Source organism: Microcaecilia unicolor, chromosome 10 (genome assembly GCF_901765095.1).
Source record: "Microcaecilia unicolor chromosome 10, aMicUni1.1, whole genome shotgun sequence".
Taxonomy (NCBI): domain Eukaryota; kingdom Metazoa; phylum Chordata; class Amphibia; order Gymnophiona; family Siphonopidae; genus Microcaecilia; species Microcaecilia unicolor.
Genome location: NC_044040.1, coordinates 172,999,909 through 173,071,997, shown reverse-complemented (window position 1 = coordinate 173,071,997; position 72,089 = coordinate 172,999,909). Strand labels below are relative to the sequence as shown.

At 45.5% G+C, this 72,089-nt stretch overlaps 1 protein-coding gene across 1 annotated transcript; it reads right to left on the bottom strand.

Annotated features, from left to right (window-relative positions):
• Positions 1–15,239: 15,239 nt before the first annotated feature.
• Positions 15,240–57,298, bottom strand: LOC115478931 (vitamin K-dependent protein S-like). Its single transcript, XM_030216583.1, has 8 exons — positions 57,189–57,298; positions 49,313–49,422; positions 47,325–47,517; positions 33,053–33,214; positions 31,164–31,329; positions 26,919–27,073; positions 19,081–19,303; positions 15,240–15,504 (listed from the first exon to the last, which is right to left on the bottom strand). The coding sequence occupies exons 2-8, from the start codon at positions 49,417–49,419 to the stop codon at positions 15,392–15,394; spliced, it is 1,119 nt and encodes a 372-aa protein (XP_030072443.1). The 5' UTR covers positions 49,420–49,422; positions 57,189–57,298; the 3' UTR covers positions 15,240–15,391.
• Positions 57,299–72,089: the final 14,791 nt, after the last annotated feature.

Sequence of the window (72,089 nt, the reverse complement as noted above, 5' to 3'; positions counted from 1 at the left end):
CCTTGCCGGGGGGATATACATTTTTGGTGAGAAGGTCGAGCAGCTGGTGGACCAACTGCATCAGCGGGAAACCGCCCTCGGACAAGCTCTCCCACCGGGCGCCTTCAGCATCCACCTCAGCAGGTGGACGTTTTTTCCCGGGCCCGGCAGGCTTGCACCCTATTCTTTTGCAAAGCGTAGGTACAACCAGCCGGCCCGAAGGCCTCGTCAGGCATAGGGGACAGACCCAGCGCGCTCGTTCTTGTCAACAGAGTGCGCCTAAGCGCCCCCTGCGCCTCCACAGCAAAAGCCGTGGACGGGCTTTTGACTGGATCCACGGGAACATAGCCGCCCTCAAAGTGTCCGTACCGGACGATCTGCCGGTCGGGGGGGAGGTTAAAATTTTTTCACCAAAGGTGGCCTCTCATAACCTCTGACCAGTGGGTTCTCCAAATAGTGCGGTGCGGATACGCCCTGAATTTGGCCTCCCTGCCACCAAATTGTCTCTCGGGAGCTCAATCCTTCAGCTCCCATCACAAGCGGTACTTGCAGAGGAACTCTCCGCCCTTCTCAGCGCCAATGCGGTCGAGCGCCGTACCACCCGGGCAGGAAGGCAGGGATTCTATTCCAGGTACTTCCTTGTGGAAAAGAAAACAGGGGGGATGCGTCCCATCCTAGACCTGAGAGGCCTGAACCAAATTCCTGGTCAAAGAAAAGTCAGGATGCTTTCCTTGGGCACCCTTCTGCCAATGATTCAGAAAAATGATTGGCTATGTTCCCTGGATTTAAAGGACGCATATACTCACATCCCGATACTGCCAGCTCACAGGCAGTATCTCAGATTCCGCCTGGGCGCACGGCACTTTCAGTATTGTGTGCTGCCCTTTGGGCTCGCCTCTGCCCCACGAGTGTTTACAAAGTGCCTCGTGGTGGTAGCGGCATACCTTCGCAAGCTGGGAGTGCACGTGTTCCCATATCTCGACGATTGGCTGGTCAAGAACACCTCGGAGGCAGGAGCCCTCCGGTCCATGAAGTGCACTACTCAACTCCTGGAGCTGCTGGGGTTTGTGATAAATTACCCAAAGTCCCATCTCCTGCCAACTCAGTCTCTGGAATTCATAGGAGCTCTGCTGAATACCCAGACGGCTCAGGCCTTCCTTCCCGAAGCGAGGGCCAACAATCTCCTGTCCCTGGCTTCGCAGACCAGAGCGTCTCAGCAGATCACAGCTCGGCAGATGTTGAGACTTCTGGGTCATATGGCCTCCACAGTTCATGTGACTCCCATGGCTCGTCTTCACATGAGATCTGCTCAATGGACCCTAGCTTCCCAGTGGTTTCAGGCCACCGGGAATCTAGAAGATGTCATCCGCCTCTCCACCAGTTGCCGCACTTCACTGCTCTGGTGGACCATCCGGACCAATTTGACCCTGGGACGTCCATTCCAAATTCCGCAGCCCACGAAAGTGCTGACGACGGATGCATCTCGCCTGGGGTGGGGAGCTCATGTCGATGGGCTTCACACCCAGGGTCTGTGGTCCCTCCAGGAAAAGGATCTGCAGATCAACCTCCTGGAGCTCCGAGCGATCTGGAACGCACTGAAGGCTTTCAGAGATCAGCTGTCCTGCCAAATTATCCAAATTCGGACAGACATCAGGTTGCAATGTATTACACCAACAAGCAGGGGGGCACCGGATCTCGCCCCTTGTGTCAGGAAGCCATGGGCATGTGGCGCTGGGCTTGCCAGTTCGGCATGCTCCTTCAAGCCACGTACCTGGCAGGTGTAAACAACAGTCTGGCCGACAGACTGAGCAGAGTCATGCAACCGCACGAGTGGTCGCTCCATTCCAGAGTGGTACGCAAGATCTTCCGAGAGTGGGGCACCCCCTCGGTGGACCTTTTCGCCTCTCAGACCAACCACAAGCTGCCTCTGTTCTGTTCCAGACTTCGGGCGCACGGCAGACTGGCGTCGGATGCCTTTCTCCTCCATTGGGGGACCGGCCTCCTGTATGCTTATCCTCCCATACCTTTGGTGGGGAAGACCTTACTGAAGCTCAAGCAAGACCACGGCACCATGATTCTGATTGCGCCCTTTTGGCCCCGTCAGATCTGGTTCCCTCTTCTTCTGGAATTGTCCTCCGAAGAACCGTGGAGATTGGAGTGTTTTCCGACTCTCATCTCGCAGAACGACGGAGCGTTGCTGCACCCCAACCTTCAGTCCCTGGCTCTCACAGCCTGGATGTTGAGGGCGTAGACTTCACTGCGTTGGGTCTGTCTGAGGGTGTCTCCCGTGTCTTGCTTGCCTCTAGGAAGGATTCCACTAAAAAGAGTTACTTTTTTAAGTGGAGGAGGTTTGTCGTTTGGTGTGAGAGCAAGGCCCTAGAACCTCGTTCTTGCCCTGCACAGAACCTGCTTGAATACCTTCTGCACTTATCGGAGTCTGGCCTCAAGACCAACTCAGTAAGGAATCACCTTAGTGCGATTAGTGCTTACCATTATCGTGTGGAAGGTAAAGCCATCTCTGCAGAGCATTTGGTCGTTCGATTCATGAGAGGCTTGCTTTTGTCAAAGCCCCCTATCAAGCCTCCTACAGTGTCATGGGATCTCAACGTCGTCCTCACCCAGCTGATGAAACCTCCTTTTGAGCCACTGAATACCTGCCATCTGAAGTATTTGACCTGGAAGGTCATTTTCTTGGTGGCAGTTACTTCAGCTCGTAGGGTCAGTGAGCTTCAAGCCCTAGTAGCTCATGCTCCATATACCAAATTTCATCACAACAGAGTAGTGCTCCGCACCCACCCAAAGTTCCTACCGAAGGTGGTGTCGGAGTTCCATCTTAACCAGTCAATTGTCTTGCCAACATTCTTCCCCAGGCCGCATACCCACCCTGCTGAACGTCAGTTGCACACATTGGACTGCAAGAGAGCATTGGCCTTCTACTTGGAGCGGACACAGCCCCACAGACAGTCCGCCCAATTGTTTATTTCTTTCGACCCTAACAGGCTAGGGGTCGCTGTCGGGAAACGCACCATCTCCAATTGGCTAGCAGATTGCATTTCCTTCACTTACGCCCAGGCTGGGCTGGCTCTTGAGGGTCATGTCACGGCTCATAGTGTTAGAGCCATGGCAGCGTCAGTGGCCCACTTGAAGTCAGCCACTATTGAAGAGATTTGCAAGGCTGCGACGTGGTCATCTGTCCACACATTCACATCACATTACTGCCTCCAGCAGGATACCCGACGCGACAGTCGGTTTCGGGCAGTCGGGTGCTGCAGAATCTGTTTGGGGTGTAAATCCAACTCCACCCTCCAGGACCCGCATTTATTCTGGTCAGGCTGCACTCTCAGTTAGTTGTTCTTCGTAGGTCAATTTCTGTTGTATCCTCGCCGTTGCGAGGTTCAATTGACCTGGGTTCTTGTTTTGAGTGAGCCTGAAAGCTAGGGATACCCCAGTCGTGAGAACAAGCAGCCTGCTTGTCCTCGGAGAAAGTGAATGATACATACCTGTAGCAGGTGTTCTCCGAGGACAGCAGGCTGATTGTTCTCACCTACCCTCCCTCCTCCCCTTTGGAGTTGCGTTTTCTTCATTTTTGCTAGTCATTCAACTGGCGGGAGCGGTCGCGCACGGGCGGGAAGACGGCCGCGCATGCGCAGTGGGCGTGCCCTGCGTGCCGACCGTCCCGCGAAGCTTTTCCGGTTGGTGGGGGCTGCCGCGGACGTCACCCAGTCGTGAGAACAATCAGCCTGCTGTCCTCGGAGAACACCTGCTACAGGTATGTATCATTCACTTTACAGTAATCCAATCACAATGATGTCACAGCATGGACCATTGTTGTTGGTATCTAGCAGTATTCCAAGATTCCTGACCTCTTTTTTTTTTTGGGGTGGGGGGGAAGCTTATACTTCCAAAATTGCATTTTGAATTCACGTAGTGAAAACTGTCTTCAAGGGTGATTATGCACAGGAACTAAAAGAAATCTCGGTGAACCTGGAAGACGTACTGAGCCAAATACACAAATAAAGAGTAGTAATCATCTGGACTGGATAGCATACATCCAAAGAACTCATGCATGAAATTGCTGATCTGCTGTTAGTAATATATAACCTGTCGTTAAAATCGTCCATAGTACCTGAAGATCGGAAGGTGGCCAATGTGAAACTGATTTTTAAAAAGGGTTCCAAGGGTGATCTGGGAAATTACAAACTGCAAAGGCTGGTGTCAGTGCCGGGCAAAATAGCAGAAACTATGATTAAGAATAAAATTACAGAACACGTAGACAAACATGGTTTAATGGGACAGAGTCAGCATGGGTTCAGCTGAGGGAAAATCTTGACTCACCAATTTGCTTCATTTGAAGGCATGAATAATATGTGGATAAAGGTGAGACAGTTGATGCCGTGTACCTAGATTTTCAGAAAGCTTTTGACTAAGTTCCTCATGAGAGACTCCTGAGAAAATTAGAGTCATGGGATAGGAGGCAATGTGCTGGTGTGGATTAGGAATTGGTTACTGGAAAGAAAAAATAGGGAGGGTTAAATGGTAATTTCTCTCAATGGTGTGCTGCGGGGATCAGTACTGGGTCCGGTGCTGTTTGACATATTTATAAATAATATGGAAATCGGAACAATGAGTGAGGTGATTAAATTTGCAGATAACACAAAACTATTCAAGGTTGTGAAAACACGTGCAGACTATGAAATATTACAGGAAGACCTTAGGAAATTGGAAGACAGGGCATCCAAATGGCAGATGAAATTTAATGTGGACAAATGCAAGGTGATGAACGTTGGAAAGAATAATCCGAATCATAGTTACCTGATGCTAGGGACCACCTTGGGAGTCAGCACCCAAGAAAAAGATAATACGGTAAACATGGCTTGTGGCGCCCCCTCAGAGGTCGGCGCCTCCCCCTGCCATGCTTACCGGGTTGAACTGGCCCTGTGAAAAGATGAGAAAAGTAGCTTATTATAAGTCTTGGAGTCTCCCTGAAATACAAACGTTAGCAAAAGGCTTCAATTTAACAAAGATAAGGATTTGGCCATATTCAATAACCTCTGAAAGCAGCAAGCGCCAAGCCAGCCATTAATTTCAGTGTAAAAGACAGAAAATCTGGACCAGGGGCGTAGCCAGACTACAGCGGGAGGGGGGGACAGTTTAGCCCGCCTCCCCCTGGCGCTGACCCTCTCCCGTCACCGCCAGGTACCTTTGCTGGCGGGGGGGGGGGGGGGGGGCCCAACCCCCGCCAGCCAAAGTCATCTTCAGCGCCCGTCTCCCACACCTTCGCTGATCTGTTTCCGTCAGTCCTGACTCCTGACGTCCTGCATGCACATCCTGCACGAGGCTACATACAGGACGTTAGGACTGACAAACAGATCAGCGAAGGCGCTGGTGACCAGTGCTGAAGAAGACTTTGGCTGGCAGGGGTTTGGGACCCCTGCCAGCAAAGGTACCTGTCGGCGGCAGGAAGGGGGATCGACAGTGGTGGGAGAGGGGCCGAAAGTAGAGAGGGCCAGGGCTAAATTTGTGTGGTCCCATGCCCCCCACCTAGCTACGTCCCTGACTGCATAGTGTTAGCGTTGGGTAACAAGTTATAAAAATGGACAGCTGAAACACAGGTATACAGTTTTCAAGGCCTGTTCTCTGAAATGTGGGATATTATGGGTGGAACTAGGAGAAATGCAAGAAATTGTCTTAAGCGAGTTTATTTACAAATACTGGCAAGAGAAATAAGCACAGCGATGTTTACTACAGACCTCTATCGATATTGACAAAGAAAGGCTATTTGATAAGAGAGGTTAAAAGAAGGTTTTAAACTATTCATGACAGATGTCTTCTTTTGAAAGGTAAAGCATATTCTGTAGAAAAACAGTTAATAAATGTTAGTCTATTACTAGAAGTAGTTGAGAAATGCTATGTAATAGGAGTAGCCTAGTGGTTAGTGCAGCGGACTTTGATCCAGGGGAACTGGGTTCGATTCCCACTGCAGCTCCTTGTAACTCTGGGCAAGTCACTTAACCCTCCATTGCCCAGGTACAAAATAAGTACTGGGGCATAAGATGGGAGAGCTGGAGCACATTGCACACAATGAAAAACTGGATATTATAGGTATCTCTGAGACCTGGTGGAAGGAAGATAACCAATGGGACACAGTCATACAGGGCTACAAATTATATCGTAGGGATAGGGTGGATAGGATTGGAGGATGGGTAGCACTGTATGTAAATGAGAACCTTGACTCAGATAGGCTGCAAATATTGCAGGAGACAAAACCCCTATTGGAATCCTTGTGGATTGAAATTCCATATGAAAAGGGGAAAGGGACGGTGATAGGAGTGTACTACCGTCCGCCTGGCCAAGATGAGCAGACGGACGCAGCAATGACAAGGGAAATTAGGGAAGTGAATAAAAAGGGCAATGTAATATTAATGGGTGACTTCAATTATCCAGATATAGACTGGGTTAATGAAACATCAGTACACGCAAGGGAGGTGAAATTTCTTGATGAAATCAAGGACGGCTTCATGGAACAGCTGGTTCAGGAGCCGACAAGAGAAAGAAAAATGCTAGACTTAATCATTAGTGGAGCTCATGATCTGGTGCAGGGGGTAACGGTGCGAGGGCCACTTGATAACAGTGATCATAATATGATCAGTTTTGATATTGTCTACGAAGTAAGTGAACTCAGGAAATCAAATACACTAGCGTTTAACTTTAGAAAAGGAGATTACAATAAAATGAGAAGAACGGTGAAAAAAAGACTGAAGGGAGCAGCTGAAAGGGTAAAAAACTTGAACCAGGCGTGGATGCTGTTCAAAAACACCATCCTAGAAGTACAGGACAAATATATTCCGCGTATTAGAAAAAGAGGAAGAAAGACCAAACGTCAGCCGGCGTGGCTAAACAGTAAGGTAAAGGAAGCTATTAGAACCAAAAAACAATCCTTCAGAAAATGGAGAAGGGAACCAACTGAAGACAATAAGATAAAACATAAGGAATGTCAAGCCAAATGCAAAAAGGAGATAAGGAGGGCTAAGAAGGACTTTGAAAAAAAAAATTAGCATTAAAAGCAAAAACATATAGCAAAATTTTTTTTAGGTATATTAAAAGCAGGAAGCCGGCTAAAGAATCGGTAGGGCCGCTGGACGACTATGGTGTTAAAGGGGCGATCAGGGAAGACAAAGCCGTAGTGGAGAAATTGAATGAATTCTTTGCTTTGGTCTTCACCGAGGAGGATTTGGGAGGGATACCGGTGCCGGAAAAGGTATTTAAAGCGGGTGAGTCAGAAAGACTAAATGATTTCTCTGTAAACTTGGAGAATGTAATGGGGCAGTTCTGCAAACTGAGAAGTAGCAAATCACCGGGACCGGATGGTATTCATCCCAGAGTATTAATAGAGCTAAAAAATGAACTTGTGGAGCTACTGTTAGTAATATGTAATTTATCCCTAAAAACAGGTGTGGTACCGGAAGATTGGAGGGTGGCCAATGTAATGCTGATTTCCAAAAAGGGTTCCAGAGGAGATCCGGGAAATTATAGACCGGTAAGTCTGACGTCGGTGCCAGGAAAAATGGTGGAGGCTATTATTAAGAATAAAATTACAGAGCACATACAAAAGCATGGGCTTCTGACACAAAGTCAGCACGGATTTAGTGAAGGGAAGTCTTGCCTCACAAATCTACTGCATTTTTTTCAAGGGGGTGAACAAACATGTGGGCAAAGGGGAGCTGGTTGATATTGTACATCTAGATTTTCAGAAGGCGTTTGACAAAGTGCCTCATGAAAGACTCCAAAGGAAACTGGAGAGTCATGGGATCGGAGGCAGTGTATTATTATGGATTAAGAGCTGGTTAAAAGATAGGAAGCAGAGAGTAGGGTTGAATGGTCATTATTCTCGATGGAGAGGGGTGGTTAGTGGGGTCCCTCAGGGGTCTGTGCTGGGACTGCTGCTTTTTAACATATTTATAAATGACCTTGAGATGGGAGTAACTAATGAGGTAATTAAATTTGCAGATGACACAAAGTTATCCAGGGTCGTCTCGTCGCAGGAGGAGTGTGAAAGATTACAAGAAGACCTCATGAGACTGGGGGATTGGGCGTCCAAATGGCAGATGAAGTTCAACGTTGACAAGTGCAAAGTGATGCATGTGGGAAGGAGGAACCCGAATTACAGCTATGTTATGCAAGGTTCCGCTTAAGGAGTTACGGACCAAGAAAGGGATCTGGGAGTCATCGTGGATAAGACGTTGAAATCTTCAGCTCAATGTGCTGCGGCGGCTAAGGCGAACAGAATGTTGAGTATTATTAGAAAAGGGATGGAAAACAAGCATGAGGATGTTATAATGCCATTATATCGCTCCATGGTGCGACCGCACCTGGAGTATTGTGTTCAGTTCTGGTCGCCTCATCTCAAAAAAGATATAAAGGAATTGGAGAAGGTGCAGAGAAGGGCGACAAAAATGATAAAAGGGATGGGATGACTACCCTATGAGGACAGGTTAAGACAGCTAGGACTCTTTAGCCTGGAGAAAAGGCAGCTGAGGGGTGATATGATAGAGGTTTACAAAATAATGAGTGGGGTAGAGCGGACAGATGTGAAGCGTTTGTTTACACTTTCTAACAATAATAGAACCAGGGGACACAAGATGAAATTAGAATGTGGTAGGTTTAAAACAAATCGGAGAAAGTTTTTCTTTACTCAGCGCGTAGTTAGACTCTGGAACTCATTGCCGGAGAAGGTAGTGATGGCAGCTGGCCTTGCTGAGTTTAAAGGGGGTCTGGACAGATTCCTGAAAGAAAAGTCCATTGATTGTTATTAAATTTTGTTTTTTCTTGCCAGGTTTTTGGGGCCTGGATTGGCCGCTGTTGGAGATAGAGTGCTGGGCTTGATGGACCTTTGGTCCTTCCCAGCGTGGCAGTGCTTATGTGCTTATATATGTAAACAGCTTTAATGTAGTTGCAAAATACCACAGAAAGGCAGTATATCAAGTCCCATGTCCCTAGCCCTACTATGCCCTTTGCTCAAGATTAAGTTCAGCCTAAAAAAAAGATGTTTTGCTGATGCAATGAAGTCTATATAGATGAATCAATTACCTCATATGTGTTTTATAAATGAAAGCATTGGATTATCATAGCCGAGGGAGACTTGGCAGGAGAGAGAGCTTTACCTTCCTCCACTGAGACAAGTGGATGGTGTGAAGCCCCATCCAGTGCCATTTTCAAGGTAGTACTGCTGGAAGAGTACCTCCCTCCTCCAACAACAAAGGTAGAGGGGGGGCAGGAAAGAGGGCCGCTAGGCTACCAGGTTTTGGGGGGGGGGGGGGGGAGGTTGATTTGCAGCCCACTGGGCCACCAGGGCTTTTTCGGGGGATGTTCGGGGGGCTGGTGACCCACCAGATCTCCAGACACCCCGAACTTGTTTTGGTGGGGGGTCAGGGGACTGAAGGTCCACCAGACCTCCAGCACCCATGTTGCTGGCTGGGGGCACAGGGCCATGCTGTTTGGGGTCCCATGGTCCCACGGACCTCCAGCCTGTTTGATAGGTCTGGGCTTTTGACAGCCCAGACCTGTCAAACAAGTGCGGGAGGATTAAGGCACAATCAGGGCCGCCGAGAGACTGAGCCGGGCCCCCCCCCCCCCCCCAATCCCTAGCACTGTTGCCTCTCTCTCCTGCTCTCAAGGCCACTGGCGCTGCAGTCCCCGGTCTCACCTGCCTGCCCTCGGCTCCGTCGATAGCCCCCCTCTGTCCGCCATGGTGACCAGGCCCCCTGCATTCAAATCGGCAGTGCCTCAGTCACCGATGTGTGAAAGCAGCAGATTGCCTCCCTTCGGGCCTTCCCTCACTGTGTATATATCTGTGCAATGGTAATTAAAGGTTAAAAAAAAATAAAGCAGACTGCTAAATATTTGCATTACTCTGAGGGGGATTTTAAACCAGGTAACCATGGATCTCAAGCGAAGTACTTTAACTATTAAGCTACTCCTCCACTGTCTGAAGTCCCAAATGTTTTGCACCTCAAAACATTTTGAACTGCTACTACTACTTAACATTTCTAGAGCGCTACTAGGGTTACACAGCGCTGTACAGTTTAACAATGAAGGACAGTCTCTGCTCAAAGGAGCTTACAATCTACTTGAACATACCAAATCGCAATGTTTACAGCCCTCCCACCTAGATGTTTTTGTAAGGCATATTTAAATGTTATACTTGCCACAGTCCCTGGCTGAAGTTTCATGCGAAGGTTTGTAGTGGCTCCAAAGCAGCAGCTCTTGGACTGCAAGGGAACCCTCAGTTCAATGGGGGTATCTGTGTGTGCATGTCACGGTGACAGATTGTTCCAGTGCCTCAGATAGTACAAGGGGCAGTGGGCAGAATGATGAACATGCTGAGAACCAGAGGATCACAAAAGGTTAACTGCTGCATCCTGGAGAGGGAGCGGAAAGAGGTATTTTGGCATGGAATTGAAAGGTGGGGGTGGTAGTTGGGCAGAAATGACAATCGGGCTTTTCTCTCAGCCTCCTCAAAGTCAGCACCAAAGCAAATGGTCACAGGGACATGCTATAGCAGCACTTATTCATGATTTAAAGGTGGTCTAAGTCCCAACATTCATCTGGCACTGGATGTATGTCAGCGTGCTATTCGGAATTGGGGATAGATGATGTTGACACACCACCGCCCTTGACACTCCCCTGTACTGTCCCCGACACACCTCCACAGCTTTAACATTTTGTCCTTCCCTTTTGTGAAATACCAGCTTATACTTTTCCTCATTTTTTCATAGTTAACTTTTTGAAATTAAATGTTAATGCTGCAGCTTTCCTTAGTGTCTTTACTCTAGCTATTAACTCAAATGTGATTACATTATGATCACTATTGCTAAGTGGCCCCAACACCATTACCTCATACACTAAGTCCTGAATTCCACCAAGGACTAGATCTAAAATAGTTTCCCCTAGTTTTGGTTCCTGAACCAACTGCTCTGTGAAGCAATTTTATATTTAATCTAGGAAATTTATCACCCTAGCACATTCTGATTGACAATTACCTAATCAGATTCAGTATTAGGGTAATTGAAATCACAAATTATTGTGTTGCCAAATTTGTTAGCTTCCCTAAGTTTTGTTATTTCATCATCTGGCTGTTCCTCCTGGCCAGGTGGACAGTAGTATACCCCCACCACTATTCTTTCACTTCACACATATCCATAAATATTGCACAATGCATTCTGTTACCTGCAGAGCTTTTATTCTGTTTGACTCTGCCCTCTAACATTAGTACCAACCTTCCACCATAATTTATCATTATAATACAATTTGTATCATGATATCAGTGTATGGGCTATCCACCTTCCACCAGGTCTCTGAATATATATTATATCGATTTTGTGAAAAAAAAAAAAGGATTGACGCTTTTTTTTTTTAACGATTAGCTTTTCCTAACATCATAGGTGACTGTGGGGGACAGGCTTTAATTTACTTATGTATTATTCTGTCCTATATTTGTTATATTTTCTCTGAGTATGTATTTGTTTTTAGATAATTTAGTTGCATTTGATTGTCGAGCATGGGGTGAAGCGAGGCAGAAAGGGCAGAGCCTGGAGTTGGCGGTGGTGGAGAAGGGTACTGAGAGGAGGGATTTGTCTTGAGAGCAGAGGTTACGGGTAGGAACGTAAGGGGAGATGAGGATAGAGAGGTAAGGAGGGGCTGCAGATCGAGTGCATTTGTAGGTTAACAGGAGAAGCTTGAACTGCATGCGGTACCTGATCGGAAGCCAGTGAAGTGACTTGAGGAGAGGGGTGATATGAGTATATCGGCCCAGGCGGAAGATAAGACGTGCAGCAGAGTTCTGAACGGACTGAAGGGGGGATAGATGGCAAAGAGGGAGGGAGGCCAGTGAGGAGTAGGTTGCAGTAGTCAAGGCGAGAGGTAATGAGAGAGTGGATGAGAGTTCGGGTGGTGTGCTCAGAGAGGAAAGGGCGAATTTTGCTAATGTTATAGAGGAAGAAGCGACAGGTCTTGGCAGTCTGCTGGACATGCGCAGAGGAGAGGGAGGAGTCGAAGATGACTCCGAGGTTACGGGCAGATGAGACTGGAACGATGAGGGTGTTATCAACTGAGATAGAGAGTGGAGGGAGAGAAGTGGGTTTGGGTAGGAAGACAATAAGCTCGGTCTTGGCCATGTTCAGTTTCAAATGGCGGTTGGACATCCGGGTAGCAATGTCGGATAAGCAGGCCAATACTTTGGTCTGGTTTCTGCAGTGATGTCTGGTGTGGAGAGATAAAGCTGGGTGTCATCAGCATAAAGATGACATTGGAAACCATGAGAGGAGATTAGGGAGCCCAGGGAAGAGGTTTAGATTGAAAAAAGAAGGGGTCCAAGGACAGATCCCTGAGGAACTCCAACAGAGAGCGGGATGGGGGTGGAGGAAGAACCAAGAGAATGTACTCTGAAGGTACGGTGGGAGAGATAAGAGGAGAACCAGGAGAGGACAGAGCCCTAGAACCCAAATGAGGACAGTGTAGCGAGAAGTAGGTTGTGATTGACAGTGTCAAAAGCGGTGGATAGGTCGAGGAGGATGAGGATGGAGTAGTGACCTTTGGATTTGGCAAGGAACAGGTCATTGCAGACTTTAGATAGTGCCATTTCTGTCGAGTGTAGGGGGTGAAAGCCGGATTGAAGCGGATCGAGGATGGCATGAGAGGAGAGAAAATCAAGGCAATGGCTGTGAACGGTGCATTCAATTATCTTGGAGAGGAAGGGTAGGAGGGAAATGGGGCGGTAGTTGGAGGGACAGGTAGGGTCAAGTGATGTTTTTTTGAGGAGTGGTGTGACTACAGCATATTTGAAAGTGTCAGGGACAGTTGCAGTGGAGAGACAGAGGTTGAGGGTATGACTAACCAAACCACCCCCGCCTCTCCTTCCCCTTGTCCCTCCCCTTGTCCGTTCCCCTATTTCCTCAACCCCTCCGTCTTTTTCCTCCTTTCCTGAGGTCACTGATGAAGAAACATCACATCTTCTCTCCTACTCAAAACGAACTACCTGCTCCTCTGATCCCATTCCTACCCTCTGTCTTAACACTCTCTCTCCTACTCTCACCCCTTTTATCTGTCATATCCTCAATCTCTCTCTTTCCACTGCGACCTTTCCTGATGCCTTCAAACATGCTGTGGTCACACCGCTCCTGAAGAAGCCTTCGCTTGACCCTACCTGTCCTTCCAACTATCGACCCATCTCCCTCCTCCCCTTCCTTTCCAAGTTACTTGAACACGCCGTTCACCGCCGCTGTCTTGACTTTCTCTCATCTCATGCTGTCCTTGACCCACTCCAATCTGGCTTTTGCCCTCTTTATTCAACTTAAACTGCACTTGCAAAAGTTTCCAACGACCTGTTCCTGGCCAAATCCAAAGGACTCTATTCTATCCTCATTCTTCTCGATCTATCCGCAGCTTTTGACACTGTTGATCACAGCCTACTTCTTGATACATTGTCTTCATTTGGATTCCAGGGCTCTGTTCTTTCCTGGTTCTCCTCCTACCTCGTGCTTCGCACCTTTAGTGTACACTCTGGTGGATCCTCTTCCACCTTCTATCCCTCTACCAATCGGTGTACCTCAGGGTTCTGTTCTCGGTCCTCTCCTGTTCTCCATCTACACTTCTTCCCTTGGCTCTCTGATATCATCTCATGGCTTTCAATACCATCTCTATGCTGACGACTCCCAAATTTACCTCTCCACCCCCTGAAATCTCAACCAACATCCAGTCCAAGGTTTCAGCCTGCCTGTCTGACATACCTGTCTGGATGTCCCAACGTCATCTGAAACTTAACATGGCCAAAACTGAGCTTCTCATCTTTCCCCCTAAGCCTACCTCTCCTCTTCCCCCTTTCTCTATTTCTGTGGATGGCACCCTCATTCTCCCTGTCTCATCAGCTCATAACCTTGGGGTCATCTTTGACTCCTCTCTCTCCTTCTCTGCTCATATTCAACAGATTGCCAAAACCTGTCGTTTCTTTCTCATTAACATTAGCAAAATCCGTCCATCTCTGAGCACTCTACCAGAACCCTTATCCACACTCTTATCACCTCTCGTCTTGATTATTGTAACCTGCTTCTCACCGGCCTCCCTCTTAGCCATCTCTCTCCTCTTCAATCAGTCCAAAACTCTGCTGCGCAACTCATTTTCCGCCAAAGTCGCTATGCTCACATTAGCCCCCTCCTTAAGTCACTTCACTGGCTCCCTATCCATTTCCGTATTCAGTTCAAGCTTCTCTTATTGACCTATAAGTGTATTCACTCTGCTGCTCCCCAATACCTCTCTACTCTCGTCTCTCCCTATGCCCCCCCTCGGGTACTCCGTTCTGTAGATAAATCTATATTATCCGTCCCCTTCTCCTCTAATGCTAATTCTAGAATCCGTTCCTTTTGTCTTGCTGCGCACCACGCCTGGAATAGACTTCCCGAACCTGTGCGTCTAGCCCCGTCTTTGGCCGTTTTCAAGTCCAAACTTAAAACCCACCTCTTTACCACTGCTTTTGATTCCTAACCTCTGCTCACTTGCACTGTTCTTTAACCTCACCTATTTATTCCCTTACACTTAATTGTTCTGTCTGTTTACATGTCTTATCTAGATTGTAAGCTCTTTGAGCAGGGACTGTCTTTTTGTGTATGGTGTACAGCACTGCATATGCCTTGTAGCGCTATAGAAATGATAAATAGTAGTAGTAGTAGTAACTCAGAGGTTCTCAACCCAGTCCTCAGGACACACCTAGCCGGCCAGGTTTTCAGGAGACCCACAATGAACATTGTACGACATTGATTTGCATAGAATGGAAGTAGGGTATGCAAATTTATCTCATGCATTTTCATTGTGGATATCCTTAAAATCTGATTGGCTAGGTGTGTCCCCAGGACTGGGTTGAGAACCCCTGTATTAACCGAATGTGGCTGCATTCAAGGAATGATTAGTGACACACAGGTTTGCTCTCTTCGAAGCAAATTCTAGTTGTGCTCTACTAGACCTAGACCATTTGTTAGTCCAAGGAGTAAAAAAAACTTCTTGAACATTTCTATTAAACTCATTTTTTTTTAAATTTTATTACAGAAGCCTGCTGGTCTCTAAACAGTAACATTTCGAATCTCTCATGCTTGGTATTTGAATATACTGTGACAAGATTGCAGCAGAAGACTAGGCCCTGGCTCAATTTTCTTGCTCAGAATACACATTTTGGCATGTTTTGGTGCTTTGACAAATGACTTTTTTTCCCCAAATCACTAATATAGATTTTATTTAATCTATAGTCCACAGTACATACAGGACTGTAGAAAATGTACTTGGATAAGTCAACAGAGTTAACACAAGCCATACAGGGTTTGTGATGAATTTCAGAAAGCAGAGCGATGCATAGAGGACCTCTCTTTCACTATATAGGGCAGCTGTGAGTTCTGATGTGCCCGTGTTTGTTCATTGCCAGGTCCAGATCAACTCGTTTTCCTTGTAAAAATATTTCCAGGCACCCAGTAAAATAAGATGATCCTGTAGTGGAATGGGTAAAAAGAATAAGTTAGTATTTAGAAAGATTTGAACAGGTTCCTCATCAAATTCTTATTACTTGAAAAAACAAAGGGACCCCTAATATAAGTACTCTAGTGGAACAGACTGGATGGTGGATTAAGGTACTGGGGTGGAGCGGATGGGGCAGTTGTCCAGATCCTTTACAATGTTAAATTAGGGGTGAAGATCAGAGAGTAGGTGGAACTCAGGACTGGGATACATAATCAGCTGGTGACTCAACAGTTAGGAAGGATAAGGTAGGTGTGGGGCGGAGGGGGCCTAAAGCAAGGCAAGTTCTAATTTGTAGTGTGGTGAGGGCAATACCTAAGTCAGCAGTAGAGGGATAACGGGAGCACTTTAAAACACAGCAGGTAAGGAGTCCTTCGCTGTGTGTGTGGTGCAGATGCACCAGCTACTTCTACCCCACACCCCTCCACGTCCACTGAAAAATCATAATGGTCTCTAAAATAATACAGCATATTAAACAGAGTTGTACTTCCAGAGCACTGCAAATACAAATATTTTAATACTTGGCTCCCAGTCAACCCTACCTCCGCAGTCACTATCTTACTGTAAAAGACGTCTTGTAGATAATTGAAACAACAAGTATATTATCTATCAGTTTTTTTTTATGTTGCCAGATGGCTAGCAGTCTTCAGATCTGCTGGCCTTTAATTTACTATTGAGTTACCAAACACGTTTGGAATATGTATTGTAGATATTAGCTGAACCTAATTGTTAGAGCAGCAGGCTGAGAACCAGGAGAGCAAAAGGGTTAAAACCCTACTTCCACTTTTTGAGATATTGCACAGTCACGTAAACCCTTCATTGTCTCAGGTATAAACTTGCCATGCTAGCGGCTGTCTTGCGCTAATGCCGACACAGCCCATTCACTTTGAATGGGCTGTGTTGGCACTGCCGAGCGGCTTAGTAAACAGGGGGGTTAGATTGTAAGCCCTCCAGGGATAGGAAAACACCTACTGTACCAGAATGTAAAACTCACTCTGAGATACTATTGAGACACGTGTGATCTAAATTCAAATCCAGAATCCAATCCCAGGCATTTAAGTAAAACGAAACACTACAAATGTCACTCAGGTCCTATAGATAGTGGTGTTATGACATGGTAAGACTGCACTAACTTCCAGGACAGTGGCGTTCCTGGCCTTGATGGCACCCGGGGCGGATCGCCGATGCGCCCCCCCCCCCCCCGGGTGCAGCGCGCCCCCCCCCCCCGGTAAATGACACCCCCTCCGGCGAAATGACCCCCCCGGGTGCACGCCGCTGGGGGGGGGGTGCTGCGGCACGCGCCTGCTCCAAGTTCGCTAACCGCTCATTCGCTGCAGCTCCCTCTGCCCCGGAACAGGAAGTAACCCCCCAGCGGCGTGCACCCGGGGTGGACCGCCCCCACCTTGGTATGCCACTGTTCCAGGACTCGCACAACAAAGGCCTAAGAAAAGGCAGCATAGTAAATATTGCAATGGCCATTAGAACATCAATATACCTACTAGAAAACTAAACAAGCCAGATTAGTACAGATCGATTCTACATAGACATTCAATGCTAACAGAATACCTGTTCTGTTTCACAGAGACAGAACACAGATAGACCTTCACCAAGTATATAAGTAACCACAAACTAATAATAGAAATACATAGACAAAAATTAAACTGAACCCCCAAGAAGCTAGATGTTGCATGCAGAGAAAGAGAACAGTGATGTGTAAAATATAAAGGTACCAGATTTCAATTTTAAAAAACAGACATATTCCAAATCAGTACATTACAAATTATTAAATAAAAATCTGTATATTTCCAAAACTTATCTGTATTTTCCCACATTTTGAAGCCTTGGTATCTTCAGTAAAGTAACTTTTCTTCAGCTTTGAAGTGGATAAGTTTTGGAATCAAACCTATAAATGGCAAGTGACCGACTCACCTGCAAATGCGCAGTGGAGACTTCCCTCTCTGTCCCGCCCCCGCGTCAAGACGTGATGACGGGGGGAGGGGGCGGGACAGAGAGGGAAACTGCACGGAAGGGGAGGGAGGGAACCGCTGACGCCGCTACCGCTCCCCCCCCCCCCCCCCGGAGTCGCCACCACCCCCCCTTCACCCGGCCCGGGCCCTCTCTTCGTTATTCAACTTACAGCAGCGCCGAAACAGCAGCAAGCAGCTCAGCTTCAGCTCCCGTCGGCCTTCCTTCCCTGCCTGTGCCCCGCCCTCGCCGACGTGACGTCACACGAGGGCGAGGCACAGGCAGTGAAGGAAGGCCAACGGGAGCTGCTGCTTGCTGCTGTTTTGGCGCTGCTGTAAGTTGAATAACGAAGAGAGGGCCCGGGCCGGGTGAAAGGGGGGCGGGGGCGACTCCGGGGTGGGGGCGGCTACATGGGAGGTCTCAGAAGGAGGGGGGGCCTTGGAGCTGGGAGGGCTGGACTGAAGGGGGCCTTCCAGCTGGCTGGGAAGAAGGCACGGGGGGGGGGGCACGGGGCCTTGGAACTGGGAGGGAGGGCAGGGGGGCCCTTACAGTTGTGAGGGAATGGGGCCCTTACAGTTGTGAGGGAGAGCAGGGGGCCTTGGAACTGGGAGGGAGGGAAGGGGGCCTTGGGAGCTGGGGGGGAGGGCCTTGCAGCTGGGAAGGGGGGAGGACTGGAGCCTTGGAGCTGGGAGGGAGGGACAGAGGGGGCCTTGGAGCTGGCAGGGAAGGAGGATGGCAGGGGGCCTTGCAGCTGCAACGGGAGGGGGGGCCTTGGGAAAAAAAAACATTCCAATACGTGCCCGTTTTAACGGGCTTAACGGCTAGTTATACATAGAGCTGTTCTGACAGTACAGCATTGAACAATTTGACAGCACTTCATAAGATTCTGTGAACCCTGAAGCAGGTGACCTTTGCCAAAATACAGCTCTGAGTCAGGTCTGTTCAGTTGTAGTGCTTGATCAATAAACTTCCTTGTTTTGGATCCCCCTTTTGGCTTCTTGTGGATTTGCCATTGTCCTGCTCTACTTTCTTCCTATAGCTGCAATTTTAACATGGCAACTATCAGGGGCATTTCCAGCATTTGCTGTTACAGGTGCCTTGTTAAAATTTGCAGCCATCAAAGAAGCACTTAGGAAGGACTAGATTCTATATATGGTGCCTAAACGTTCAGAGCTAAAACTCAGTGCTAACTAAGCGTATTCTATAGTCTGTGCCTAGATTTAGGTGCCGATTATAGAACACGCTTAGTTGATATCTCAGCGCCTAAAACTATGCGCATCCATTTACACCAACGGAAATGTGGCGTAAATCCCGGCACATAGATTTATGTGCACTGGGTCATATTCTATAACTACATGCGTAAATTTCAGAACGCCCATGAAACGCCCATTTTGGTTTGAGACTCAACCTTTATTGCTCAATAAGCAATTTTTATAGGAGCAGAGTAAGAAATGTTCTGGTATTATCACCCTTTCAGCTTTAAAATTTACACATTTCCTGATCTGATTTTCTACAATATAAAAACGTTCTCCAAATTAAACTAAGGACTCTGAAGATGCACAAATTGAGTAATAGTGAAGTCACCTGGAATTCCCCCAATATAAAAGGTTGCGGTAGATTTGTTCCAGACACTTTTCAATGCCTTGAAGTCATTAAGATGAATGTTCCAAGTTGCTTTTATTGTTGGTGTGTTCAGTGTAAGATGAGAATTCAGTAACTTCAGCTTTGCAGACTGCCAGTTGCCCACACAGAAGTCATCAGGAAAATGCTTGGAAAATTGTTTATCAAACAAAGTGATTGTGAAAGCCTGAAAATGGATATAGATTTTATATTGAGATACAAAAAAACTTCACTATTGATAATGTGCCCTACCCTTTTTCTACCACCATGAAAATCTTGGGAATAACTATCGACCAATACCTATCATTTGAACCTCAGGTTTCTGTTGCAATTTCTAATGTTTTTAATTCTCTGTAGAGACAGAAAAGAAAGAACTCAGTCTTTTCAAACTTGCTTTTTTCGCTCTTTAGTGGTATCCAAATTTAATTACTGTAATGCTGTTTACTCAGTCCTAAAAGTCTCTCTTATCAACAAACGTCAACCAGCTCAGAATACAGAGGCTTGTCTCATATTAAAGCCCCTCGATCACCAAGTCAGCTCCTCTTAATTAAACTGCATTGGCTTCCAATAAATGTAAGAGTTACCTTTAAACTATGCGTACTTGTTTATCAAATTTTATTTGGTCTTTTACCTGGGTATTAATACTTGTTAGGATTACCTTTATGTAATGCTCATCCTATGTCAAGAGGCTATCTTCTCCTCCATTTTCCATATTGTAAACATTTTCATTACAGATCTATTCATGATGCAAACTTCACATACCAAGCTACTAGGAAATGGAATTCCCTATCAAAGTCACTCAGGTATGTTATTGACTACTTGTTATTGTTGAAAGCATTCTTATTTAATGAATTCCTCACCACTGTTGTTATTTCAAAATGAATCATCCTACTGCTTGGATGTTTTTACCTATTTTTTTAAATTGTCATTATAGTTCTCTTATTGTAATTTGCTTTAAAAGTTTGATGTAAGCTACATTGAACTCAAACGTGTTTGGGATAATGCGGGGTACAAATATCATCTCTCTATATAAAAGGCACCTCCAACGTTCTAAATTTGTAGTTGCTAGATCGCATGAGTGTCTGCCCCGCCCCTGCGTCACAACGTGATGACGTTGAGGGTGGAGCAATGACACTCAACAAATCGGATTGTCATTTGGTAATCTCTGTTTCCACTGCCCAATGCAGCCGTCATTCCCATACACTCAAAACCAACCAAAATCGGCGCTGGACCCCGTTCCCCCACCCACAGTCCCCCTCACCCACCCTCCCGCAGCCGCTCGCTCACCGTTCCACCGCCCTCCCTCTCCTCTCCGACTCCGGCCATGGTGCACGACGATTACTACACACGAGCAAGGAAGCCCATTGGTTAATCTCTGTTTCCACTCCCCAACACAGCCGTCATTCCCATACACTCAAAACCAACCACACAGATGATGTTTTTTTTCTTCCAAGGAGACTCAGCAGCACAACGAGTCACTTTCTGTGCAGCACAGAGAAACGAGGAACGTCGCTGGAAGGACAAAACTATTTGAATGCCCATGCTCCTGCTCCAGGTATGTGCAGCCACACTAACAAACGACCACCCACACAAAACTAACCACTGACTCAACGTCTGCACCCCTTCGCCCCCACTAACCCACCCAAAATCTAAACGCAGACTTCCACACAACCAGAAAACCAGACAAATACAAATGGAGATAAAAACAGCAAGCAGGCAGGTTCCCAAGTGCTTACAGGACCTTCAAAAGACACTCCCCCCAACCACAAGCAAACACAGCTATCCACAACACACATTAACGACTTCACAGGCAGGTACCCAAGTGCTTAAAGGAACTTCCTCCCCACCCCTCCCCCCCAAAAAAACACATCAAAATGCAGCCTTCCACAGAACAAGGAATGCTGACAAATACACATGCAGTTCAAATTTGCAAACACAGCTCACCAGAACACAGGCATATTAACGACTTGGCAGGCAGGTTCCCAAGTGCTTACAGGAGCTACCCCCCCCCCCCCCCCCACACACACAAAAAAGGAAAAACCAACCTTCCACACAAGCAACAAACACAAAAAAAAAAGAAACACACACACACACATTCACTCTCTCTCACACACAGTCAATCTCACACATACTTACCCAAACATACACACTCCAAGGAAAACCTTGCTAGCGCCCGTTTCATTTGTGTCAGAAAAGGGCCTTTTTTACTAGGGGTAAAGGACAAAAGGGTTTTGTGTTTGGTTTCTTAATGCACAAAATTTTAATTTATTTGAAACCTTCCCATCTGTACATATGAATATCATGAAATCTACATTAAATATCACTAGAACAGCTTTAAAAATTATTCTACCTGGTAGAAACAGCAATTTTAAACTCTGTATTCTCCGAGGACAAGCAGGCTGCTTGTTCTCACTGATGGGTAACGTCCACGGCAGCCCCTCCAATCGGAAACTTCACTAGCAAAGGCCTTTGGTAGTCCTCGCGCGGCCGTCTTCCCGCCCGAACCGGCTCGTGTTCGTCAGTCTTCTTTTGTCCGCGCTCGGTACGGTCGTGTTTGCGCCATTCGCGCCCCTTAAGTTGACCCTCGCGCGTCTTTTTGACTTTTCGCTTCTTAAAAAAAAAAAAAGGGATTTCGGAGAAAGGCCTTTTGGTCTTTTTCCCCTTCCCGTATTTCCAGTTTTTTGCCCCGTTAAGTTTTCTTTCGTTTTCGGGGTAGGCACTTTTGAGGCCTCGGGTCGAGTTTTTTCTCCCCCTCTTTTTGGTGCCTTACCGCAATTACGAGTTTTGATTTCGCCGGCGTGATTTTTCCGCCCATGTCATCAAAGTCTCCCAGCGGCTTCCAGAAGTGCACCCAGTGCGCCCGGGTAATCTCGCTCACTGATAGGCACGCGTTGTGTCTTCAGTGTCTGGGGGCTGGGCACCGCCCGCAGGCCTGTAGTCTTTGCGCCCTTTTACAAAAAAGGACTCAGGTAGCGAGATTGGCCCAGTGGAACGTGTTGTTCTCGGGCTCTTTGTCGGCAACAGCACCGGGAGTATCGAATGCATCGACGTCGACAGCGTCAAGACCTCCGACCTCGGTGGCGACTGTATCGATTGCATCGAGGCATCGACCCTCTGCATCGTCGGTACCGAGACATCGGAAGGCTGCGTCGGCGGTACCGGGACCTCCACTAGTGCTGATGTCGTCGGACGGTGGTGCTTCGACTGGAGTGCAGGTGAGGGCTGTCCATTCCCCTGCTGGTGGCGGTGAGCCTTCGGGTGGGTCTCCCCCTACCCTGAGGGCTCCTGCGGTACAGCCCCCCTGAGACTGATCTTCTTCGGCCTCGGCCCCGAGGAAGCGACGGTTGGATTCTACGTCCTCCTCGTCAGTACCGGGAAGTTCCGGTGACATGCTTCGTTTGAAAAAGTCAAAGAAGCATCGACACCGGTCTCCTTCCCGCGTTGGTACCGAGAGCTCTGGGTCGCCGAGGGAGTCGGCACCCAGTAGGCATCGGCACCGGGAGGACCGCTCACCCTCTGTTCAGGAGGTGTCGATGCGCTCCACCTTGGACAGCCCGGAACAGCCTCCACGCCCGGAACAGACTCTGACTCCGACGCCTGCATCGGCTTCCATGTCTTTCTCCACAGCCGCCCTGCACGAGAGTCTCCGGGCCGTTCTCCCAGAGATCCTGGGAGAGCTGTTGCGCCCTTCCCCTCCGGTACTGGGGGTGCTTGCGCCACCGGTACCGTCGAGTGAGGCGCCGGCTGGCCCCTTGCCCGGGGTGAGGTCTCCGACATCGGTGCCGCTTGCGGTACCGACTGCGGTCGCCTCCCAGGAAGGCTCCCCGATGACATCGGCGGAGGGAGCTTCGCCGATGCTGGCGAGGGAGTCTACCTCTCGACGCTCACACCATGGCCGTGTTTCCACGGAGTCAAGCCGGGCACGGCTTCACACACAGGTTCATGAACTTGTGTCTGATACCGATGGTGAGGCCTCGTGGGAGGAGGAGGAGGACATCAGGTATTTCTCTGACGAGGAGTCTGATGGCCTTCCTTCTGATCCCACTCCCTCCCCTGAAAGGCAGCTTTCTCCTCCCGAGAGTCTGTCTTTTGCGGCCTTTGTCCAGGAGATGTCTACGGCCATCCCCTTCCCGGTGGTTGTGGAGGACGAGCCCAGGGCTGAAATGTTTGAGCTCCTGGACTATCCTTCTCCACCTAAGGAAGCGTCCACAGTACCCATGCATCATGTCCTAAAAAAGACATTGCTGGCGAACTGGACCAAGCCTCTAAGTAATCCCCACATTCCCAAGAAGATCGAGTCCCAGTACCGGATCCATGGGGACCCAGAGCTGATGCGCACTCAGTTGCCTCATGACTCTGGAGTTGTGGATTTGGCCCTAAAGAAGGCTAAGAGTTCTAGAGAGCATGCTTCGGCGCCCCCGGGCAAAGACTCTAGAACCTTAGACTCCTTTGGGAGGAAGGCCTACCATTCCTCTATGCTCGTGGCATGGGCGCGCGAGGACTAGCAAAGGCCTTTGCTAGTGAAGTTTCCGATTGGAGGGGCTGCCGTGGACGTCACCCATCAGTGAGAACAATCAGTCTGCTGTTCTCGGAGAATACCTTCTACAGGTATGTAGCATTCGCTTTTTCAGATCATCCTCCTATATAATAAAATGCACCTCCAACATTCTGAAGCTGACTGCATGGCTGAGGCATTCCTGCTCTCTGTATCCATCTCCTGAATTGACATCACGTACTTCCGGGTTCCTCACAAGCAGAAGTGACCAACCACACAAGGTTTCTCGGCTTCAGAATGTTGGAGGTGCATTCTATTAAATAGGATTGGTCAGTTCCTTGAAGCAAAGCCAGAGCTCAGCATCTTGCACAGTAACGCTCAGACACCAGAGAGAGAGAGGGGGGGGGGGGGATGACACCAGAGAGAGGGAGGGAGGGGAGGCTGGCACCACAGAGGGGGGGAGGTATCTCTGTCACACACACACTCTCTCTCTCACAGTCAATGTCTTTCTTTCTTTCTTTCTCTTACTCTCACACACTGTCTCTCACACACTCTGTGTCTCACACTGTATCACATTCACTCTCTATGTGTCACACAGTCACTCACAAACTCTTTTGGTCTTATACACTCAGTCTCACAGAGAGTCTGTGTCTCATACACACTCTCTCTCTCTCTCTCGCACACACTATCTGTGTGAAACACACTCTCTCTCTCACAGTGTCTCACATACACACTTGCACACACTCATTCTCACAGACACACTCGCACCCAGACTCACACTCTCTCTCTCTCTCTCTCACACACACACACACACATTCACTCTCTCAAACATACACCCTCCAAGGAAAACCTTGCTAGCGCCCGTTTCATATGTGTCAGAAACGGGCCTTTTTTACTAGTAAATATATAAATGGAAGAATAGATTGTAATTTGCCAGAAAAAAAAACTATGTATGGCTCAGTGTGCTTGACTGATAAAGCCTCAATACCTGAAAATTTCATGCCTGACTGCATTTGATTTGTACCGATTTTTTCATAATTTCCTATTTGTTTCCAAGTCCATTATGATTGTGTAGATTGAGCTTTTTAGAGTGAAAGTGTTAAAATAAGAAGAAATTCTGAATCTACAGAATCATTGAGAACTAGGGTTTTAGCCCTGTAATTCAACTAGTGAACATTTAGAAACTTGTTATATCTTGGGGACTAAAGGATTTCAATCTCTACTTAGCTTCTAAATTGAATCCACCAGTTCACTGGATAAAAGTGACAGCCCCCTTCCCCAAAGATAAAGGAAGGGATTATTTTGCTGGAATATACCGCAGATAAACAGGAGGGCCAAGGTCACAAAATAGGAGTTTCAAAACTTCTGCAGTATGATGTGATTCCTCAGTGGATAACTAGGCAAAAGCCTTTACTCAGACTAGAGGGATTTGCAGAGGATAGGATATGCAAGTTCAAGTAGTTTATTATTTGACATACAATAAATCATAATGAAATGTTTAACTAGTTTACAATTGCTGACTTTCAATGCTAAATACCATGTATTTATTATTTACACTCAAGTAATAATATCAGTCTAAGCCAATAGTGAATACTACTTAGTAGAATGTATATTAAGTGAGAAGGCTGCAGGACTGTATTCCATAGGGAACGCAGACTCTCAACCAAAGCAAAAAAAAAAAGATAGGAGTGCACAATTGGGTTACAGATTCAAAATGAATAGAATACAATTGATAAAGTCAACTTTGTATACTTGTTTTTCTACTTTCCTGTTGGTTCCTGAAATTTTGGCTATGAAGGTCTCTCCAGCCTGAAGAAGTTAACTACAGCTGAAATTCCTGAGAGCTTAATTCATAAAAAGCTGAAGTAACTGAGCACTGAACCTAGTAGGAATGCAACCCATGGCAATGGAAACCCATCTCTGAAATAGGAAGGTCCGGCTACATTTTGCAGAGCAATGACCCCATGGGAGGAGAGTCCAGCAGTAGAGCCATAGCCCAAGCAAAGGCAAAGCTAAGCAGAAGTAGAACTAACAGCAGAGCAAGAGATAAGGACAAGCACTACAGACTCACCTGGGACTTCCAGCAGCCACCAATCCAGTTGCATTCCTGCCTGGTGGTAAAGCCACAGCCCTAGGAGAGGCAAAGCTAACCAGAGGTAAGAGTTAACCACAAAAGTAGAGCTGTGGGACCGGAGAGCAGAGCAGTGAAGTTACACAAGACCAAACATCAAAGACTGACCAGGTACTTCATGAAGTCACCACTCCAGTTGCATTTCTGCCTATGTAGCAGACTTGGGGTACAGTGGAAGGAGACTAGTGAGGATACCTAGTAAGGGGGCAGAGGGAATACTATATTGGGTTACTAACTTCACTGTCCAAATGGTTATCTGGTGCTTAGAGGAATGGATAAGAGATTCTTACATAGAATCATGATGGCAGATAAGGGCCAAATGACCCATCCAGTCTGTCCTTCCTCAAAAACCACTAGCTCCTCCTTTTCCTAAGGGATCCCACGAGCCTATCCCACGCTTTCTTAAATTCTGATACAGTCTTTGTCTCCACGACCTCCAATGGGAAGCCATTCCACTCATCCACCACCCTTTCTGTGAAATAGTATTTTCTTAGATTCTTCCTAAGCCTATTTCTTCTTAACTTCATCCTATGCCCTCTCATTCCAGAGTTTTCCTTCATTTGAAAAAGGCTTACCTCCTGTATATTAACGCCACAGAGGTATTTAGACATCTCTATCATATCCCCTCTCACCTTCCTGTCTTCCAGTTTATATATGTTGAGATTCTTGATATTATTTGAATGGTTATGCTTCAAGGAGTTTAATACTTCTGGTTAAGTATACTGTTCCTACTTGCTGTAAGGTATAGTTGAGTAAGTTAATACAATTTGTAAATGCAGCCAGCCAGCCAGCCTTGTTCAGTCACACTTGTTTTTTTCTGGGGAGAAGGGAGGGAAGAAAAATCCCACCAAGACCTTTCCTCTTAAAGTGCAGGTACCAGGCACCAAGCTTTCAGAGACCAATGGAGCTTGCCTGAATGGGACTACTTCCAGGTCAAATAAGGGAACAATGAAACCTGCCTAAGGGGACTCCTGTCAGGTGAACCCCAGACCCAGAGATTCCCACAAGGGGAAGCTACAATATATTTTTGTTGTGCTGGAAAATAGGTTATTTACAATTGCAGTTTTTATACGTTTGTAAGTAAATAAATAAATGTAATTGTCCATGAATATTTAAATTAATGGCTTTGTGAACTGCCATTTTTGTTAAATCGAACAACATTTGTGAAGCATTTACCTTTTTATGGCTGTCCATAGCAAATGAAAATGCCATGGTATTCTGTCCTTGTACAGCAAACAGAACTCCACTGGCCAAGACAGGACGAAAGGAGACTTCTACTCTCAAACCCCACGGGGTAGCATCTTTTGGATCATCTTCATTTATTAAGAAAACTGCAAAAGTTCCCATGTAAAATATGGATTATACAAAGTAATTCTGCATAATTAAGTTTATCCTCCTCCCGCCCCTCCCAAGTCCAGCATCTCTTCCTTCCAACTCCGTTCTCTCCCATTCCCGCAGCCCTCAGTAGTACTTGGGCACCAGTGATTAATCAACCTTCTGCCGGCATCGGGGCTCTTCTTCGGCACGTTCTGCCTACTCTGAAGCAACTTCCTGTTTTCTGTATAGGGACTAGGACAGTGGTTCTCAACCTTTGAGTCAGGACACACCTCACAGACAGTGCACTCACGTGTGACGCACGGCATCCATGACCCTTAAAGATCTTTGGACTGACACAGTAGAGCAATTCTTATGAATTAAAAATGCTCTGCAGCTACAAAAATCCTACCTCCCCCAAACAGCTGCAGATCAGAACAAGGACATTTCTCAATAGAAGTTATTATACAAAAGCTAACATATTCCAGTTAATAAATTCAAAATAAAACATTTTTTCCTACCTTTATTATCTGGGCATTTTATTTTTCAATCCCGTTGGTGCCCCCTTTTACTTTCCTGTCTTCTCCAACTTCTGCTGTCCATTTCTAATTTTTTTCTATCTCCTCCTGTCTTTTCCATTCCCTCTACATCTGTCTGAAATATCAATCTTTTAGTAGTTTCCTTGCTTGCTTTCTTTCTTTTCTGCCTCTCTCCACTCAGATGTCATCCTCATGTTCTCCCATCTCCTTTTTAATTTTCACCTATTAAACTTTCCATTTTCTTCTCTTACCTCTTAACTCTCATTCCCCTCCCCCCCACTGCCTCCTATTTCCTTCTGTCTTTCATCCATTTCCCATTATAAAATTTCTACCCCCTGCATTCACTATCCTCCTCTCACTCATCTCTTTGACAACCCCCCATAGCTTCTCTATCCCCTGTCTCCCCCCCACCATGAAGCATCCTCTCTCTCCCCTGTCCTCCCCCCCCCCCCCCCCCCCCAATATTGAATAATCTTCTTTCCCGGAGGACACCAGAAGTGAATATCATGCTAAGCACCACTTGCAGCTGTGATGCAGGGAAGGAGCACAGCTCTGAAGAAATAGAGTGGTGCTACTTGTGAGGAAGCCTTTTTGGCCTTGTGCTTCCTGCCGCTGAAGCTGCTGCCCTTTCAGTGCTGCTGCCCTGACATTCAGCCTGCTGGGGTTTGTGCGGACATTTCATAGCCACTACCTTGCAACACACTTCCTGAATGTTCACTGGACTAAAAGGGAGCTGATGTGTGGGGTAGGTAAAAGCAAGGCTACTTTTATCTATTGTCGAAAAGGGCATCTGCCTAGGGCTCAGCTTAAAAGGGGGCCCATGGGTAAGAGGCCCACTTTAATCCAGCATCTTCTTCCCCGCCTCTCTCCTCTCCAGTAGCTTCCCCTCCCCCCTTTTGCACTTTGAAAAGAGAACACAGCAGAGATGCTGGACTGGAAGAGTTTAGGGTTATTCCCTCACCCTTAATTATCTTGTCTGTCTGTATTTTTAGATTGTAAACTCTATTCAGCAGGGACTGTCTCTGTGTCAGGTGTCCAGCGCAGTGTGCGTCTGGTAGCGCTATACAAATGCTAATAATAATAATATTATTTTTAAATATACTGCTTTTTGTGGGCAATGGCACAGCAGTACATAATAAAACATGAAAAGTTGAAAGGAACTACAATATTACCAGGAAAAATAAGAAGGTAAAGAAAAGACAAGTAGTGGGAGAGGGGGGAGTGGAGAGGCTGGACCAGAAGGGGAGAGGAGGGAGGGGAGTCGAACAAAAGATAGAAATGCAGGACTGGAAGGGGAAAGTGACAGTGTGTTGGGAGGGAGAGAGAATGAAAAGGAAGAAGTAAACCCATGAAAAAGATGGAGAAAATGTGAATAAAATAATGGAAGAGGATGAGAATTCATGGGAAGAGGAATGGAAGGAGCTCAGGATAGAAAAATTGGACAGGAGAAAGGGGTAGAAACATACAGAGAAGAAAAAGTATTAAAATATCCAATGGTGAAGGCACAAGAAAAAGAGAGCTGAAACAAATAAAAAGGAAGACACCAGAGAGAAAAAAACAAAAGGAGCAGATGAGTCCAGAGAGGGAGAAAGATGTTGAACAATAAAACAAAGCCAGTTTGGCATAAAATATCTTGGGACCCCGCTTCAAAGTTTCACAACCTGAATATATTAACCATTTGGGAGGGGCAATCCTATAACCAAGCATCTTGAAATAGGTACTGTTGTTGCATTTGTAAGGAACCTATTCTACAAAGGAATGTAGCACCTTTCCCGTATAGATACTGATGTATACTTAAGTAATAGGTGAGATACGTACCAGTAACTTAGGTGTGAGCACTTTCATCAGCCACAGAGCTGGTATAAGTGCAGGCATCTAAGTTCCACACATATGCGTGTAACTATGCCCTACTAAGACTCCACCTACTTCTATGTCCCCTCACAAATATGCACTATTGGAGACTGGCAGATGTTTCTAGAATAGTGCATAGGCATTATGCTGGCACGTACATTTGTATTTGTGCACATCCGTATGCTTATGCTAGTATCTAAACATTTACTCACATACTACATGTATAAATGTCAGTGCCTAAGTCATAGAACTGCCAGGTAAAGTTTACATGTTGAACAGCTGGATTTTGTCAGTTGATTTGGCTTGTTCATTACATGATTCTCTTATGTGGGACATATCCAGTCTAATACTTTGGTACTCAACCCTAAATATTTTCTATTAAGGAACTTAAAGAATGTACGTTTAAGATATATTCATTTTCATTAATTATAATTTTTATGATGAAAAGTTGTATCGGGAGAGTCCCTGTCCTGCCCCACCATCCCAGATTTGCAAACCAGAAATATGGTAACCTTACTACAGGAATTCAACATCATCTCCTGCTGCCAAAGGGACAATCTAAGAGATGCTGGCCCTGTGGAAGTAGGAAAGGACATCTGATTAAATGCTTCTCCTGCTGCTAGTGTGGGGAACATGGCGAGGATGATCAGGAGGGTAGAAAAAGGCTAAAATTAACCTGGTCAGATTAAGAAGGGGTTCAGGTGATTCAGGCTTGATCCAATGACTTATACTGGGATGGCAAGCTATTTTTTGGGGCATGGTTCTTGCCACTCCCTTGGGTGACACATATCACAGACATATACAGACACAAATGCACACACAGAGATATTGGAAATTATTCCATTAGGCATGCACTTTCCCTACTATGCATCCCCTCTCCTACTACAACACCCTTATCCTGTTGGGCTGGATGAAAATGATTCTGGTACGTATTTAATTTTCTTTGTTTTAAATTCTAGTTTGAAACTTAGTAACTAAATTATATACTTTCCTAAATGATTGCTATGTATGATCATAGGTGTCAGACTCTCAATATTGAGAAAACTCCTTGACTGTGTCAAAGGAAGGCTAATTTCCATTTGGATTAGTACCCTCAATCATTTTGGAAAGATTGCTCTTATATTATGTTGACACCTAATGATTGAACTATGCAGTTTCATATTGGTTGCTATGCGTATGGCCTCCTAGTAGTTGAGAAACACAACAATACCTGTGGCACCATGTGGTTTAAATATAAAATGCATTTTTAAAAATCTATTGACATTGACATCTAATATTTAGATATATTATCATACTTGGTTTCATTTTATTTTTTTTCTAAACCAACAAAATGTGTGGGAACCATGCCATTCAGATTGCCCTACTTTTCTTCCCTGTAGATCAGACACAACAAAGAAACGAAAATCAGCATTCACACATATAGAGAAATTACATGAGCCATGATGGACTTGCTATCTCCACTTGTTCTTTTTTCCTTAAGATGTTTATTTCTGAAATCTAATGCATTTTCTTTGTTATGAGTTGTACATTTATTTTTTTGTTTGCATATCAAATAACTATATTTTTGGTTTCCTTGAAATAAATAGCAGATATCTTCTGCGTAATGAATTGCAACTCCAACAATTTTACCAGGAACGAATGAGCAATCGCTAGCTTCAGAACGTTTTGTGGCAATAAGCTTAAGTAGCATGATTTCTAGAAAGAAATGTGTACTTACCAGGTACTTGAAACTGAGCATAGCCACTCCCAGGAAAATAAGATCCTTCCTTCTCATGTTCAAAACAGCGTCTATGCTCATTAATCTCCATTGCATTGTTCAAAGTGTGAACCTCGGTTTCAACCCAAGACCAGTTGCGTATGCATCCATCCAAAGCAAACTGCAGCTGAAAACAGATATATTTCGTTACCTAGGATTGCTATCATTGTGGAAAAAAACAGTTTATCTCTAGCAATCTATACTATGTACTTACAAGCAAATTTTATTAACTAGTCTCCCTACCCTTTTCCCCATAGTTTCTAGAAACATAGCATACAGCATTAACATCCACCCTCCCCAAATCCCACCCACCCCAGCACATAGCTTCATTTATAGTCTTAACTAATAGTCAATTATTCTAATTAGGATAACAAGAGGGGCATTTTTATTAGTTTTAATTACATTTAATTACTTTCTGAGAAGCAAACACCAAATAAATCACACAATATATCATAAATCACACAATGTATCATAAAATCTTAAGGTTCTTCATATTATTATTAATTATTATTATTAATTACATTTGTACCCCGCACTTTCCCACACATAGCAGGTTCAATGCGGCTTACATAGTAAATAGAATTACAAAGTCTTGAAGGAGAATGTTACAAGTTGTAGTAAACATAGTAGTAGTGGGGTTTTGAGGATATTAATCTAATATCCTTAGTATCTTAAGAAGTTTAAACAAACACAGTAATTCTAAGTTGCAAACAGCAGTCCAGCAGCAAGAGTGGTGCTATCTAGTCTTTTGCATTGAGTGTCACATATATGATTCTCTCCCAGTTGGAGAGAGGTTATATGTGTGTGCTCGATGCAAAGAGCTCCTAACTCTCAGAGAACAAGTCCATTCTCTTGAGTCTAGAGTAGCAGACTTGGAGGAGCTGAGAAAGAGAGAGGTACATAGAAAAGACCTACAGGGACATTGTAGGGAAGTCCCACTTCCAGTCTGGCAGCCTTGGAGGAGGGAGGTCTCCTAGAAGAAGAACATCACCCTGGTGAACTAGGAAGTAATCCTGTAGCCAGGACCTGCCCACCAAGGGATGCAATATCCTCTCGCACTGAGGATTGTCCTCCAGGAGCTTCTGCCCAGGAGGGAAGGGTTAGGACAGCTGTTGTAGTTGGTGACTGGATCATTAGGCATGTCGATAGCTGGGTGGCTGGTGGGCGTGAGCATTGCATGGTCACTTGACTGCCTGATGCAAAGGTGGTGCCACAACTATTAGACACTCTTAGAAATGTTTATACAGCAGAAAAGTACTGTGAAATTCCACTGGAGGATCTACTCCTCGGGGGGGGGGGGGGGGGGGGGATTTGGGTTGGTTAATTGTGAATTCATGTTTATAGCTTTCGATTTCTAATATTTCTATGTCCCATTGATGGGTGGATTTGGTTTTCTATGCAGAATCGCTTTTAATTATAATGTGACAATGTATTTATTTATTTGCTGCATTTGTACCCCACATTTTCCCACCTATTTGCAGGCTCAATGTGGCTTACACTATGTTGCAAAAGGTATAATCATAATCAGAGTAAGAGGTATGGTCTAATTTAACATATTACTGTGTAAGAAATTAGGTAGATAGGTCAGTGGAATTATTTACATAACACAAAATAAAACAGGTAAGATATAATGATCAATAGTGATAATGTGATTAACATAATCAAATTAGAAGGAATCAGTATTAGTTGGTTTAGATGTAGAATGGAATCAAGTCATTAAGGAGGATTTTTATTGTAAGTCTCTTCGAACAGATGCGTCTTCAATAACTTCCGGAAGGTTCTCAAGTCATGCGTTGTTTTTATAGCATTCGGTAGACAGGAAGCATTGTATAAGACACATTCAAACTTACCGGACTCAGAAGCTGGACGGTGGAATTTGGTATCAAACCTCCAAGAGCAATGGTGAGCCATGTATTATTTTGAGCTATCTGCTGAGTGCGCTGGTAAAGATTTATGAGTAGTATACCATCCAATCTTATTTCAATAATGGCTTCATTTCTGTCAATAGACACCTAAACAGCACAGAATGGTGAGAAAATCAATTTTTTTATTACATTGTTCATGGGCATATCTTCTTGTGGCTCAGTGACTGATCAAATACTGCCATATTCAGTACAGACCTGAATGCCTAATGCAGCCATTCCCAACCCAGTCCTCTGGGCACACCTAGTCCCATAGGGTTTTCAGGATATACACAATGAATATTCATGAGTTAGATTTGCACACAGTTGAGGCAGTGTATGTAAATCTGTTTACGCATATTCATTGTGGATATTCTGAGAACCTGATGGGACTAGGTGTGCCGCGAGAACTAGGTTGGGAACGGCTGGCCTAATGTGTTAAATTCTGAAGGCAACCAAAAACTGGAGGAAAAGCACCTTTCCTTTAATACTTGCTACTAATTTATTACACACTATAAAAAAATGTCTAATAGTGGTACAACATTAAGCACTGCACATTTGTACCACCATTTTTCAAGCAACCTTCTTACACAAGTATTTTTATATATCCACTTCACATTTTTTAAGACTGTGTGTCACTTCAGTTTCAAGCAAATTTGTCTTCCTCAAGACAAGATTATATCTTTCCACTGGATGGTTGATAACTTTAGGACCCAGATACCACTAGGTATGAGCTACATGCAGCTTCCACTTGCTTTTTTATTCCTCAGTTTATGTAAATTATTTTATCATTTTTTATTGGTCAGTATATTCATTTAACATTTATGTATATTTTTCTCGACAGCCCTAAATCATGTCATTTTAAATTATTTTAAGGTTGAAATTGATAATTTTGCTGTAAACCATTCGTTCATAATCCATAATTTATGTTTAGTATTTTTAATTGGTTTGTATGTTCACATTTATTCCTCTATATTTTTTAATTTCATTATTCATTTATATTTTGTATTATTTTAAATTATCTTCTGGCTGTAATCTATAATTTTTATGTAAATTGTTTATTATCTATGTTCATTTGCCTAGACCCCCGATGTAGACGGTTTCACCCACACGGACTGTGTTGGGTATGATTAAAAGTATAGTTGTGATTCCCCCCACTCTTGAAGGCTCCATGTGCTTCTTTGGCTATTCGCTGACATACTCAACAAATTAAAACATAAATAAACAAAAAGCATAATAAAAGTTAAACAAAAATGAAAGTCACATAAATAAAAATCCATGTAATACAAAATATATCAGCAAACAGCTAGAAAAATACAGATCCATACAAAAAGCTTGCTCAGATATCCAGATCCCAATAGTCCTATGTACTTCTAAAGGCATAACAATCCAAAGAGAAGGCAAATAGCAGAAAAAGAGTTTTGTACCAAATGGGCACCTCTTCAGTGCTGATGCAGTCAGAAGGCCTGAGTCTACAGATCTAAGAGTCTGTGTAGGGGGAAACCAGTCCATGAATAAATCTAAAATAAAAAACCTGATGCCAATGTTGATCGGAGAACACCAGGTAGGGTTTGTTAAGGGCCATCAGGCGGTTCAACAGGTACGGAAAGTCCTTTTAGCAGTGGCGTATGGGCAGGCTACGGGAGATCCTCTCCTATTAGTTAGCCTAGATGCAGCCAAAGCATTTGATAAAGTTAACTGGGATTACATGTTTCAGGTACTTGAGCACACGGGCTTGGATGGCTGGTTTTTAGATGCCACAAAAACACTATACAAAAATACCACAGCCCAAATACTAATAAATGGCACCAGATCTAAACCCTTTAAAGTAGAGCGCGGCACCAGGCAGGGATGCCCATTATCCCCTCTACTGTTCCTCTTATATTTTAGAACCACTCTTACGCACAATGCTACTAGACCCGGACATACAGGGAGTCACACTACACGGGACATTAATAAAAACACTGGCTTTCGCTGACGATATGCTCCTTACCCTTACTCAACCGAAGACCTCAGTCCAACGCCTATTAGAAGTCATAGACGAATTTGGGTTCTACTCAGGATTACAATTAAATTTACAAAAATCACTGGCCCTTCCAGTACAGGAAACAGTGCAAAAGGAGTGGGAGGGCCCTTTCCCCTTTCAATGGGCCGTGGGCACACTCAAATACCTAGGGGTCTATGTACCGAGGGATTTAACAAATTTGTACAAAGAGAATATGGACCCCTTGAAGAGGCATACAAAAGAAGCTTTGCAGGGATGGCAGGGCCTACCTCTGTCTTTGAGGGGAAGAATCACCATGTATAACATGTTTATTTTTCCCAAATGGACATACATTTTCCAGATGATCCCTGCTATATTGGGATATAAAGAGGAGAGGTGGCTACACAAAACCCTTACAACGTTCTTGTGGCAAGGAAAACGTGCACGCATTGGATTAAACAAACTTATAAGACCTTGTCTAAAAGGGGGGCTGGGGCTACTTGACTTAAAGCTTATACCAATCGCCTGTAATTTGAGGCATTTATCAGACTGGTTCCGCTCGAGGGAGTTTTTCTCCTGCACTAGAGTGGAAACCTCACTGATGGCCCCAATGAGTTTTGCTTATTGGCTACATGCCCCATCAGAAGAACTCCCAACCCTGGGCCCATATAGATTTCTTTTGAACCCTTTGCGGAAAACATGGAAATGGTTGAGTAAGAAAAACAAATGGAACAGTGTAGTGTCCCCACTACTACCCATTAAAGGTAACTTGGCATTCCCAGAGGGGGGGAAATCGGCTTTGTTTAGGAAATGGGAGATTTGTGGTATTAAATATTTATTTCAGGTGGTGTCTGAAACAGGGACCATTAAAACATTCCAGGCCCTGTGCACAGAATTTGGACTTGGACAGAAAGACTATTTTCAATATATGCAGCTCAAACATTACATACGAACATTGCCTGCATCGGCTCTCACTCAGCAAGTATGGGAATCCATGAGTGAGATGCTGGGCCTGGAAGCACAGTTAAAAGTACCGCTTAAGTACTTCCACCATCATCTAAGAGACTTACAGGGGACACTGGACTACACGCAAGTGTCACAACAATGGCACCAGGAGCTGCGGTGGAAACCGGACCCAGAACAGATCAAATTGTGCTTAATGGGTGTGTATCGGGTGACAGAGAATGTGACTTGGCAGGAAATGCACTACAAATTTATCATGAGGCTATATATATCACCACACAGGGCTTATAAGGCGACCCTGAGAACAACAGACGACTGCTCAAAATGTGGAACTGTGGGAGCCTCTCTAGGGCATATGTTTTGGTATTGCACAAAAGTGATCCCCTTCTGGATAAAACTGGGACAACAAGTATCGCAAATGTGGAACATACACTGGCAACCAATGCCAGGACAGCTATTTGATGTCTATAGGGTCCGTGGCAAGTCACCAGAGGGATTTAAAGCGTTCTTGAAAAGAGTAGTCTTGATGGGCAAACGTACCATACTACAATTGTGGCTACAATCAGAACCACCTGGAACACCGCAATGGCGAGGAGCCATGATGCAATGCTGCATGCTGGAAAAGAAAAAAGTGGGAGACTTGGCCTCGAAAAAAGGAGACCAGTTCTGTAAAGTCTGGCTTCCATTTTGGGACACTCTGACACCTGTTGCAAGAAGCAGGATATTGAACTGTTAATAGAACCGGTAGAGGAAAGAGTTGAGGGTGGGGATAGAGAGGGGGGGGGGGGGAGTTGGGGGAAGAGGGAGGAAAACTTATAAGCTTGATATCTCTTATGTATTGTTCGAATTACTTGATGTATTGTGTTTAAGTGTTATCAATAAAAATTGATATAATAAAAAAATAAATAAAAAACCTGGCCATTTTATTTATTTGTTTATTGCATTTGTATCCCACATTTTCCCACCTTTTTGCGGGTTCAGTGTGGCTTACAATATGAGTTGAATATTGGAAATACAATTGTTACAGATAGTTGTGGATAATATTACGCAGGGTTATGCGAAACAATTGGGGTGTCGTTAAGGGATGTAATACTGGAACATAGGCATTGCAACTTTGGAAGGAAACAATGGGAACTTAGAGGCGATAGAAAGGCATGAAGTCATATGGTATATAACTTTCTGTGAAAAAAGGTATGAGTGATGTGATAATACAGGGAATGGAGTTCCGAGGTGAATGTACGATGCATTAGTGAACAGTAAAGTGTGGACTTTATGTGTTTTGTTTCTATCCATAGACTTGTTCGAAAAGATGAGTCTTCAATAATCTGCGGAAGGAAGCTTGCTCGTTGGTTGTTCTTAGGTTGCGCGGCAGTTTATTCCAATACTGCGTGCGCATGTGAGAAAAGGTTGACGTGTGTAATGTTTTGTATTTCATGCCTTTGCTATTGGGGAAGTGGAGGTTAAGGAAGGTTCGGGATGATCTTTTGGCATTTCTGGGTGGTAAGTCTATTAACTCAGACATGTAGGATGGGGCTTCACCGTGAATGATTTTGTGGACTAATGTGCATACTTTAAAAGTGACGCGTTCCTTGAGTGGAAGCCAGTGCAGTTTTTCTCTTAATGGTTTTGCACTTTCATATTTTGGCTTTCCAAAGATGAGTCTGGCTGCCGTATTCTGGGCTGTTTGAAGTTTCCTCAGTGTTTGTTCTTTGCAGCCTGCGTATAGTGAGTTGCAATAATCCAAATGGCTGAGCACAAGGGATTGCACTAGGCTGCGAAAGACGGATCTTGGGAAGTACGGTCTTATCCTTTTTAGTTTCCACATGCTGTAAAACATCTTTTTTGTTGTGTTGTTAGCATGAGTTTCAAGCGTTAGGTGGCGGTCGATGGTGATTCCAAGGATTTTTAGTGTTTGAGACTTGAAGGTTCAGGTTTGGAGTGTTTATGGTTGTGAATTCTTTTGTGTTGTATTGAGATGTGAGAATCAGGCATTGAGTTTTTTCTGCATTTAATTTTAGTCGAAATGCATCTGCCCATGTGTTCATGATGTGTAGGCTTTGATCAATTTCATTGAGGATTTCGTTTATGTCCTGTTTGAAGGGGATGTATATTGTCACATCATCAGCATAGATATATGGGTTAAGGTTATGGTTTGATAGGAGTTTTGCCAAAGGGATCATCATTAAGTTAAAAATGGTTGGTGAGAGAGGTGATCCTTGTGGTACTCCACATTCAGGTATCCATGCCTTAGATGTGGTCGAATTTGATGTGACTTGATATGAACGTTGGGTTAGGAACCCTTCGAACCAATTCAGGACATTACCTCCAATGCCAAAGTATTCGAGTATGTGTAATAGGATTCCGTGGTCAACCATGTCAAAGGCACTTGACATGTCAAATTGAAGGAGGAGTATATTGTTGCCAGTTGCAATTGTCTGTTTGAATTTGGTCATAAGGGTGACTAATACTGTTTCTGTGCTATGATTCGACCGGAATCCTGATTGGGCGTCATGTAGTATTGAGTGTTTGTTTAGATAGTTTGTGAGTTGTTTGGTTACCATTCCTTCTGTTATTTTGGTTATTAAAGGTATGGATGCTACTGGCCTGTAGTTGGTTATTTCACTTGTGCTTTTCTTTGTGTCTTTAGGGATTGGGGTAAGATTTTTCCTTTTTCTTTTGGGAAAAGTCCATTTTGTAGCATGAAGTTTATGTGGCTCGTTAGGTCTGTTATGAATTGTTAGGAGCAGATTTCATGAGGTTGTTCGGGCACGTGTCTAGTTAGCAGTTGGATTTTGCATATCTTTTGAGAGTTTCAGATATGAGGTCTTCAGATAGTATTTCGAATTCGGTCCAAGTTCTGTCTGCAGGGTATGTTCCTTCTTCTGGGTCTAGACAGTCTAAAATTGTGGCGTACTCAATAGGGCTGGCAGGTATTTTGAGTCGTAGTTGTATAATTTTCTCCTTGAAGTATTTCGCAAGTTTGTCCACATCTGGTACATCTTTGCCGTTGTTTGTAACTGGTGTGGTGTCTAACAGTTTGTTCACAAGGTTGAAGAGTTTATGTGTGTCTTTGTAGTTTGGTCCTATTATTGTTTTGTAATGTAGTCTTTTGGTCTGTTTTATGGTGTATTTGTATTTTCTCCGAAGTAGTTTCCACGCGTTCAGTGTTTGTTCGGTTTTTTTTTTTGTTCCATTCTCGTTCTAGTTTTCTGACTTGTGTTTTAAGTTTTTTCAGCTCTTCGGTGAACCATGGATTTGTTTTCTTCCTGCGTGATGTTCTGGTTTGGATTGGGGCGATTTTGTCTAATGTTGTTGTACATAGATCGTCCCATTCTTGGAGGAATTGGATGTTGTCAGCGTTTGTTGGCCATTCGTTCTGGTAGATCTTTTGCCAGAATATTGTGGGGTCTATTTTTCCTCTCGTTGTGTATGTTGTTCGCTCATGTTTATTGATTGTGTTAGTGTGTGTTTTTCGCCAGCAGAGAGAGACATTTGCTTTATGGTGGTCTGACCATAGTGTAGGTGTCCATCTTGTGTCAGTGAGTGTGATGGTTGAATCCGGTTCAAATTTGTTTGTTATGATATCAAGTGTGTGTCCTTTTTCGTGTGTTAGTTGTGTGTTGGGTACTTGCAGATCCCAAAGTTTTAGGAATTCTTTGCATTCTCGTGTGCTTGATGAAGTGTCATCTTCTAGGTGTAGGTTGATGTCTCCTAGTATGAGGATGTTTGAGGCTGATATGCAGGAGTTCGAGACGAAATCCATGAGTTGTGCTTGGGAGTCTTGCCATTTTCCTGGTGGTCTGTAGAATAGGATTGTGTTAAGGTGTCCTATTAGGTTTGGATGATTGATTCTTGTTGATGCAATTTCAAGTTGAGTCGAGGTAGATTCGCCCGTGATAGTGATGGTGAATTCGGGTTTGTAGATAATAGCTATTCCGCCGCCTCTTTTTTTTCCATTTCTTGTCCAGTGGGTTATTTTGTATTCTGGTGGGCATGTTTCTAAAATGGCGGGGTCTGTAGGGCTGTGGAATCAGGTTTCTGTAATAAATAGAAGGTCTAAGTTATCCGTGGTAATCCAGTCTCGTATATCTACTGAGTTGCTTACTGCTGATCTTGCATTGATGTATCCTAGTTGGATTGAATGGTATGGTTCCGTGGGCGGGTTCGATGTGTTTATTTTTATTAGTTGTCTGTTTCTTCGATGATTGGATTTGTTGTCGTTGTTGTTTTCCTTTTTTTAGTCGGCGGTATTCATATCCGGAGGTTGTTCCTTTTGGTTGATTGTTGTGTCTTTGAATGTCAGTAACTAATTATTGAAATAAACATGCCATAAACCCAATGTAATGCTATCAACATAAGAGTTATACAGTGGCGTAGCAAGGGTGGCAGCCACCAGGGGCGGTTCGCCGTTGCACCCCCCCCCCCCCCCGGGTGCAGCACGATGACCCCCCCAGTGCATTTTAACTGTTGTGAGGCTCCACGCCCCTTCTCCCATCTGAGTCTCCCCCCAACCCAGTGCCTACCCTCAGCTCCGTCCAAAGTCCTCTTCCTGCCAGCTCCCGCACCCTACCTTTACAAGGAAATCTCGGAAGTCGAGGCGCAGCGCCTCGTGTCTGCATGTAAAAGCAGTATGGATCGTCTCTTCGGGCCTTCCCTCACTCTGTCTATCCCGCCCTTGCGGAAATAGGAAGTTGCGTCAGCGGAGTGCGGGACAGACAGTGAGGGAAGGCCCGAAGAGACAATCCACACTGCTTTTACATGCAGACACGAGGCGCTGCGCCTCGGCTTCCGAGATTTCTTTTGTAAAGGTAGTAGGGTGCGGGAGCTGGCAGGAAGAAAAGGACTTTGGGAGCACCCCCCTTGAGGTAACACCCGGGGCGGACCGCCCCGCCCTTGCTACGCCACTGGAGTTATATGATCAAAATGACTAGCCTCAGAAGCCACTCTGGCAGATGTCGTCACCAATTGAAGTTGGTGAATGGAATTTGTAAGAAGACCTATATAGATGTTACACATTTCATCCAGGTGAGAGATTATAAACTGAACCACAATAGCAAGATCAGTAGAGTGAAGAGGACTACCTTGATGCAGACTGTAGGACCTGAAAAGCAGTTTCAGACATATAAATAAGTTTTCCCAGAATCAAAGAATTATCCAAGTTAACACCGAGGATTCATATCAACCCATCACTTGTGTAATTATTCCCTCAATTTCAGTTGAGCAAATCCAGCCCTGGTGGCTTCTGACAAAGCACTCCAGTTGTCCAAGGGTTCAACAACAGTTTATTTGAAGACAACTAAAGTCAGACAATTCTACTCTCACTCTGTTGAATTCTTGGTAGGATCTGCTGGATATTTGTCAGCATAAAAGATCAACTGAGGGTTTCAAATAACAATTAAATAAAGATTGTGGTACGCCCAAAGTCACAGTATATGATGATCAAAAACTATTTAGATCAGAAGCGAACAGTGTAGCTAAAGGAAAGACCTACACCATGAAAGAACTAGACCTGCTATATCAAAGTGGAGAATGACATGATCAGCTGTGTCAAAGGTAGTGCTCATATTAGCATCAACACTTGGGGAAAGCATTTTTCCATCTTTTGAGTCAATGAGATGGTCTTTACATTTTAGAAATAAAACATGAACTACATCTGTACTATGTGTTTTTAGCCTACTTGCCGAGGTTCAAGATATTAGCGTCCTCTACATGTTCACTTAAATGTACAACGACCGCTTGATCCATAATTTTGATTAACAGTAAATTAAAGGACACTAACTAGCGAAATCTTCAGGATCAGATTTAACTTTTTTTTTTAAATCCGTGGATAGATCGGCGCTCCTTTCAACAATACAGGAAAAGAGTCCTTAACTAACCAGGTGGTTATAATCTGAAGCAGAAAAAAGGGTCAAGGCCTACCCTCTCATCTACAACCCATGATGGATGAGATTCCAGAGCTCATGAAGTATACTTAGCTTTAGCCATAACTTTGTCCAGATGTGTAGAAGAAAAAAAATAGTCAAAACTCACTGACAGTATTACTAGAAGAACCCAGAAGTAAGACAGATCTATTCAGATGGATGTCATTCTCTACCCAAGCTCTAATTAATGTAATTTCCCTATAAAATACATGAAAACTAATCATGCTGCTCTTGTGAAACAAAAAAAACTGGATACACTATCAGAGGGCTTAATTAATATTTCACCAGGTGAAAACTTATTTAGCAAAGTTTATAATGTAAACAAGTAGAAAGGTCTGTTTACCTCCTGGAAGGAGGGAGGCCTTCCCCAATGCAGTCCCAAACCCACAATGAAGAGGCACAATAACATTGGAGGTACAGGTGAGCTGCTGCACCCACAGCAGCTGACAGAAGCAGCTGCCCTGACAGTAACAGTGACTGGCTGCAAACAGGCAAAAAAAAAAAATCTCACTCCTCATGCTCTTCTCCTTGCAGAGCTATTGTTTGAAATATGTAGTTTATCCTTAAAATCGAATGTGGTACCGGAAGACTGGAGGGTGGCCAATGTAACACTGACTTTTTAAAAATATTCCAGAGGAGATCCAGGAAATTATAGACCGGTGAGTCTGACGTCGGTGCCGGACAAAATGGTAGAGACTATTATTAAGAACAAAATTACAGAGCATATTCAAAAGCATGGATTAATGAGACAAAGTTAACATGGATTTAGTGAAGGGAAATCTTGCCTCACCAATCTACTACATTTCTTTGAAGGGGTGAACAAACATGTGGATAAAGGTGAGCCGGTTGATATTATGTATCTGGATTTTCAGAAGGCGTTTGAGAAAGTACCTTATGAAACACTCCAGAGGAAATTGGAGAGTCATGGGATAGGAGGTAGTGTTCTATTGTGGATTAAAAGCTGGTTAAAAGATAGAAAACAGAGAGTAGGGTTAAATGGTCATTATTCTCAATGAAGAAGGGTAGTTGTTAGTGGGGTTCTCCAGGGGTCTGTGCTCAGACCGCTGCTTTTTAACATATTTATAAATGACCTAGAGATGGGAGTAACTAGTGTAATTAAATTTGCTGATGACACAAAGTTATTCAAAGTCGTTAAATCGCGGGAGGATTGTGAAAAATTACAAGAGGACCTTACGAGACTGGGATACTGGGCATCTAAATGGCTGATGACGTTTAATGTGAGCAAGTGCAAAGTGATGCATGTGGGAAAGAGGAACCCGAATTATAGCTACGTCATGCAAGGTTCCACATTAGGAGTCACGGACCAAGAAAGGGATCTAGGTGTCGTTGATGATGCGTTGAAACCTTCTGCTCAGTGTGCTGCTGCGGCTAAGAAAGCAAACAGAGTGTTAGGTATTATTAGGAAAGGAATGGAAAACAAAAATAAGGATGTTATAATGCCTTTGTTTTGCTCCATGGTGCGACCGCACCTCGAATATTGTGTTCAATTCTGGTCGCAGTATCTCAAAAAGATATAGTGGAATTAGAAAAGGTGCAGAGAAGGGTGACGAAAATGATAAAGGGGATGGGACAACTTCCCTATGAGGAAACGCTAAAGCGGCTAGGGTCTTCAGCTTGAAGAAAAGGTGGTTGAGAGGAGATATGATAGAGGTCTATAAAATAATGAGTGGAGTTGAACGGGTAGATGTAAAGCGTCTGTTCACTCTTTCTAAAAATGCTAGGACTAGGGGGCATTTGATGAAGCTACAATGTAGTAAATTTAAAACGAATCGGAGAAAATGTTTCTTCACTCAACGTATAATTAAACTCTGGGATTCGTTGCCAGAGAATGTGATAAAGGTGGTTAGCTTAGCGGAGTTTAAAAAAAGGTTTGGCCGGCTTCCTAAAGGAGAAATCCATAGACCGTTATTAAATGGACTTTGTTGAAAATCCACTATTCCTGGGATAAGCAGTATAAAATGTTTTGTACTTTTTGGGGATCTTGCCAGGTATTTGTGATCTGGATTGGCCACTGTTGGAAACAGGATGCTGGGCTTGATGGACCTTTGGTCTTTCCCAGTATGGCAATACTTATGTGCAATATAAGAGCTGAAATTCAAGGCAAATAATTTTCCCTGTGGATGTTGGGCTACTTGTTTAACAGGGCGAATAGCAATGCTAGGGTTAAAGGAAAAGTACATGTACAGAAAGATCAACGAGCTCCACCTGAAAGAGCAGAAAGCTGTGGAGGAGTGTGTGTGGGGGGGGGGGGGGGGGGGGAGGAAGCAGTGGGACATAAGAGCCTCCTCATTCCTCTCCTCAGTGGAAGTGGAGCCTAGAGATTTTGTGTTTGAAATCAGAAATGGAACTCAGAGAAGGAGCAACATGTACAGAGCGCAAGCCCGGATACAATCAGAGAGCTGTGCTGCCCAGTCTGGAAATGGAAAACCAGCTAGGTTGAAGTGAAACAGCAAGACAGACTCTGAGCTGTGGAGTGTTCTTGGAAATGACACTCAGGCTAGCAGGGAGTTGCAGAAGCCAATCACAGGAGTGCTCAGAGCTTAAAGTGACTTTTGGCTGAGGAGCTGAAACCTATGGTTCAGACAACTCCACAGCAGCTACAAAATAATGTGCTTTTCTGCTCTCCTTTTCCCAGGCCAAAAGTGAGGGAATGATGTGATTGGCTACCTCTGTGTGTCAGAGGCATACCCAGAAGTGGACTCAGGTCCACACAGCAGCGGTACACCTTTGACAGCGCCAGCATAGAAAGCTCCTGTGGTCCTATATCTCCCTCCTTGCTTTAAACGTCTCTTGAAAAGGTCACCAGAAGCAGCAGCGATTCCCACACGCTGCCTCTCGCTGACCCAGTGCTTCTCTCCTCTGCTGCATCCTACTCCCTCTGACACAGCTTCCTGTTTCTGCCTGGGTGGAACAAGGCAGAGGGGAGGTTCTGGGACAGTGGCAGGCAGCATTTCGGAACTGCTGCTGGCAACCCTTTCAAGAGATGCTTAAGATGGATGGGGGAAGATCCAGAGAAGTGCTGGACAACCAGGGTGGGGGAGGGAGAGGTAGAGAGAGAGAGGGAGGAATGCTAGACCACAGGGGAGGGAGCAGGAGGCGAGGACAGGGAGATGTCAGACTATGAGGGTGGGGTGGGTGAAAGACGAAGCAGATACTGGGCTAAAAGGGTAGAAGGAGTGGCCTAGTGGTTAGGGTGGTGGACTTTGGTCTTGGGGAACTGAGGAACTGAGTTTGATTCCCACTTCAGGCACAGGCAGCTCCTTGTGGCTCTGGGCAAGTCACTTAACCCTCCATTGCCCCATGTAAGCCGCATTGAGCCTGCCATGAGTGGGAAAGCGCGGGGTACAAATGTAACAAAAAAAAAGATGCTAGGAGTGGTGGAACCATGTGGGATAGGCCAAGAGGGGGAAAGAGGTCGGTGGGAAGGAAACTAATAAGAGAATGATAGTGATTACAGGGTATAGAAATATGGTAATGGAGATTAGATTAAAGATAAAAAGGAAAGGAAGGCTGAGGAAGGAGTGAGATGGGGAATGGGAAAGCTAGTGAGCATGAGAAGGATATGGAAATTTGATAGGTAGCTGAAAAGTAAAAAGGAGAAGGGTAAGAAAGGGTGAAATTTGAGTGGACAGAGACAAACAGAGGAAAATGTCAGAGGCAGGTGTATGGAGGGAATGGAATGAGAGAGGAGAAAACACAAATGGACAGCAGCCACTTGAAGGAGAATTAGCAGAAGCGGGAATGAAAAGCAGAAGAGAGAAACTAGAACCAACATAATGTTCAAAGATTAAAAAACAAAAGGCATTTTATTTTGAATGATTTAAATGGAATATGTGAAATTAAATGTTTGTAGCAGATATCTTTGCATTGTGTTCAGTAGAAAAGGAAATGCATTTCTGTTTTTTTTCCTCTTCAGTGTAGCAGTACATGCCAGGTTTAACTTCTTGGGGTTTCCAGTTCAATTGTTGTGTACATAGTTTTATTTGTGATCCCTTGTTCTATATTTGGTGAGCCTCTTGTCAGTGTCACAGTAATGGCAAGTGGGAGATCGGAGGGGAAGCAGGGAAGAGGGGATCGGAGCCCCTCCGCCTTTATTTTCTGACCTGGGCCCTCATATGTCCAGTACCAATTCTGACCCTTACTGTAGCTAGTGGGGGATCTCTAAGCATCGCCAGCTGAGGACCTCCTCCAAAAGGCAGCCAAAACTTCTACCAAGCCATGCAGTTGGAAGCATCCTTGAGCCACTGACAACTAAGCATGCATGGGGTGCTGGGATTTGTGGCTCAGGTATGTTGCTGCTGCCTGCCAAGCTTGGTTCAAGGGAGTTCTGTCCACCTTTGGAGGAAATCTTCAGCTGACAGAGCTTGGGGATCCTCATTAGCTAAAGTATTTATGTTGGAGTACGGTGGGAACACAGAAAATTTAGTGCACACCCACTTTGGGCTCAGGCCCAACCAAAACTGGCTGCCTGGCTATGGCACTGCTGTGTGCTACCGCAAAATGGTGTGAACACACCTTAAAAGGATCTTGGTTGCTGTAATTTTAACACTGATGGGAAATCAGATACGAATCTAACATTGTATCAATTATAGAATGAAGCTTGCCGTTCATATCTTACATTAAGACCCAAATTAGCAGATTCACATCATTTTGCGACAGATTAAACAATGCCGCTGTCTGGCTCTAATATTAGCCTTAGACAACCTGCCTCCAAATGAGCAATACTCATTCGGCTAGGATGCAGTTTTTAGAGCATTGGATTGATAACCAGGGAAGCCCAGTTCAAATTCCACTGTAGCTCCTTGTGACCTTCTGCAACCCTTCACTGCCTCAATACAAAATTAGATTGTAAGCCCTCTGGTGACAGGGAAATACCTAGTGCACCTGAATGTAATTCACCTTGAGCTACTACTGAAAAAGGTGTGAGCTAAATCCAATTAAATGTTATATTTAATAAATTTGATGTATCACCTACTAATATCCAGTCCAATCTCCAAACTCTCTAGCTACTGATGCTGCGCTATGCAAAATCTTGGTCAGGGCATTGCCCCAGTGGCCTTCCCCTTCTGCTGCCTATAAACATAATACTAAAGTAGATAGGTATAAGCCAAATAGCTAATTCCTATCACAAAAACACAGCTTAATCTTTGAGGGCCCCTCCTCCCCTGGTCTTCTACCTAAAAGTACTGCAATCTTAAATTCAGCCCTGGATCAATAAAATAATTTTTTTACTCTAAAGTAGAAAAAGAAATACCAATTACAGGACCAAATGCAGTAAGCATTTTCTTCATAGAGACAATGGGAGAAAAGCCAGAGAGATGTTTTTACTTACCCTTCGCCATTTTCCATCGCTAATGTTGGGTCCCAACTGGGATATCATCATTTGTCCATGTTCATTGCTCATCTGAATCTCCAACTGTCTCTGTCGTAAAGCTAAAAGAAACCAGCTCCCAGGCCCATCAATTTCACCATGAAAAATAATTCCCTCTGAATCATAGGTACGAAAATCAAAGGATGATAAAGAACTATGGGGAAACATACAACATTAACAATATTTTCACAGGAACGTTAAGATAAACATCAATATTTATTTCCAAAATTCTATTTCATAGTGTCAGGATAGGTAAGAGCTTTCTCCTATTCTGTCCCACTAAAGTTCAACCTATAGAAATGATGTGTGCCTTATGAGTCTGGGTATAGGTGACCATGACAGTGGATTGGTTTTTGAACATATCTTAAGTTGAAGTAATAACACTATTTGTTTATATAGCATTATTAGACATACAGTGTTATACAGTGGTGATATTTTTTCAGGTATAACATACCCCTTCCCCAAAGAGCTTACAGTGTAAGTGGGTACCTGAGACAATGGGAGGTATTTATTTAGATTTATTTACCACCTTTTTGAATGATATGGGAGTTCCACAACACAGCTATTATACGTTCGCACTGCATGCCTCTTGCTGTCACTGCTGTGAGCAGGGGTGCATGCTACATGCATATAGGTAGTTATATGTAAACACACACCAACGAACACACTTCTTGACCACACAAGTAACTACTGCTGTCCCTCATTTTATCTTGCCCCTTTTAAATAAAAGTCTGCTGTTTCACCAAAGAATACATGACGACTGTCAGTTATAGCTCAGTAGCACAGGCATGGCCCATTTAAAGGGTAGCAATGCAATATACTAGTTGAGATGCCGGAAATAAAAAACATGCAGGCATCTTGTGCTCATAGTCATATCCTCAATGAGATCCAAAATTGGCCAACAGCTCAGCTCTCTCTGGAAACTATCCACTGACTTTCCTTCAGCTGGTCCTTGAGGAATGGCAGAGTCAGATTTCATGATTTTCCATAGAAGAAAGAGAAAATAATTTCCCTCCCAAGGAAATAATGGAAGATAGGCTGCTACTGAGGTTGCCATATACAGCAGTAAATCTATTTAGAGTAGAGGCCTGGGGAAAGTGAAATGAAACTACATACCCAGTTGGGCCAATAACCCTCTGGAGGCAGAACTAAAGAGTACACTTGATGCACCTTCCAGCTATTTTTAGAGCCCATCCAAATAACTGAGTGTTTCATAACAGTAAGAAGAGTGGCAAAATATTGCCTTTTTTTCCTGACCATTTAACATTTGGAAAAACCTGATATGCAGCTACGGTATTTAGTGAAGACCTAAATTTCAAGGGTAATGAACTGACCCCCTAATTGTAGAAAGGAGGAACATCGGACAAACCTTTCTTTGCATACTACAAAATAAGACACTGAAAATGAGCTATAATTGGAAGTGGTTAGAAGAATGGACAGACACAGGAAAGCCAGGGTTCAAATCCCACTACTGAAACTTTGGGGCATCACTCTAGTTATATCAGGTTATCAGGGAGTCATTTATTAATGCTATAGATGGGCATTATTTGCCTCCGGGCCTACTGCATATGAGCCCTATAATAAAAATACCAGCACCATCAGTAAATGGCCCCTTAGACTGTAAGTTCTTTAGAGCAGGAACTTATCATACCCAAACGCTCATCACAGTTGCTCAGCAATGTGTATGTTGATTAGTACTTCTAGAGCTCAGTAAAAAGCTCTAAACCCACATAATTCCTGGGATCCTTTAATGCAGTCACTACTGGTGGTGAAATCTGGAGAAAAGTTATTTTCAAAAAGTCACCCTTTTCACCCTCAAATCATTGAAGTTCTGTATTAAAAACTTCACAAAACGCAAATAGTTTTCTATCTGTATACACTGTCAAATCATGTAGTTTATATACTGGAAACCAAGTGACAACACAGATTAAACTATTTTAACGTTTTACCTTGTCAGGTTAGGCCAATGGAGTTCCAAAAGCAGAGCAGTAAGGTTGATCCCAATTCCCAGGTGCAAGATATTTGTGGATTTGCTTGTCTCCAAAGGTGCACACATGCTCTGTATATAAGTACAGAGAAAAAAGTTAATCATATAACATGCAGGTCTAAAGACTGATGCCTAGTCAGTTTTATATAGGGTCTGAACTATCAAGAACTGTTTTGAACCCTGGAGCAATTAAACATTTGGAAACCAAAACTTGCCAAATATACTGATGTCTTTATGACCTGCCAGCCTTTTACAATCATTTGGCCTCAGGGAAACTGTCCTGGTTACAACTGCCCTCTCTGAAACCCTGATTAGGGGAAATATATTTCATTACTAGTAAAAAAAAGCCCCGTTTCTGATGCAAATGAAACGGGGGCTAGCAAGGTTTTCTTCTGTGTGCATGTGGGAGTGTGTGTGTCCCTGCCCTCTGCCCTCTCTCCCTTCCCCTGTGCTGTCTGTCCCCTCCCCCTCGGAGTCGAGTCCTTCAGTGTTAAGTTTCTTGCTGTGCTGTGTTTGTGTTACAGAGATAGTGAGGACTTCTGCCCTCTCTCCCCTCCCCCCTCTGAGTCCTTCACTGTTACAGAGAGAGCGATTTGATTTCGTGCTTTGCTGTGTTTTCCTTCACTGTTTGTGTTACAGACAGGGACGATCTTAAGGGGAGGCGACCGAGGCGGCTTAAGGGGGCCCCGGTCAGCCTCCTCCGCTCCCGATTCCCAGCGCTATTTAAATTTACCTTCCTTTTAAATTTACCTCTGTCCGGCAGCGCAGCATCAGTGAAGTAGGCGGCGCTACTGAGTCCCTACGTCTCTAGCCTTCCCCCTTCCCTTCGCTCAGTGTTCCACCTTCTTCTGACGTCAAGGAAATGACGTCAGAAAAGGCGGGCCCCTGAGTGAAGGGAAGGCTAGAGACGTCGGGACTCGGAAGCGCCGCCTCCTTCACTGACGCTGTGCTGCCGGACGGAGGTAAATTTAAAAGAAACAAAAAAGGAAAGGGATCTAGGGGGGGGGGAGAAGAGGGCGGGCGGGCAGTTGGGACATGGGAGCGGGAGGGCAGGGGAGAGAGGAGCATGGATGGGAGGGCAGGGTTCATGGAAGGGAGAGAGAGGAATTGCTGGATAGGGGTGAATGGAGGGGGCAGGGGACAGATGGGCATGGATGGATAGGAGGGTAGGGCTCAGGGAGAGAGGGGCATTGCTGGATAGGGATGAATGGAGGGGGCAGGGGACAGATGGGCATGGATGGATATGGATGGGACTGGGCAGGGCTCAGGGAGAGAGGGAAATTGCTGGATAGGGATGAATGGAGGGGGTAGGGGACAGATAAGCATGGATGGAAGGGAGGGTAGGACTCAGGGGGAGAGAGGGGCATTGCTGGATAGGAATGAATGGAGGGGGTCGGGGCCAGATGGGCATGGATGGATATGGATGGGACTGGGCAGGGCTCAGGGAGAGAGGGAAATTGCTGGATAGGGATGAATGGAGGGGGTAGGGGACAGATAAGCATGGATGGAAGGGAGGGTAGGACTCAGGGAGAGAGGGGCATTGCTGGATAGGAATGAATGGAGGGGGTCGGGGCCAGATGGGCATGGATGGATATGGATGGGACTGGGCAGGGCCCAGGGAGAGAGGATTAATTGCTGGATATGGAGGGGAGGGAGGAGAATTGCTGGATATGGACAGATGGAGGAGGGAAGGGGAGAGAGGAAGAAGGATGGACATGGATGGGAGGGCAGGGCCCAGGGAGAGAGGATTTACAGATGGTAGACAGAACACATAAGGACACAGGAGGATGGTGGACATGGTGAGAGAAAAAATATCATATGGAAAGAAGACACTGCATAAAACAGAAGACACCGGGACCAAAGCGAATAGAAAAACTAAATGATCAGACAACAAAGGTAGAAAAAAGTATTTTATTCAGAATTTATTAATTGGAATGTGTCAGATTTTGGAAATGTGCATCTGTGGTATTTTGCATTTAAGTTTCAATTTTTCTAGTATTGCTGCATGCTGAGTCTGACTTCTTGAGGTAACTTTTCAGTTCAGTATTTTGCCTTCATATCTGTTGTGTCATGTGTTTTTCATGTATGATCAAGGTGCAGTATCCTGCTAGTGTGTAGTATTTGCAGCCCTTTTGTTTTGCTTTTTTTCACGAGGTAGTATATTGGTATTTTAGAGCCTGGTGTAATTACAGTTCTGCCTTTCCACGCATAAGGTTGTAGCTTGTCCTGTCCTTGGATTTAGTGCTGTTATGGTTTGGTAAGGTTATGAGTGTGTTTTTGCACAAGTTTGTGTATAGTGTTTTGCAGTGGAGAGATTGTGTGTCCGCACCTCTGACCCCCCGGGGTTATGAGAATTGGAACTACTAATTGTAGTGGACTTGAACTGAATAATTTCTGGTGAGGGGGGTTTTCATGATAGCATTGTGCTTATTATTTCAATCAGTTTTTCTGTACAAATTTAGCTTCATTTGTGTTTATTTGAAATTTCATAAATAAAAAATGTTCTAAAATTTAATAATCAATGGGGTGGAGCTGGGGTGGGGGCGGGGCTAGGATGGGGCCCCACCAAATTGGTCTGCATAGGGCCCCGCACTTGCTAAGACCGGCCCTGGTTACAGAGAGAGCGAGGGCGGGGCAGACACTTATGGGGAAACCGGATATCTCTCCCCCTTCACACTTCCGGCTGGAGGCTTCATTTAGAACGTTGGTGGTGCCTTTTATATAGAGAGATGTTATAATCCTCTGATTTCAAAGGCATCTCATTACATGAAGATCGCAAGATGACGTGGTTACTGACTGCACTCATTACACTGGTACACAAACTTTTACTGACCTTGGAAGAAGGGAAATTCAGGAAGTGTGAGGAAATAGGTAGTGAACCCATGTGATAGTCTAGCTGGGAACGAAAGCTGGTAGCAACAAAAACAGTGACATAATTGCAGTGTGCTTGGTATAGATACAGAGGGTGCTGCAAAGGGCAAGGGAGGATGGCTAGATATTAGTCTGTGGTGACAGCAGGTTCAGGAAACTGAAGACTGTGTGTGCCAACACTACTACTACTGAACATAGCTTTACAGGTGCACAGAGAAGACTGTCCCTCCTCGATGGAGTTTACAGACTAGTCAAACAGTGCGAAGAGAAGCAAGCTGAAGATAGAGATACAATAAGGAAGAAACATGGATCCCAAGGCATTAGGCCAGCATTTCCCGTCTCACTTCTTCCTTCTCTCTAAATTATTAATGGCTAGGTCACAGTGGCAGTGTAAGGGAATCTATAGTTGAATCTGTAATAGGAGGAATGTAATTATTAGCGTATGACAAAGCTGCACAGCGTACTCTTGTGTAAGATATCGCTTTTAGCAGCTTTAGTGCTATTTTTTCATCTGACCTACAAGGCACTTTTCTCTACAGATAACGCTAGACCCCTGACGCAGGCCTCACGGCCGAAACACGTCACGTGTCGGGTCAATTCTGCTACTGTTAATAAAGACCTTGTTCAGGAAGACACTCATTGTGAGAGGACCTTTTTTTTGGATCCACCGTGTGTTTTTGCCTTTCACAGGCTAAGACTGGCCACAGAGATACAGAAACGGGGAAGGGAGGTGGGCTGCAGATTAATTTGACATAAATATGGATTTATGATGAAGAAAATAATCACTTACATAGGGAGCTGTGTCTCAAATGTCAGTGCTTTTTGGATATTTTCACTACAGTACTGTGATAGTGGGAACCTCCTTTAATTCCACTGTAGCACCATATCAGGAGCTACATTCCTGCAGCAACAACCCTAACAGTGGTGTGCTGGTAAATGTTTAACAACAGGCTCTCTCCCCGGTCCACCTCTGCGCCCCCCCCCCCCCCCAAATTGCAGAGCTGGTTATAGCCGGGGAGAGAGCCTGGGGGGGGGGGGGGCAATCTAATTCATGTTTAATGTGGGATAAAATGCCATAAATAAATAAATAAAAATAAACTTTTAATGTTGAGCACCTGATTCTCAAAGTGGACATATTCCAAACACTATAATGAAAATAAAATGATTTTTTCTACCTTTGTTGTCTGGTGACTGTTTTTCTGATCATGCCGGCCCAGTATCCGATTCTGCTATCTGTCCTCTTAACTCCATTTCCAGGGCTTCCTTTCCATTTATTTCTTTATTTTCCGCCTTTCTTCTTCATTTCTTGCCCTACATCTGTAAGTAAAAGCTGGGTCCTCCGCAGACTTGACTGTCCAGTGGATCCAGCTTCAGCCTATTCATCCATGTGCAGTTATTCTCCTCTCTTCCTTTTCCCTCTTCTCATCTCATTCCTCACTCTTCCCCCCCTCCATCCATGTCCAGCAACCCTCCTCTGCCCCCTGCCCTGCCCTCCATGCACCCATGTCCAGCAGCAACCCTCCTCCCCCTGCCCTCCATCCACCCATGTTCAGCGACCCTCCTCTCCCCCCTGCATTGCATCCACCCATGTCCAGCAAACCTCCTCTCCCCCTGCCCCCACCCATGTCCAGCAACCCTCCTCTCCTCTCCCCTGCCCTCCATCCACCTATGCCCAGCAACCCTCCTCTCCCCTTGCACTGCATCCACCCATGTCCAGCAACCCTCCTCTCCCCCATGCCCTCCATCCACCCATGTCCAGCAACCCTCCTGTCCCCCATGCCCTCCATCCACCATGTCCAGCAACCCTCCTCTCCCCCCTGCCCTCCATGCTCCATCCACCCATGTCCAGCGACCCTCCTCTCCCCTCCATCCACCCATGTCCAGCAACCCTGCCCTCCATCCACCCATGTCCAGCAACCCTCCTCTCCCCTGCCCTCCATCCACCATGTCCAGCAACCCTCCTCTCCCCCCTGCCCTCCATGCTCCATCCACCCATGTCCAGCAACCCTCCTCTCCCCCCTGCACTGCATCCACCCATGTCCAGCAACCCTCCTCTCCCCCCCTGCCCTCCATGCTCCATCCACCCATGTCCAGCAACCCTCCCCTCCATCCACCCATGTCCAGCAACCCTCCTCTCCCCTGCCCTCCATCCACCATGTCCAGCAACCCTCCTCTCCCCCTGCCCTCCATCCACCATGTCCAGCGACCCTCCTCTCCCCCCTGCACTGCATCCACCCATGTCCAGCAACCCTCCTCTCCCCCATGCCCCTCCATCCACCATGTCCAGCAACCCCTCCTCTCCCCCCTGCCCTCCATGCTCCATCCACCCATGTCCAGCGACCCTCCTCTCCCCCCTGCACTGCATCCACCCATGTCCAGCAACCCTCCTCTCCCCCCTGCCCTCCATGCTCCATCCACCCATGTCCAGCAACCCTCCCCTCCATCCCCCATGTCCAGCAACCCTCCTCTCCCCCTGCCCTCCATCCACCATGTCCAGCAACCTCCTCTCCCCCCTGCACTGCATCCACCCATGTCCAGCAACCCTCCTCTCCCCCATGCCCTCCATCCACCATGTCCAGCAACCCTCCTCTCCCCCCTGCCCTCCATGCTCCATCCACCCATGTCCAGCGACCCTCCTCTCCCCTCCATCCACCCTGTCCAGCAACCCTCGTCTCCTCCTGCCATCCCCTCCATGATCCACCCATGTCCAGCAACCCTCGTCTCCCCCCTGCCCTCCTCCCCTTCATCTGCCTTCTTCGAGCCCCCCTCCCCCCCCCGCCCCGGTCGTCCATCATCCATCTGCCCTCTGCTCCCACCCCGACAGACCTGGTTTCCTTCCCGCCACCGCTGCTTGCCTTTAAAAATTTTATTTTCCCTCGAGGCACGCCGCTGTTGAAGCGAAGGCAGCAGGCTCAGCTGAGTTCCAGCTGGCTCCGCCCTCTTCGGACGTATTTCCTGTTTGCGCGAGGGCGGAGCCATGATGCGAGGGAAGAGAACGGAACGGAAGGCTGGAACTCAGCTGAGCCTGCTGCCTTCGCTTCAACAGCGGCGCGCCTCGAGGGAAAATAAAATTTTTAAAGGCAAGCAGCGGCGCGGGAAGGAAACCAGGTCTGTCGGGGTGGGAGCAGAGGGCAGATGGATGATGGACCGGGGCAACGGGGGAGCAGAGGTGAGCCGGCTCGCACTGCCCAACAACCGGCTCGCAAGATGCCAGTAAATTTAACAAGCGGCTCTTGCGAGCCGGCTCCAGCACACCACTGACCCTAGCACATTTTCACAGTGACATCAAGTGCTGAGCTCCAACTGTGGCAACACTACTGCAATCAACTACAAGCACCAAACTACTACTATGTAACAAAAAGAGAGAGGACGGATTTACTCCAGTCATATGATGGTGATTATAGTGTTAATTTCTTAACACAAAAAGTGCTGAGTGGTCTCTCTAATACTTCAGACACATGCTCCACGGACACAGCCCTCTAAGGTGGATAACCTGGCAGCACAAATACAGCTGTCAAAAGAGAAACAACAATATTAACACTGCACCAGGCTTAAAGTAGTGCAGGCAATGGTAGAAAACGGATTCAAACTTTGCTTCTGTACCAGCTTTTCACATGCCATGCCGTCCTCTCTATACCTTTCTACATTATGTGGGAGGGAGAAAAGAAGAGGCTGGAAATGTAATGGTGCTGGGCGAAGGGGGAGAGAAGTGGTTGCTATGCAGAAAGGAGATCAAGGGAGATGTGCTGGAGCAGTTGCTACCAGCAAAGGAGGTTAGGACCAGCAGTAAAATTGGGAAGTGGGGGTTTCTCTAATGTCAATCTAGCACTGGCTCTGCTATGCATGTTCACTCACTAAGCATCACAGTGCTTGAGTGCCCATTTCTTACTGCTCACTGAATACAACAGCTTTCAAACAAACATTTAAAACCATGGTGCTGTTTATTATTGTTCTGTGGATTTTCTCTATTATTTGACAAGCTTCTGGCTCTTCCTAATCAAGCCCTTGTTTTAATCTAAGGCTTCTTTTCTGTTGGGTGGGAGCTGCTGACTGTTACATATACCTGTTCAGTGCTGCATATATCTGTTAAAACACAATAGAATCAATCATTAGTAACTATTTTTATGTTAAATGTGAAAATTTTAGTCCATTCTCAGTGCCTTGCTATTGGGAGGGTCTTTTACTAAGGCGCGCTCACGGTTTTAGCGTGCACTAAAATTGCAGGCGCGCTAAACGTTAGAAACGCCAATGCATTCCTATGGGCGTCTCTAACGTTTAGCGCGTCCACAATTTTAGTGCGCACTAAAACCGTGAGCGCGCCTTAGTAAAAGATGCCCTGAGTCTAGTAAACATCTGGCAACCAACTATGTAACCAGTAGTAATCAAATCAAAATATTTCCTAAACCATTCCATGCTTTTATTATTTCATTAAATATTTGTTTTCATATGTGTAGGTCCGTTACATATGTCTCTCTTTATAAACTCTATAATTGCACCAGGGAGCAATTTGGACTATTTTATTACTTAGAATTTCATGCCATTGATTTTAATGATATGAAATTCTTGACTTCCGCTTATCATTTTTGCCTTTATATTTTTAACTTCACTTAAAAATTTAATAGGCTTCATGGTACATATTATACACAGGTCTTGAGTGATACAATCACAGAATTTCATCCAATGGAAGGTTATCAATAGAAATCAAACAAAATAAAACATGGAAAAGAAAATAAGATGATACCTTTTTATTGGACATAACTTAATACATTCTTGATTAGCTTTCGAAGGTTGGAAGCAATGGAAGCAAATTATTGTTAAAAGCTTTATGTTCCAAACAGACTTAATTCAAAAGATTCTGGAGGTGGAGTTTTCTCTCTGCCTCTAACTACACTGTAGATACGGGATTCTTTTACTTTAAACATTTTAACCAATAAACAAAAGACAACAGTGAGAAATGTCAGTCTTACCTTTTCTGAACTTGGCGGTTCTTGCTTTATGGTACTTCCCTCAGATGGATGGTTGCATTCCAGCAAGAGTGTTAATAACAAGAAACTCTTAGAGCCATTATGTTGCACCCCAAATTAAAAATGCAGAGATTTGCTTTCTGAAGATACTACCCTCAATAAATAACACATGAACACTACATATAGCCAATCAGATGCTTTTTTGGCCACTCTCATCATACTGACTGGCCTCTTGTGGTGCACTGTTTACAGTGCCTGCATTATCAGACAGCTGACTTCCAAGGACTTCCTCCCTTCTTTCTCAGAACTTGTTTTACTTGTTTTCCATTTTCAATCTCTGTTTCTGTTAGCGTTTTGGGGCTAATTTACGAAGCTTTTTTTTCCCACAGGTAAAGCCTGTTTCACTTGCAGAAAAGTACGTTTTGTTTTGTTATGCTATATCATTTTTATTGAAGATAAAATAACCTGTACATATACTGCTAAACATTATTTCACGTAACAGGGTTGCAAATATGAATCTTTACAGGTAAGAGAAATATCACCAACATTGCCAACAAGCATTTAACCTTATTCCTATCTCCCTCCCTACTAACACCCCCTCTTTCCCTTCCTCCCTCCCCCCGTTTTTCCCCCCTCCCAGACCATTCCCTCCTCCCCCCCAACCCTCTTTACTATTCAGATACTAGGACACCATTAAAAGTTCAACAATCTGCTCCTAGCAGCCGGGGTCAGTGTTTTAGTAGTGGGCTCCAAGTATTCTGGAACCTCAGCCCAGTCTTGGATTTAAAGTCTATCACTCCCATCCTTTCGACTCGCAGAAGTGAGATCATACGGGCCCGCCACTGGGAGTAAGATGGGTAGTGGTGCGATAACCACTCAGACAAGATCACTTGCTTAGCAACTATAATAGTCTTTTGCACAAAAGCTGTAAATCCAGTTGGTATTGGTTGAACAAAGACAGGGTGACCCAATAGCAGTCCTGAGTCGTGTTTCCACCTGGCTTGCCAAATGTGAGAGACGTGGAGGGGCATAATCGAACGTCACCGGCCAAATAGGATCGCCGGCGCTACAGCTGGCGGGAACCGTATTATCGAAAAAGATGGCCGGCCATCTTTTTTTTTTCATAATACGGTTTAGCCCGGCCAATGTCGTGGAGTTCGCCGGGTTTGTTTCTCAGCGATAATGGAAAGTTATGTCGGCCATCTCAAACCCCGGCCAAATTCAAGGCATTTGGTCGTGGGGGGAGCCAGCATTTTAGTGCACTGGCCCCCCTGAATGCCAGGACACCACCAACCAGCCACCCTAGGGGTCACTGCGGTGGACTTCAGAAAAGCTCCCACGTGCATAGCTCCCTTATTTGGGAGCTGAGCCCCCTCCCCAAACCCACTACCCACAAATGTACTGCACCCACTAAAATGCTCCAGGGACCTGCATACAGCCTCTAGGACTATTGCTGCTGTATAACTTTGGCACACCAGTTCACACCTGAAGACTAATCTCTCTGAAAAAGTCCTTCTTGAAATAACCACCTTTACTCACAGTTAACTGCAGATCAAAGGTTGTGCCCCACTGGTACTAAGATTAGCAGTAGGTCAGAGCTGGCACAATGGTGTACAATGCCCTCTTTCAGCACCATTCAAGGTAAGAACTAACATAGTAACATAGTAGATGATGGCAGAAAAAGACCTGCATGGTCCATCCAGTCTGCCCACAAGACAAACATATGTGTAAACCTTACCTTGATTTGTACCTGCCTATTCAGGGCACAGACCATACAAGTCTGCGCAGCAGTACTTCCCGCCTCCTAACCACCAGTCCTCGCCTCCCATCACCGCTCTGGCACAGAACTACGTTCTCTAACTGGGTAACACAGGAAAGGGAACTAAAACTGGCTTACAAAAATGGCCACTAACCGCATGGCCTACAACAGGAAACAAAACAGGGCACACTCTGACCCAGTTAGCAGGGGGGAAAAGTACCATGGAGTAGAGCCCAGTACCCTACACCCACCACAATGCATTGCTAATGTGACTCTACAGGGCACCTAACAGAAAAGGGTCACACTCACCCGAGAGCCACATCACAACCAGGGAAAGGCTGTCGGATGATACAACACATTCTGCTGTCATGGAGGTGGGTACGGCATTTGAAGGCTGCAAAAAAGGTTTTTAGTTTTATTTTTTTTTAGTTTGGAAGGGGATTGGTGACCACTGGGGGAGTATGGGGAGGTCATCCCCCATTCCCTCCAGTGGTCATCTGGTCAGTTGGGGCACCTTTTTGAGGCTTGGTCTGGAAAATAAAAGGACCAAGTAAAGCCGGCGGCTTAACGCCGCCTTTTTTTCCATTATCGGCGAAAGCCGGCCATCTGGTAGCCACACCCATGCCCACCCATGTCCCGCCTTTGCTAATCTACCGACACGCCCCCTTGAACTTTTGTTGGCGAAGCGACGGGAAAGTGGCAATGCTGTAAAAAATGCCGCTTTTGATTATACCGATTTCGCCGCTTTTAAGAAATCGCCGGCCATCTCCCGATTTGTGTCGGAAGATGGCCGGCGATCACTTTCGATTATAAGCTGGATATTGTGTTAGCTGTTTCCAATATCATGCTATGCCTCTACATGACCAAAGCATATGCCCTAGAGTGGCCCCAGGTTCTCTGCACTTGGGGCACTCCCCCCATGGCGAGAGTCCCATATGAAAAGCTCTCCTGGGGGAAAAGTAGAGCCAAAGCACCACTTTATATTGTGTCTCCCAGTGCGAAATCATGACTGTATGCTTCTTCAGTGTCAGAACATGCGTTTTAAACTGAGATAATGTGAGGTCTATCAATATGTTCTGCTTCCATTGGGACAGCAACTTAGCATAATCGAGCTCCTGAGCCGTATCTCTAATGTGCCTGTGGTGAAATTTGAGTGGCACCCGTTGTTGAGCCGCTAGAGAAAATGCAGAGGCCAGTTCTTCCTGAACATCTTCGGCCAAATCTTCCCAAGGCAAGGACTGTATGTAGTGCTTTAATTGACGATAATGAAACTCATCCGAGGGAAGCAAACCAAACTCTGTCCGGAGCTCCTGAAAGGGTTTTATCCGCCCCTCAAGAGAAACTGCTTGTAATAGGTACACCATCCCGTTCCGCTTCCATCTTTGAAATGCAGGATACAAAATCCCAGGTGTAAAAGCAGGGTTCCCACAAATTGATAGGAACGGGGTAATTTTTGCAGAAAAATTATGCAACCTACAAATCCATCTCCACATAGCTTTCGCCGACCCCATTATTCCTGTTTTTTGCAATGTGTATGGTAAGGGAGGCCCCGCTGCATGTAAATAATTACTAAAATGAATTTCAGGGTATAAATGCACTTCTATCGATGTATCTGTGTAATCCCGAGTTCTCCGAGGACAAGCAGGCTGCTTGTTCTCACGACTGGGTTGACGTCCACGGCAGCCCCCACCAACCGGAACAAAACTTTGCGGGCGGTCCCGCACGCAGGATACGCCCACCGCGCATGCGCGGCCGTCTTCCCGCCTGTGCGCGACCGTGTCCACTCAGTCTTTTCTTTTCCGCGCTGGAGAGAGCCGCGTTCGTCTCTCTCTCTCTCTCTCAGCCCCGGAAACCGGATCGCGCTTTCACCGCGAGTTTTTTTCTCCTTCGTTGTTCTCCGTTTTCTATTTTATTTTGTCTAAAAAAAAAAAAAAAACCGCAGAACTTTGTTTTTCCCTCGTTTTTTAGCGGGGGCGTCTCGTTGCGGCCTTGTGGCCGCGCGGTCGATTAATTTTCGAGGTGTGAATTTTACGCCACCATCGACGACTTTGACTTCGCCAACGCGATTTTTCCGTCAATGTCCTCGAAGGTCCCGAGTGGATTTAAAAAGTGTGGTCGGTGCGGCCGGCATATCTCGCAGACCGACACTCTCGCTTGGTGCCTCCAGTGCCTCGGGCCGGAGCACGATACCAAGACGTGCACCTTGTGTCTCGGTCTCCGGAAACGGACACAGGTAGCGAGGCAAGTTCTAAGGGACCGTCTTTTTGGAACTTGCGCCGGCCCCTCGACGTCGACTTCGATGGCATCGGTATCGACGGCCGGGTCTTCGGTACCAGTACCGATGTCCACGAAATCGGCACCGACCCCAGGAGCACAGATCCCGTCGGCCCGCCGGTCCTCCGAGACGGCAGGAGTGAGAGGCCGCGTGGGCAATCGGCCCCGGTCACTCCCTCTACCCAGGGCCCTCAGGACCGAACCCTGTCGGACCCGATTCCTCGAGGCCGAGGGGGATCTACTTCCTCCTCTTCTATTCCACCTAGCGCCGATGACGGGCACCGTAAAAAGGCAAAGAAGCACCGTCATCGGTCGCCCACGACGCATCTGGCTCCCGGCGCCAGGGATGATTCGACGCCGAGGAAGCGGCAGCGCCGAGAGGAGAGGTCCCCCTCGGTGGTAGAGGTATCATCACGCCAGGGTGCCAGCACTTCGGTGCCGTCTCCTGGACCCGACCAGCTTCCGGCACCGACACCTCTACCGGCCCCATCGCCTTTCCTGACTGCGGGCCTCGACGAGTGCCTCCGAGCCATCCTTCCGGGGATCCTGGAAGGGCTGATGCGCCAGACTGTGCCAGCACCGGGGGTTCTTGCGCCACCTGGGGGCTATGACCATGTTGAACAGGGCAATTCTCCCCATAAGAGAAAGTGGTAGGAGCCCCCAGGCCTCCAACTGCTTGTTAGTATCCTGTAGCAACCGCTGCACGTTTTGTGCATAGAGCTTAGACAGGTCCATAGGGATATTTACTCCCAAGTATTTCAAAGAGTTCTGTGTGCACTGAAGGGGAAAACTCCCCGGCCATGTTGCCCGCACTTCCGGCTGCACTGGAAGGGCTATGGATTTATGCAAGTTTAATCGAAAGTCAGACTATCTCCCGTACTGCTCAATTAACTTTAACAACTTCTTTAAGGTCTTAGAGGGCTCTCTCAAAATTACTAATAAATCATCTGCTTAAGCTAAAATTCTGATATCCTGTCCTGCCAAGTTAACCCCCTGGAGATCCGGAGCTGAGGAGACCTTCCACAACAATGGTTCCAAGGACAATAGAAATAATAAGGGAGATAAGGGACAGCCCTGCCTTGTGCCACGATATATTTGAAACTCCGGTTCTCTGGCACCATTTAATAACACTCCTGCCCTGGGCTGACAATAAAGTGCCTGAGCCGCATGTGTGAACCACCACTCTATGCCCATGGCCACCAAAGTCTGAAACATGAACGCCCACCCAACCTGATCAAAAGCCTTTTCAGTATCTAGACTCGGTATCAGGGTTGGTGCCCCAACCTGCTGACTAGCGGCCATGGCCATTAAGGTTTTTCTGATATTGTGGACTGACTGGCGGCCTCTCACGAACCCAACCTGCTCTGAGCCTATCAGGGATGGTAGGCATTCCGCCAAACGCTCAGCCTTCATCTTTTTCAGTATTTTAGTGTCAACGTTTAACAATGATATCGGCCGATAAGATTCCACGTTATCTGAGGGTTTCCCTGGCTTTGGTATTAAAGTTATGAGCACTGAGATGGCATATCTCGGGAACTCTCTCTTTTCTACAACCTCCCGATAGTATTCCAGCAATGATGCTAGAGCCTCCCCTGGCAAAATTTTATAGTACTCCCCGAGAATCCATCCGGACCCGGTGCTGACCATAACTTTAGGGTTTTAATCACGTTGTAATTCGGTCATTGTTAAGGGTTTATTCAAATTCTCCAACTGCTCCCCTGATATTTTTGGAAGCCCAATCCGGGACAGGTATTCCCTCATCTCTTGCTCAGGGGGGGATTGGTTAGCTTGATATAAAGTTGTAAAATATTCTGTAAATGCCTGCCCAATCTTTTGGCTGTCAGTTATTAAATTCCCTTTAGTATCTTTCAATGTAGTCACTGTCCTTGGGGTTCCCGAAGTTTTAATTAAACGCCCCAACATTCTGCCTGCCCGGTTACCATACCTCTGCAACTTATATTTATAAAAAAGGGCGGACTTCATTTCTTTTTCTTGCAGAAGACTATTTAACGCCACCTGAGTGGCTTTCAAATTCTCTAAAGTTACTGTTGTGGGGTGATGGAGATGGATTCTTTTTGCCTTTTGTAATTGGCGCTCTAATATCAGGATGCCTGCTGCTCTCTTTTTATTTTTAATGCTGCAATAAGCTATAATAGCACCCCGCAGAACTGCTTTAGAGGCTGTCCAAAACAGCTCAGGCTGTTGAACAGCATGCCAGCTGCTGTTTTCTATATATTGTTCCCAGTTTTTTGCACGTGCGCCCGCAGATGCGGATCATGATATAAGCCCGCCGGGTACCTCCACCCTCTACCTCCACTGGCATCTATGGTAATGTTAAGATCCATCCACACCAACGCATGGTCCGCTACTTCTTCTGGACCTATAGATGTTGTTTCTACAAGACAGAATAGGGAGCGGGCCAGCAGTATATAGTCAATCCGAGCAAATGTGCCATGGGCCCTCGACCTATGCGTATAATCTTTTTCTCCTGGATGATGTATCCCCTACGGATCTATCAGGTCGAGGGTCCGATTGAATACCTGAAATTCTCTAGCCCATGTTCCCCTATATTGAGATTCCGTTGCGCTAGAGCAGTCCTGTCGGGGATCAACTACTGCATTGAAATCTCCTACCACAATCAAGTCTCCACCACTACTCTGCAAGCACTTCCCTGCTAAATTGGTGAGGAAGGACGTGTCATGATTATTGGGCCCATAAAGAACCAGGAGCAAAATGTCTCTGCCTGACAGCCATATTTTTAACAATATGTGACCCCCTTGGGCCCCTTTATCAAGTACAGTTGCTTTCTACAGGAGTCCCTTCTGAAATAATACCGCCACCCCTCCCTTTATGGCTCTGGGATTAAGCAGCGAACACCTCACTGACCCAATGCCTTCGCAACTTGGAATGTTCTAGATCTGTGAGGCGTGTTTCTTGTAAACACGTGATGTCAGCTCTATGCCTCTTTAGTGCTGAGAGAATCTTAGTTCTTTTAATTGGGGAACTAATACCACCTACGTTCCAAGATATTATCCTAGTAGGCATCTCCCAAACCTCCGCTCCCAGTGGCCACGCTCCCTCTGTTCCTTGGATATTACGGGTTCCCTCCAGCTCCAGAATCTCTCTCCCAGGACAAATCTCCAGTAACCCCATTAAATCAGGTGAAAACCCCTCCCAACTCCTCCTAATCATATCCCTAATCCACTGGCATCCTGCTACTCCATTATAAATATGATCCCTTTACCCCAGCCCCCCTTAATCCCCCCCCTCACATCTAACCCTTTAGCCATATTGCCAGGCCGAAACCGGGATTTGGCAAAAGATCACCTGAATTGCCAAGAGCCCTTCAATCCAATAAGCATTAAACATTTATTTTAGTTACTACTGCTACAAATATACATTTTAGAAGCTAGTCTCCAGTAAGTTTTACCAGCGTCTTTAGTCTCCTTCCAGAATGCCTCATTCTCGGAGTCCAACTTTGCTTCTTCCAGTGACTTTATCCGCCATTGTCCTTGGACTTGTACTTTCAATGATGCTGGATATTGAAGAACAAAGCAGATTTGTTTTTGAATCAGTGTACAACACAAAGAATGAAATTTACGTCACCGCTCTTGGACTCCTATTGAATAGTCCTGAAACATCAGGATTTGTCATTCTTTGTGCTTCAACTCTCCTCTGCGGATCTTAAATCCTTGTAATACTGCTATTTTGTGCCGATAAGCAGCCGCGCTACTATCACACGTGGTCTTTCCTGATTTTCCCTGTTACGGCCCACTCGGTGCGCTCGTTCAATTATCAGGGGCCCGAAGGAATCTGACAGTGCCAGCTCCTTAGATAACCATCCCGTGAGCCATTCCACCAAATTTCTATCGGGTATGTTTTCTGAGAGGCCCACAATCTGCACGTTGTTCCTACAGGAGCGGTTTTCAAGATCTTCTAATTTGTCCATGTGCTCCTGGAGCTGCTGCTTAACATCACGCAGATCCGCGCTATAGCCCTGCGAGTCATCTTCTAGGGCAGATACCCTGGTCTCAAGATCCTCCGTTCGGGTCCCTAAGCCTTCCAGTTTCGTGTGGAAGGCATCCAGTTTTTGATCTAATGCGTCCCACTTGGGCTGCCATGCCTTCGCGACTGCAATAGTTAATTGCTCAAGTTGCGATGCTGAAAATGTTTGGCCCGCTGGGAGCAGTTTCTCCGCCATCATCTTAGTTTCCGGGGCGAGCAATTTATTCTTCTCTTTTTCTTGTTTTCCCCACGCAACGCCATTCCAGTTGGAGACTGCTTAGGTATTTGTCCATGAAGATATGCAAGCCCGAATTCCCACTCAAACACTTTTTTCGCAGTATTTTATGCAATTGAGGAGTGAGGGCTCTCGAGCTGAGACAAAGCACGTCTGCTCAGCTCATCGCGTCACGTGATCCCTCCCAAAACCATTTTTGTTTTGTTAAATAAGCTGATCAATCATATATGTGACTGTCTCTGGGAAAAGGTGACTAAATAGTGGATCCAAAATTTTAGAATAGTTGATTTTCCATTTCATGGGTCCATAAGCAGTTTGCAAGTTATATGTTTAAATAGCTGTAATTTGTTTTTAATATTTTCACATAAAAGGATGGGGGTTGGACTGTTACATTACAAATTCTTCTAACAGAATTCATTAAAACATCATTTTTTGTCTCTGGTGACTTTAGTCACCTTTTACCAGAGATGGTCACAAATGTGTATAAGATATAAACATACGGAAAGTATGTCCCTACTTAATGTTATCTGTGTGTAGGTATTCCCAGGGATGTAGTTGGGTAGAACGATTGTGATGTGCATATGCATTTATAAAATGCATGTGTAGTTTATAGTTTAATAAAAGTTTACTATATTGTTCATATTGACTCATAGAACCGAGCGATGTACAATCTAATAAAGCATTGAAAACAACTCCATGTTATAAAATAACACAGAAAACCATACATACTCAAAAAAGAAACTGACGTTAAAAAAAATAAGAATAGAGTACAGTAGCCTTAGAAGGGACCCAGGTCCTAACCATTGTTATATGCTTGATAGAATACCAAGTCTTAATTGCAGATTTAACATTTTTGAAAAGGAAGGTTATTCCAAGTTACGGGAGATAAATAAAGAGCACTGCGTCTAGTATTTCTAATTGTGCAACCTAAGGACCTAAGAGTACCAAGCGCTGGTGATTAAGAGGATGCAAGACTCAACCCAGGGGAGTAGGGAATTGAAAGTGATGATAAATAAGCTGTTCTAAACACCTTGAAAGTGAGGAGCAATACCTTATAAACAATTCTCTGTTCTACGGGCACCCGGTGATGGTTTTTTTAATGTGAATGAGTAACATGACCGCAGCCACATTTTGTAATGTATGAATTTTTTTCACAGTTGAATGTGCAAGGTCAGTATAAACATATTACAAGTCTAAGGGCCCTGTTTACTAAGCAGCATGATAGGCGCACTGGCGTCTAACGCTTTAACCATGTATGCGCCTACAATATCCCTATAGGCACTTAAACGACTAACGTTCGCGCTAATTGTAGGCGCATTAAAAACGTTAACGCGTCTTAGTAAACAGGGTCTTAAGCTTGATATGAAAAGAGAAAGAATAGAGCATGAAAGTCATCATGGTAAAATAGATGTCTGATGGACAGAAAATAGAAAAACTTGTTCTGCATAAATTAGAGACCTGAGGGATAAGGAGAAATTGGAATGTAAAATGATTCCTAAATAATTAAAGCTTTCTACTGGAATGCCTTGAATTTCCAAAAAGGTTCAAAGAAATGGTGGGTTTGAGAGAATGATCCAGTAAACCAACATGCCACATTTTTTTCTTTACTCAGGACTAATCTGTGTAGAAAAAGCCATTCTGCTATAGATTTCACAACATTCTTGAAGAAGGCCAATAGATGAAGAGAATAGTTTGTGGATAAATCAAAAGAATATTATCTGCATAAAATTATGTAGATATTCCTTTTGATTGAACTGGAAATAGATTGAAAAGGATGGGGAACAAAATTGAGCCCTGTGGAACACCACAGTGCATTAACTGAGTTTCTGAAATAGATTCCTGAGTAATGACCTTAAAAGTGTGATTTGATGAGGGGGAAAAAAAACAATTAAGTACAGTACCAGAGATCCCTAAAGCAGATAATTGAGAAAGGTTAAGGCTAGGTCTGGGAACCTAATTTCTAAAAGCACATAGGCACCTTCGTTGCCGTTATAAAAGGCACCTTTCTGGATACCTCACACCAGCATCCAGTTCTAAAAGTTCATATTTTTTTTCCTTTTAATCCTGAAATGTCTTTTTTTTTCCAGACAGCAAAATGACACAGCCCAGGTCACCCTTGCAGATCCTCCTCTGAGGTGTGCTTTCAGCACCATGCATTGATTCACATAGAGACTGCCATAATAGCAGCAGTGTTTTTACCTCCCACCGCTGAGCACCTCTGCCATATGCTCCAACAGATAGATCTGAACCAATCTCTTAAGCCAGCTTGTGTCATATGACGGCGTTTTTGTATTTTTAACTTGGTAACTTCTCTCTCTTTCATCTCAATTGGAGCAAATTGTGGGTGTCACCATTTTTTTGTTTACAACTACAAAGGGGTTTTGGGCTTATTTTAATAGAAATCTCACCATTGTTCTCTTATATGGCTCCACAGTAATGTTTCAGCAGCCATATATGTCACACCTCAGACTCTACAGGACCTGGCAACTACTATTCTATAGTGGTATGGGTGGAAACCCCAGAAAAAGTACAGAAGTACATAAAGGTGTAGTTTGGGGGTGGGTATTGGGGGGGGGGGGGGAAGGCAAGGAAGAACAACCTAGTGGGTTAAGAGTAGATGGGATGGTTAGGAAGAGAATCTTGAGAGAGAGGGTGCTCTTCAGTGGGGCTTCAGGAGAAGATTGGATGCTCTGGGGTGGCTTGGTCCAGGATAGTGATTAAAAATGTGATGGTTATCAAAAGTTTTAACTGGTTAGTTGATTAAACAGTGTCCGATTTGGATCTATTGTGGATTATGTAATGCGGTGGGGGAAAGTGGGGTCTTGGTAAGGTTGAGGGCTGTTTATTTCATCTTGATGTAGAAACGCTTTGACTGTTTGTATGCTATGTACTTATCTCTCTATATAAAACGCACCTCCAACGTTCGAATGAAGCCTCTGTTAGCCAAAAGTGAAGGGGGTGAGATCGCATTGTGTTTGCCCCGCCCACGCGTCAAACGTGATGACGTCGAGGGCGGAGCAATGACACTCAACCAATCGCAACGCGCGGCAGCGAAGCGTCAGGGAAGGAGGCGGCGCTCTCAACGTCTAGCCTTCCCTTCGCTGTGTTCCGCCTTCTTCTGACGTCAAGGATGACGTCAAAAGAAGGCGGAACACAGCGAAGGGAAACCTAGACGTCGGGAGCACCGCCTCCTTCCCTGACGCTTCGCTGCCGGAACCGCCACGGAGGTAAATTTAAAAACAAGAAAAAAAAAAAAAACCATGTTGGGGGAGCGAAGAGGGTGGCCAAAAAAGAAAAACAATGGGAGGGAGGGCAGGGGAGAAACGACACCATGGATGCGAGGGGGGGGGGGAGAAGAGGCGGCCCAGGCTGGGACATGGAGAGAGAGGAGCATAGATGCAAGGGGGGGTCATGGAAGGGAGACAGGGGACTTGCTGGAAAAGGATGAATGGAGGCGGCAGGGGACAGAGGAGCATGGATGGGCATGGATTGGGAGGGCAGAGCTCAGGGAGAGGGGAAATTGCTGGATAGGATGAATGGAGGGGGCAGGGGACAGAGGAGCATGGATGGGCATGGATTGGGAGGGCAGCACTCAGGGAGAGAGGGAAATTGCTGGATAGGGATGAATAGAGGGGACAGATGGGCATGGATGGATATGGATTGCAGGGCAGGCCTCAGGGAGACAGGGCAATTGCTGGATAGGGAAAAATGGAGGGGCCAGGTGACAGATGAGCATGGATGGGCATGGATTGGAAGGGCAGGACTCAGGGAGACGGGAATTGCTGAATAGGGATGAATGGAGGGGACAGATGGGCATGGATGGATATGGATTGCAGGCCAGGCCTCAGGCAGAGAGGGGAAATGCTGGATAGGGATGAATGGAGGGGGCAGGGGACAGAGGAGCATGGATGGGCATGGATTGGAAGGGCAGGACTCAGGGAGAGGGGAATTGCTGGATATGGATGAATGGAGGGCACAGATGGGCATGGATGCGTATGGATTGCAGGGCAGGCCTCAGGCAGAGAGGGGAATTGCTGGATACGGATGAATGGAGGGGCCAGGGGAAAGAGGAGCATGCATTGGAAGGGCAGGACTCAGGGAGAGGGGAATTGCTGAATAGGGATGAATGGAGGGACAGATGGGCATGGCTATATGGATTGCAGAGCAGGCCTCAGGCAGAGAGGGGAAATGCTGGATAGGGAAAAATGGAGGGGCCAGGTGACAGATGAGCATGGATGGGCATGGATTGGAAGGGCAGGACTCAGGGAGAGGGGAATTGCTGGATATGGATGAATGGAGGGCACAGATGGGCATGGATGCATATGGATTGCAGGGCAGGCCTCAGGCAGAAAGGGGAATTGCTGGATACGGATGAATGGAGGGGCCAGGTGAAAGAGGAGCATGGATTGGAAGGGCAGGACTCAGGGAGAGGGGAATTGCTGGATAGGGATGAATGGAGGGGACAGATGGCCATGGATGGATATGGATTGCAGGGCAGGCCTCAGGCAGAGAGGGGAAATGCTGGATAGGGAAAAATGGAGGGACCAGGTGACAAAGGAGCATGGATGGCCATGGATTGGAAGGGCAGGACTCAGGGAGAGGGGAATTGCTGGATAGGGATGAATGGAGGGGACAGATGGCCATGGATGCATATGGATTGCAGGGCAGGCCTCAGGAGACAGCGGAATTGCTGGATAGGGATGAATGGAGGGGCCAGGTGACAGAGGAGCATGGATTGGACTCACACTTTCACTCTGACTCTCAAACACTCACTCTCACATACACTCTCCCAAACATACACACTCCGAGGAAAACCTTGCTAGCGCCCGTTTCATTTGTGTCAGAAACGGGCCTTTTTTACTAGTAATAATAATAAATGTTTGAAATTAAAATGTATTGAACAGCTATAGTCATCATAGCATGTCTCCAATGGGGTCAAATGGTTGGGCATTAACCCATTCGTATTCAGCTTAGAAGTTGGTGGTAGGAGGCGGGGCTAGTGGTTGGGAGGTGGGGCTAGTGCTGGGCAGACTTCTACGGTCTGTGCCCTGAAAATGGCAGATACAAATCAAGGTCAGGTATACACATAAAGTAGCAAATATGAGTTTATCTTGTTGGGAAGACTGGATGGACCGTACAAGTCTTTCTCTGCCGTCATCTACTATGTTACCAGGTTACTATGTAAGTCGACCAAATTTCGGTTATGATGCCGAAACTAGCCAAAAATCCTTTTTCTGCCCAGTTCAGTTTTCGCTTCAGCTGAAAGGTTATTTTAATTTCCGGTCATGTTTTTGGTTCTGACAAAAGATGACCATGTACTTTCGATGGAAGCTGAAAATTTGTGCTTTGTCCTGTATGTCTCCCTCCCTCCCCTCTGAACAAATGCCCCTTCTCCTGGACCCCTACCCCCCCCCCCCCCCCCCCCCCCCCGCAGGCCTCCTGAGCCTATCGTACAATCCCTGGTTCTTTAGGGGTGTAGTTGGTACAGGAGCAGTCCATACTTAATCCTGCCCATTCTGGCACTGCTCTCAAAATGGCTGCCACAAGTCGGGCATCGCTCCTGGCCTATCTACACCAGTAGAACACCAGGGATTGTAAGGCAGTCCTGGTGGAGGGCTACTCTTTATATTCTACTTTTTGTAGTGCAATTGCAAGTAATGCAGTTATGATCTTACACAATAGTTTATATGGTAAATAGTGTTCCAAAAAATGATTTTCAAAGTGTTAGCAGGAATTTAAGTCTGTAAATTTGGGATGATAAGCTCCTAAGGAATTAGCCTCTCAGTGGAGTTATGATGTCAGCTGTCACTCTGAGTGTAGATCAAAGTTGGCCACTGTAAAAGCACCACAATTTTTAGTTTTTCATTAGTTACAGTCCATTTGTGTGGAGGCTATTTCGCTTGGCAGTAACATTATTATATTCTGGCTTTGATACTGTGGGTTTAGCAGAGAGAGATACAGACTGCAAGCTCTGACAATCTCCAGCAGCCCTCACTGGTTCACATTCACACAACCTAATATGAGGTTTTGGTGGAAACCAGGTGGTGAGTTTCAGCTGCAGTTTCGAGTTCAACCGAAACCTTTCAGACAATTTTGGTGGAAACTTCAGTTTCAACCACAACTGAAAAAAGCAGTTTCGGTCAGCCTCTAATTGAGCTAGTTCTTGACCTATACCAAAAGGCTAAAGGACTGTCCTTTACTTCTATCTCATAACAGAGATATTTCAAATCCATGACCTTTGACCCTTTACTTTAGTACCCCCTGCCCTATTTAACAAAAGCCCAGATCTAAGCAGGATTCAACCCCATGCCGTCTGGTGCTGCTCTACAAAACACAGATAACAAAAGGTAAGATTGATATTCTTCTAAATGTAGCTTCCTCATCCCAGAAGGCCCTGAAAGCTCTACTATTACCCGTGGCCGAATACCTCAAGCCTGCAGTTCACCTCTGAGCTCGGAGACAATTAAACTAACCTCGCCTCCAAAGTCCTAGACCATGGAAAGGAAAGAAAACTAAAACGGATTTTAAGACACAGTAACCAGACAGATGGTAAGTACAAGTTACTAGTTGTTTATTTAAACCCAATTTGGGGTATGGAAAAAATGATGTTGTTAACACATTAGGTTCTTTT

What these genes read in the sequence shown, in the direction of transcription:
- LOC115478931 (XM_030216583.1), bottom strand. Translation starts at nt 49,419, where the DNA reads ATGTGTGCACCTTTGGAGACAAGCAAATCCACAAATATCTTGCACCTG. An exon ending in CATTGGCCTAACCTGACAAG is followed by an intron (nt 47,518 to 49,312) that starts GTAAAACGTTAA and finishes GTTTCCCCATAG; the next exon opens with TTCTTTATCATCCTTTGATT. An exon ending in CTATGGACAGCCATAAAAAG is followed by an intron (nt 19,304 to 26,918) that starts GTAAATGCTTCA and finishes ATCCATTTTCAG; the next exon opens with GCTTTCACAATCACTTTGTT.